The 72,089-nt window shown below is 39.2% G+C and overlaps 1 protein-coding gene across 4 annotated transcripts; it reads right to left on the reverse strand.

Annotated features, from left to right (window-relative positions):
* Nucleotides 1–4,110: 4,110 nt before the first annotated feature.
* HERPUD2 (HERPUD family member 2) lies at nucleotides 4,111–38,684 on the reverse strand. 4 transcript variants are annotated; one of them, XM_049893692.1, is made up of 9 exons: nucleotides 38,329–38,682; nucleotides 37,727–38,146; nucleotides 27,449–27,526; nucleotides 24,779–24,892; nucleotides 21,510–21,664; nucleotides 8,541–8,663; nucleotides 5,609–5,932; nucleotides 4,792–4,909; nucleotides 4,111–4,307 (listed from the first exon to the last, which is right to left on the reverse strand). In XM_049893692.1, exons 2-9 carry the CDS (start codon nucleotides 37,871–37,873, stop codon nucleotides 4,146–4,148), a joined length of 1,221 nt encoding a protein of 406 aa, XP_049749649.1. In that variant the 5' UTR covers nucleotides 37,874–38,146; nucleotides 38,329–38,682; the 3' UTR covers nucleotides 4,111–4,145. The 4 variants fall into 4 exon arrangements, with proteins under 4 accessions (XP_049749649.1, XP_049749650.1, XP_049749652.1 ...); XM_049893693.1 differs by lacking the exon at nucleotides 24,779–24,892 and having other exon boundaries at nucleotides 38,329–38,683; XM_049893695.1 differs by lacking the exon at nucleotides 37,727–38,146.
* Between the last annotated feature and the right edge of the window lie 33,405 nt (nucleotides 38,685–72,089).

Consider the following 72,089-nt stretch of genomic DNA (forward strand, 5'->3'; position numbering starts at 1 on the left):
ACAGTACCATGTATTGGATACTGGTTTAGAGCGTGTACAGCCTCCTAATAACATTGCCCCAACCCTGCGAAGTACTGTCACCTAGCTGGTGCTGTAACTGTGTCTTTAGAAGGCCACTCCATTATTCTATCAAGACAACTGCTTCAGGATGATGGGGAACATGGTAAAACCAGTGAAGTCCATGAGAAAGGGTCCATTGCTCCACTTCACTGGCTGTGAAGTGAGTCCCTTGGAATTGAGAAAAAGGCATTACCCATACCAATAGCTGCATACCAGGTACCAGTAGATGTATTAATTGCTTAAGCAATGAAACCACATTTGGAACAGCAGCTGCAATTGGAGTCGCCATCTAGGTAAGTTTACAACAGTCCAGTCATTACCCATGATTCATTTGCTTTCTGCATAGGTCAATTAGACGAACTGAACGGGGATGTGGTGGAAATCATCAGCCCTGCATCCTTCAAGTCCTGGATGTTGGCAGAAATCTCTGAAATCCCTCCAGGAATGTGGTATTCCTTTTAATTTACTATGTTCTTAGTTATGGGCAGTTCTAATGGCTTCCACTGAGCCTTTCCTACCATGATAACCCTTACCCCACATGTCAGAGATCCAATTTGGGGGTTCTGTCAGTTGTTGAGTGTATCTATTCCAATTATGCATTCTGGAACTGGGAAAATCAGTAGAGGATGGGTCCAGGGACTCACTAGATCCACGGTAAGACAGACTTGAGCTAAGACTCCACTAATAACTGCACCTTCATATGTCCCTACTCTGGTGGGTCACAGTGATGTTTCGGGTCTCCTAGAATGTGTCAGTTCAGAGCCAGTGTCCAGAAATCCCTGAAAAGTCTTATTCCTTTTCCCCAATGAACAGTCACTCTCATAAAAGGCCACAGGTCCCTTTGGGGAAGGCTAGGAGAAGGATTAACAGTATAAACTTTTGACAGTGTAGTGGGATCCTTCCTCAAGGAAATCTGGCCTCCTCTTCATTAAAGAGGTTGTGGGTCTAGGAATCAGTTGAGGGGACATGACTCTCTAATCTGGTGATTCAAGTTAGATTGCTGTTCACTTGACCTAAAATTCTTCCACTTGTACAGATCAAATAAGTATTTAGATGACCCATCTATTTCACTCCTAAGGACACCATGACTAAGTAGGCAATGCCGTAAGCCCATATGGGTCAGATTATTCTCATCACTACTTTGACTTTGCCATATATCATGGTAATCATTAAATTAAATGCCACCACTTGGCCCCTACTACCATGGGGTCCAATCAGCCAGTTTGTGGCTAGTAGTCTTAATTCAGTTAGGGCAGTTCCTACTGCCAAATCTGACTTACATAAAATAGCAATCACAGCACTCTTCAAAGATGCTGGGACTGCCTTCACAAATTTGTTCCTCGCTATTGTGGTAAAAGGTGTGTCCTCTGGGTACTCCATGAGTGGGCCTGTGTGTCCAATCTGATAAATTCACTCTAACGTGCCAACTTCCCTAAGCCTTTGGATACCTTCTTTACAGTATACCTAGGCAGGTCTGGCATTTCAACTTTAGTGTAGGCCACTGCTTAATCCATGCTTCGTTCAGTGAACCAACCAAATAAACTATAAGATCCTTTTCTAGCCTCTCAAGCTGAAACTCTGAGTATTTAGTGGGCCCATATTAATAAACTCAGACTGATCCAACTTTATGTTCCTTGCACAATTATCCCATACCCTTAATAGTCATTCCCACACATACTCCCCAGGTTTCTGTTTGTATAAGAAATACCAAGCAGTTCTTTCGGAGTGTAGCATACCTCCTTTCTGGATTACACTCTGTATTTCACCTCTTGGGGCTCACTGGAACTTAAGTCTAGTTACCAGTCTAGAAGCAAAAACGGGAGATGGGGTGGGTCCTGGGGACATTTAGATGTCTTGTAAGGCATCTGCCTCAGGTGATGCTCCAGGCAACACCCCAGACATCTCAAAGACTCCAGGCACAGCTTGGTTGATCTCATCAGATGGGGGTGGAAGGGGTAACGATTTTACTAGGTAGGGTGATTTAGAAGACGAAGATGGGAGCAGAGGGCTGGTTCTGCTGGCAGGACTAATTCAACAGAATTTAGGAGCTCAACGTCCCCAGCTTCCTGATTATCTGCCCATATGTCCTCATCCCAAGTTTCAGGATCCCATTTCTTCCCAATCAATGCTCTCATCTTAACTTCACAGACCATTCGAGGTTTGAAATTCAACTGCACTGTAATTCTGCCAGTCTTACGATAAGACTCTGGGTTTGGTTTTCAGCAATATCAACTCCGTTACTAACAAGAAATAAGATTTTCTTTCAGGGTACGAGCGGCAACTTTGAGGCTGTTTATGCAGTGCTAGAGCTGTGACTTTGAAGCTCTGAGCTCTTATCTTTCTTTCACCACTTTGCCTAGCAGAAGTAGGACCAACAAACCAGCTTCCTTATACTTCTCATTTTGACAAAATTGTAGAAAAGTGTCAAAATGCAAACACCCAGAACCTTGTCTCTTACCTGTATTTGATCCATTGGTGGTGATATTTTACGTATTTCTATTGCGACCTCACACCATAGATTAGCAGTGCCCTCTTTACTTCTGGAGGTAGTCATCAGCACCTTTAAACTAGCCAGCCTTGAGAACCAATTGAGAAAACTCATCCTTATGATTTTGTTCCTCTAGAACCACTCTCAGTACCAGACGTCTTAGGCTGGGTTTTCTAGAGGAGTAAAACCAATGAAACACACACACACACACATATATATATATATAAACATATACAGAGAGATTTAACTTAAGGAAATGGCTCCCACATTTGTGGAGGCTGATAAGTCTCAAAATTCATGGGTTATGCATCAAGCTGGAGGCTTCTCCAGGCTCACGTGGTTGCATAAGCTCATAAACCCAAAATCAGCAGGTCAGACGGCAGGCTGCTGGCTCATGTCCCAAGAACCAGAGGTCAGATGATGACAAGTTACATGCAGGATTCAGAGTAAGAGTGAGCCTTGCTGGAATATCCATTTATATACTGGAGGTAGTCACACCCCCAAGGAAACTCTCTTTTCAACTGATTGGCTGCTCATAGCAGATCTCATGATGGATGTGATTACATTATATCAGGTCGCATCATGGAGATGATTATATTATACTACCTTATGGAAGAGCAGCAGTCCAGTGTCTGCCAAACCACTGAGAATCATAGCCTAGCCAAGTTGACACGTAACATTAACCATCACAGGATTTCACTTGGATTTTTAAATAAACTACCCAGGTTTCTGACTACCTGAGAACTAGAAGATACCTACCTGGAAAGGAAAGAGGTGAAAATACCTTGAAGACGTTAGCACCCCTTCCAAACAACTACTGAAATTTACATCGATTTTTGCATATAACGGGCACATTATTCAAAGTTTGAACAAACATCCCATGAGACAGTTTACCATAACTGACCTTTTATTTAAAAAATTACAGGGAGTGATTTCCAGCATATCTCATTTTATAAAAGTACTACCTGTATCAAACATTTTATATCACTGTTAATTCCACTGAAGAGCTGCCTTTTTTTTAAAGGGTCTAATTCCAATTAATGGGATACATGCCCTTAAAATAGAAAGTTTCCATTATTCTATTCAAATTTCAAAATTAAAGATTATTGAGTTTATTGCTTTATGGCTGGGCAAGATGCTACTAGCACATTTTAGGTAAATAATATTCTTTGTTAAAAACTATGAGGTCATTCTGTTTAAAACTTTTAGGATAATTCACAGAAAATAGATATATTTATTCAAATTACACATTGGCGGGCGGGCTACTAACTATAGACATTATGTGAAGCAGCTCTTTAAAGAAATAAGATGCACAAATAGGTCTATCTTGGTATAATGTACATAATTGAAATGAATAAAACCTGGAAGACCAATATTGTTACACTATGTTCTGTTAGAATTTAAACAAAAAAAAAATCACAAATTTAGTAGTCCATTTGTGCTTAAAATATTCATACGCATGAGAAGCTTAAAGAAAAAACATCTCTGTACATGATGATCAAAAGTAAGTTATAAATTTTTTTTTGAAATTGCACTGTTATTTAAAACACCTTCCTAAAGTCAAACCCTCCTTTGCAGCTGGCATAATTTTTCAGGTCTAATTGGCAACCTGGGGAGGCCCCTCTGGTATGAGTGAAGTAAAGAAGGTGGTGATAAAAGACCAAGCTGAAGCCATTAATCCAGGCCTTTGAATTGCACTGGCATCTTCCCCTGCATCTTCTCCACTCTCATCTTCAAGCCCATCATCCATAAGACGCTCCTTTCAAACAAAACAAGAAACATACTCCTAAGTGATATGAACTGCTAAATATTAACTCATGACAGAAAGGAGGGAGTTAAGTTCTTTGGTAGCAAGGAATATGAGCATGTAATAAGGAAGTGGTACACAGCTGGTCATTAGAGATCTTTGCTAAGTTCAAAAAAGATCAATTCTTTAGTGTTTAAGTTCAAAGGAGACACATGCCAATTCAGTAAAATAAATTCTCAACGTGCATAATTTTCTTTCTAGGTTATTTTCAGGAATATTGTTAATCTTTCCTATTTAATCCTAACATATGACTGACTCAAAGTTATATTTTAAGTTCTCCAGGATAAAACCACCACAATTCATAATTTAGTTTTTCTTCATGTGCCATTCCACAAATTGAACATGTGGAAGACCCAAGATTCTTTTATTACTTTGGTACCATATAGTCTTGAGGAAATATTTATATTTAAAATATACAAAAACATCATTAACATACCATTTCTTCTAGTTCTAGATTGTTTACATTTTGCCCATCATTGTTAACTTCAGCATTATTGTTGGGAGCCGGTTGCTGACCTCCTTCTTGCCTAAAAGGAAACCATCCAGCTTGGTGTCTGTTCAATAAAATAAAGAGAAAAGCCACAATTGTGTTTATTTGTAACATTATAAAGCGTTAAGTGTCCTATAAGAGAAAAACGATTACAACTATAATAAATGAAAAGACCACATCTCTTACTTCAGGTCAGAAACTTTTCTCTCTCAAAGCAATGACAGCAAAACCAGAACCAATTCAAGTCTAAAAGTCTACTGTGGCTTAACTGGCTCTATGATCTATCAGGATGTATCAGGAGTCATAAAATCTTCGAGATTTTCCCAAATGAAATTCAAATTTATTTACCCCCTGGAGAAAAGGAGGCAAGGGAAAGTTAGCCTACTTATACAAAAAAATCTGACCTATACCCACAGCACTTCCTGTTGAAAACTACTATTAAAAAAGGGCACCCTTCTGTAGGTGTGCATCATATACCTTCTCAAGTTCTAAATAATTAACAGAGCACATCTAGCAAAATTAACAATTTATATAAAAGATAGTACAGGAAATAAATCTGCCTCTACACAATTCTGATAAACATTCTTATTCAACACAACCTGCCTTACTTTTGGCATCAGAAACATACCAGATATCAGAAGCCTGGCATTCACATTCCTTCATTCAACATTCCCTGTCAGATTACCGTTATGACAGATTCTGTGCTAAGTAGCTTAAGAAAGTAATTGAAAGAAACCACAAAAAGTTAGCGAACATCACTTACAGATAAACCAGTAGCATGGCTCCCATTACCATGATAAACCTACTAAAAGAAGAATAGAAGTAGACAATGCTAAGGAGAATTGCAGCTCGTGAGAATGTGTACATCCAGTCTAGCCAGTCTCGATTGAAATCGTCTTCGTTTAGCACTGGGCCTCCCTGTGCATTCATTTGAACGTTCTCATTCATGGGTCGATTTTCTTGAACCACTAGGTTTGGAGCTGGTGGGGGTTCTTCTCCAGGAACATGTGCCAAATTTAGAGGCTGTGGAGCAGTAGGCTGGGCTGGGGTGGCATTTGATGTGGCCTGAGCTGAAACTGCAGCTTGACTGAAATATTCACCAAAATAAATATTAAAAAGAAAAAAAGTTTACCATACTGTATTTGTTAAAACTTCCTGAAGAGCCATATTTATTTTTCATAAACCCAACATGGAGTACCCCAACTTCTGTCCCACACTTCTTAGATAAGCACAAATTCCAATGGAAAAGTGGTGCAAAGTCTGAGGGTAGGTGCAGGCCTCTCTCAGCCTGGTAGTCCACGATGGTGGAGAGAGGTGGAAGAAGTGAGAACGGCAAGGTTTCTTTTCTCTCTTTCACTAAATTACCTTCTAAGGTAAGAGCCAGTAGGTCCAAACCTTTTCATCTTCACTAAGGGCCCTTTTGTTATTCCACATGAGAATACACTGACGCCATCACCACCTCCCTCCCAGACAATGTCTTGAAAGAACTGTCTAAAAATGCATATTAATTATTGCCTTATGTGTCTACTGTCAACAATAAGTGCTTTGTATTCATAATTTAAAATATGACATACATTCCAGATAATAATCCCTCAACCCCCATCTTGGACTTTGGGATCTCCAATTGAGGACCACTGTCAACTTATAAAGGATTGTGGTCCTGAAGTTTGCTTACAATTTGATTGCCTAAAAGTCAGAATAAACTGTTTCTATAAAACGTTCCCAGAAAAATGATATTAAACCTGGATTTGCTTCAAAAGTATCCAGCAAAGGGGATATTGCACAATAAGACTGGCCATGAAGTAACAAATGTTGAGGCAAGGTAACAGGTAACCCAGCGATTCATTTTACTATTCTTTTTACATTTTTATGTGTCTAAATTTATCTATAATAACAAGTTTAACATTCAGATAGCAAAATAAAAGTTTCCCCGGCTACCGAACACTAAGCCAGTATGCTAATACCTTGTGTCTGAATCGGGCTTTGTAGTTTTCAAAACACTTCCTACCTCACAGATATTCTAATACGTAAAGTCCTAAGAGGAAACCCTGATGGCGTAGTGGTTAAGCGCTACGGCTCTTAACCAAGAGTCGGCAGTTTGAATTCGCCAGGCGCTCCTTGGAAACTCTACGAGGCAGTTCTACTCTGTCCTATAGGGTCGCTATGAGTCGGAATTGACTCGACAGCAGTGGGTTTGAGTTTGGTTTTTTTTTAAGTCCTAAGTAGCAAGCCACAATAAAACTCACTTACCTTTCATGGTTCTCACGAGATTTATAAATGACACAAGGGACATAAAGCACCCAGCAGAGTACTGAGCACATAGTAATCACTCAAAGGACAGTTATTACCACAGCAACATACAAGACAGAAAGAACCTGCCTAGAGCCATGGGGTTATAAAAGACAGCATTAGGTTAGTTTTATGGAGGAAGGTCAGAGGAATGATAAGGATTTTGGCTTCACAATGTAGGCAAGAGAGCCACTGGATGCTTTGGGGGTTGGGGAATGGCCAATTCAACTACGTGTTAAGGAAGTTAACCTGGCAGTAGTAAAGCAGGTCTAAAATGAAAAAGCACTGGAAGTAGGCTATAAAGTAAAGGAATGAAGCTTAGCCAAAGATAAAGAATTGGGAGTCATCCGCAGAGAGCTAAGATAACAGCTAAGGTTGTGGAAGCAAGAAATCCAAAAGGCCTGACCCAGGACTGAATCCTGTCTTCCCTACCACACTATGGGTGCTGTGAGGCTCATGGTAAGTACACAAATGTCTGTGAAACTGAGCAAGGAATGTTACCACTAAAAAGAAGGAAAAAATGAGGCTACTAAAGGACAGGAAAAAAGTGACCAGAAAGATAAAAAGAATGAGGAGGATAACAATCACAAACACAAGGAGACAATAACATTAAAGAAGCTAGTCAGTCAATGCTAAATGAATGCATAGGAAGAAAGGTGGCGAAAACACACTCAGTGCTAAGGCTGTTCCACGCCAACCCAAATCAAGGCTTACTACAATTCTGACAGTCCAGTACTAGCCCACTGGAGCCCTTGTCATGGATTGAACTGTATCCCCCCAAAATATCCGTCAACTTAGCTAGGTCATGATTCTCAGTATTACATGACAGTCTACCATTTTGTCAGCTGATGTGATTTTCCTATGTGTTGTAAATCCTGTCTCTATGATGTTAATGAGATGGGATTAGTGGTAGCACGGCATGTCCTTTGGACCGAAGGTCCTTGTACTGAGAAGCTCCTTGACCAGGGGAAGATTGATGACAAGAACCTTCTTCCAGAGTTGAGAGATAGAGAAAGCCTTCCCTTGGAGCTGGCACGCTAAATTTGGACTTCTAGCCCACTAGACTGTGAGAAAATAAATTTATCTTTGTTACAGCCAACCACTTGTGGTATTTCTGTTACGGCACCACTAGATGATTAAGATAGCCCTACCTAGACCTAAGCCTCCCTGACACAGGACTTTTCTATTTCCTTTTTCATTCAACCCTCTTTCTCTTCACGTGGGTTTGATACCCGCCAATGATACTTTCCTAAGTGTTCTCCTCTTAAGGATATGAAGTGTTAGATTAAAAAAAGCATCTGAATATTGCTGCGAAGTATAATTAGTGGGGAAAAAAGGAGGAGCCAAAGTTAGGTTTAGCTGATGTGAACTGGAAATACTAAAAAAATGGACTCAAGTTAACTTACTATTGCATGTAATACTGATGAGCATACATCTGTTGCCACCACAGCATCTGCAGTGGGCTGAAGGCAGGGTACACTGGGAGCCCAGCCGCAGCAGCCTGCCCAGGAAGTGGGTTGTCCACGTTCCTACAACAGAGAGAAGGAGAAAATGTTAATGCTCCAGAAGTTGGGAGCCGGTCTCTCTCTCAATTTTCATTTCCAAATTACAAATTATGCATTGATACAATGTATGGAATCTTACTCAACAGGGAAATACTTATTTTCCACATTATTCAAGATGTTATGACTTACATAAGATGCCCTGGGCTCAAGTACATAGAATAACTACCACTTCAGCCCAGTTTTAATGGGAAAATAAATTAAGCCATCTACAAAATGTATGGCAAACTTCAACACTTATCTTCTCATTTCAGCACACAAGGCCAAAATTACTTTCATTGTTAAGTACATTCTCCTCAACAACTATTCACCAAAGCCCTAAAATAAACTCAATGACAAAATATTTTAAGAAATGAGAGAATGGTGTTTAATATTAACAATAATATACTATTTAAAACAAGCAAAAACAGTTGTAGCAGTACATCAACAGGGAACTGCCAGAAATTCAAGCTGGATTCAAAAGAGGACATGGAACAAGGGCTATCACTGCTGATGTCAGATGGATCCTGGCTGAAAACAGAGAATACCAGAAATATGTTTACCTGTGTTTTATTAACTATGCAAAGGCATTTTACTGTGTGGATCACACTTAATTATGGATAACATTGTGAAGAATGGGAATTCCAGCACACTTAATTGTGCTTATGCAGAACCTGTACATAGACCAAGAGGCAGTCGTTCAAACAGAACAAGGGGGCACTGTGTGGTTTAAAATCAGGAAAGGTGTGCATCCAGGGTTGTATCCTTTCACTGTACTTATTCATTACTCAGTCTGTATGTTGAGCAAAAGCATCCGAGAAGCTGGCCTAATATGAAGAAGAGCGAGGCATCAGGACTGGAGAAAGACTCATTAACACCTGTGATATGCAGATGACACAACCCTGCTTGCTAAAAGCGAAGAGGATTTGAAGCACTTACTGATTAAGATCAAAGACTCCAGCCTTCAGTATGGATTACACCTCATAATAAAGACAACAAAAATCCTCACAACTAGACCAATAAGTAACATCATGACAAACAGAAAAAAGATTGAAGTTGTCAAAGATTTCATTTTACTTCAATCCACAATCAACACCCATGGAAGCAGCAGTCAAGGAGTCAAATGATGTACTGCGTTCTGCATATCTGCTGGGAAAATCGTCTTTAAAGTATTAAAAAGCAAAGATGTCACTCTGAGGACTAAGGTGTACCTGACTCAAGCCATGGTATTTTCAATTGTCTCATATGCATGTGAAGGCTGGACAAAAGATAAGGAAGACCGAAGAACTGATGCTTTTGAATTATGGTGTTGGCAAAGAATAGTGAATATACCACGGACTGCCAGAAGAATGAACAAATCTGTCTCGGACGAAGTACGGCCAGAATGCTCCTTAGAAGCAAAGATGGTGAGACTTCGTTTCACATACTATGGACACATTATCAGGAAGGACCTCTCCCTGAAGAAGGACATCATGCTTGGTAAAGTAGAGAGTCAGAGAAAAAGAAGACGACCCTCAATGAGATGGACTGACACAGTGGGCTCAAACACAGCAACAATTGTGAGGATGGCACAGGACCAGTCAGTGTTTCGTTTTGTTGTTCACAGGGTCGCCAGCAGTTAGAACCAACTTAACAGCATCTAACAACAAGAACTTTAAAAAATACAGCTATTAGCTGTAAAATTTATAAGTGAACATTACAAATACCTGCAAGATATTCTTTAAAGAACCAAGATTAGCAGAACATGTATATACATGCATTCTTAGATTAAGTAAAATTTCTATTAAGTTAGTAAAACTTGGGAAAGGTCACAATTAACTTCTCTATGTGTCGGTTTCCTCATCTATAAAACAGAGCTAATAAAAGAACCTTTCTCACAGGGTTGTTATTCAGTACTCAGTAGATATTAACTGTTTTTGTTTTTACTTTCCCCTATCTCTAACTCTGAACATGACTCCAAAATGTGTAATGCAAGATTTGCAGAAATTCACACTTGTATATCAAGATAACTACAGGGAAAAGCACGTAAGTAAAGCCAAAACGCAAACCCAAACCCACTTCCGTCAAGTCGATTCTGACTCATAGCAGCCCTAGAGAACAGAGTAGAACTGCCCCACAGAGTCTCCAAGGAGCACCTGGAGGATTTGAACTGCTGACCTCTTGGTTAGCAGCCATAGCATTTAACCACTATGCCACCAGGGTTTCCATAAGTAAAGCAGAAGTGGTAAATTCACTAACTCTCCTTTTCTTCATATTACTTGAAATTTATCTTTAGCTGATTACTAGTCTATCCTGAGCGATACAAGCATTAACAAGTTCATGAAATTTATTTTGTTTAGTATTATATTCTAAAACTGTTTACTTAACGTACATTTGGCAATACTCGATTATAGAAACCTAACTTAGAAAAGGTGTGGTGATCCTAAAACTTACCAGTGTTTAATACCTGAGGAAACGTGAAGCTAAAGTGATGGCACCAACTCCCCTGTGTATTACTTGAGCTTTCCTCGCCCTTGGAGGAGTCACGGGAGTCACACAGTGGCTCCCCATTTTCAAAAGACCCTTCCATCTCTTGAATATAGCTCTTCTCCTACTTTCCAAGCCTTCCCCCAACTTACATAAGAAGGAATAGCAGAGAAGCCCCCGTTAGAGTTCCTCCCAACTCTTGATAAATAAGTCCTGTATACAAGAGGGAAAAATAACTTTACCCCAGCTATTCCTTTAGGAAGATATCAGTTAGTTATCAAACCTGGAGAGAAAGCCAGACTACTGGAGCAAAGAAGCATCATACAACATTTCTATAAAGAACTTGGCATTCACACCAGGGAACTGATGCATCTCTGAGTATATCTAAAAATTACCCTAATGAAGTAATGGTAACAATATGAGGCTGTTGCCATATCACACTCAATAAATCTACTCCCACTCCCAGGCCCCTTTCCCATAACAATAGACGTTCATTTGAGAGAGGGACAACAGCTCATTACATTGAGAGAAATTCAGCACACCATAAGCAATTATTCCCCTTTTGCCCCTCCCTTTCACCCCTGATAACCACTAAGAAACTGGTCTTTATACATTTGCCTGCTCTTCTCTTTTTTTTTAAGTGAGGTCATACAAGAGTTGTCCTTTTGTGATAGACTTAGTTCACCCGGTATAATGTCTTCAAGCTTTATCCATGTTACAGCAGGTATCAAGACTTCATTTCTCTTTCTGGCTGAGTAGTATTTCATTGTATGTATGCACCACATTTTGTTTATCCATTCACATACAATGATGCTCACTTAGGTTGTTTCTATCTTTTCGCTATCGTGAATAATGCTGCAATGCCATCAGAACATTACTGAATGTTCTGATCAAAATTCTATAGAAGAATCCTGATCAAAAGGGAGAATATACAGAACAAAATTTCAAATTCTCACAGAATCCAGACCTTCTGAGGCCATGGAGGCTGGAAGAACTGCTGAAACTACTGCCCTGAAATAATCTTTAATCCTTAAACCAAAAACATCCCCTGAAGTCTTCTTAAAACCAAACAACACTTCAGCTTAACTAGTAAAGAATGTCTGCCTTGAGCACTGTGCTCTTTTAAGAACTATCTATATGGGATCAAACTGACAATAGCAACTCAAAAGATTAGATAGAAAACTTAGGGGAAAGTAAGTTTATGTTAAAGGAAGAGGAACGATTCAGAAAAAGAAGGTGAGAATGGTTGCACAAGATTCAGAAAAAGAAGGTGAGAATGGTTGCACAACTTGAAGAATAAAATCAATGTCACTGAACTGTACATGTAAATTGTTGAATTGGTATATTCTGTGTATATTCTCAACAACAATAAAAAAAGGGAGGAGGAGAGAGAGAGACCCTTATCATAGTACTTATCATCATGTTGAAATTATCTGTTTTCAATTACCAGACCTAGGTATTTACCCTCTGACCCATCAATCCTACTTCTAGGAATCTATCCTAAATATACCCTGGAAAAAATATAAATGATGTATGACAAAGCTATTCATCGCAGCACTACACATAAAAGAAAAGACTGGAAACAAGTCAAACATTCATCAGTAGGAGACTGGATGTCACAGTTTATACACTCAATTAATGAAGTACTGTGCAGCTGTAAAAAAGGAATGAAGATCTCAGATACCGCTATGGAGTGACCTCCTGTATCTTACATGCTATTTTGTTAAAAAGGAAGATGCAAAAGAGCATGTATAATATGCTACCTTTTGTGTAGGAAAGAGAGCAAATACACACGCACACACACTTCTTTAAATTCTGACAAAGAAACAACGGAAGGATAAACCAAAAAATAATAAAAACAGATGAACAGGGGGAGGAGAAAAAATGAAACAGTCCTCTCTAAATGTAGCAGCTTGTTTTACACTTTAGGTGCTGGAACCATGAAAACAGTTTATACAATTAAGAAAAAATTAAATCAAAAAGAAAATAGTAGCAAGCTGTAAAAAAAAAAAAAAAAATCAGAGAAAAGGAACCACACTTGAGTATGAAGTTTTATAGCATAATCATACAGAGACAAATCTTTCTACTGATTTTAAAGCACAGCATTTTAACTATACATCCCTAGTAGGATAAATTCTAAGACAAAAAGGACCAAAAAAATTTTAAGTCACATTATATGAGTGGAAACAGTACTGTTACTTTAAAGCTATTTGATAAAAATAAACACATACTAGATAAAGCAATAATTATGCTAATCTAAGATTTTCATAAAAAAAGATAAATACGTAAATCAAAGAGGTTCTGTAAAAATCCCTTAATCTTTAACCTGAAATATCAGTATGAACTCAGGATTTATTTTTCTTCTTTCTAAAAAAAGCATTGTTTCGTATCTCTGACAACTGAAAAGGCTTAGAAGCATGGCAACTGAGTAGCAATGACGGCTTGTTAGCACCCAGGTTGTGATCTGTAAATACTATTTATTTCTCATCAGGATTCCCCGGAGGCAGGTTCAAGATGAGCCTGAGACATCTTGTCATGCCTGAAATCTAAGACATTATTAAAACCTACTAAAAGTCATGTCAAAAGGACACAGCAGACAAACTGAACAGGTCAAAAAAATGGGACAATGTAAGCATCAAAATGAATGACTACAGTAGACTGAAACACGAATACATAAAAAACTGTAAGTTCATACTGATAACCTATAACGACAACAAAAAAAAAAACCTCATTGGCCACCTTGGCAGGTTACAAGGACATAACTTACTACTCTGAAAATTAATAAAGGTAAAGAATTCAGCATTTATCAGGCTTCTTCTAAATGGACTGAATTCCAAGATAACAAAATAGTTGATAAGAGAATGTTCTTTATACGAGAAGCACAGGCAATAAGCAGAGAAATGATAAAATTAGGAAATTACCATTTTGCAACAACGAATGAAATAATGGATCCAGTCAATGATCACAACCAGTTTCCACTGGGTCGATTCCAACTCATGACAGCCCTACGTGCTGCAGAGTAGAATTGCACTCCACAGGGTTTTCAATGCTGCGACTTTTTGCAAGCTGACTACCAGGACTTAATCATTAACAGCTACTAAAACTACTACCTGGATGATGAAGAACTTAATAATGCATAAATCAGGCTGTTAACATTGAACGCACTGATCAATCCTAACACGATTAGAGGTGAGACAGCCAAATTTTATGTGCCTCCTGGTGTGACACAATAGCAAGGATGTGGCACTACCTATGAAGAATTCTAGGAAAAAAAAAACTGAACGTTAGATCTAACTACCAGTTACAGACAATATGGGGATAGAAGAAAATGCTCAATGATACCATGAGGACACAGCCAACTATAGACCAGGGAAATTACATAGAACAAGAAAAAAGGCATGAAGTAAAAAAGGGAGGTGAAAGGGGATTAGATTAGAAGAGCCTTAAGAAAGATCAACCAAATGCAATATGCCAACCTCTTGAATATCGATTCAATCAAAACAACTATAGAAAGACATTTGAGACAACCAGGAAAAACCAAACACAAACTGGGTATTAGATGATATAAAGATTTGTAATTTTGCTGAATGTTCTAATGGTACTGTGGTTTAGAATATTTAAAGTCCTTATCTGTCATAAAAAAAAAAAATAGCTGTTACAGAGAGACAATAAGCATTTACTGATGAAGTTATATAACACCTAGGTTTTGTTTTTTTTAAATATACCCCAGTGTCAGAAAAACAGAGGGCAAACTGGAGTAGATGAAGAATGCTAGTCCAGTAACAGTTGTTGGAGCTGGGTATTAGGTACATGAGGGTCCATTATAATATTTTCTGTACTTTATAAGCATTTAAAAACTATATTTGATTTTTTTTAAATTAAAAAAAAAAAGTGAATACAAATATTGCCTGTTTAACCTAAATATACATCACCAGGGGACTAGTTCATTAAATTATAGTAATCCATATAATGGCATACCGTACAACTGACAGAATGGGACAGCTCTATGTGCACTAATATGACAATCCTTAGTTTTTTTTTTTTTTTTTTACATTTAGTGAAAAAACGAGGTATAGGCTAGAGTGTATGGTAAGTACGCTACCAGTTGTGTTAAAAAACACACACACATGCTTTGTGTAGGCACAGTTTATCTGGAAGAATACAGGAGAAACAGCTAACAATGGTGGCCTCTAAGGGCAACTGGGTAGCTAGGAGACACAGCTGAAACTTTTGAATGCGTTTTTGTTCCCTTTAAAAATGGTACCACGTGCATGTATTACCTCTTAGAAAATAACTCCAAAAAGAAGTTGCCTATTTACTATCCTGTCTCTCCAACCAGACTCTGTGCCCCTAAGAACAGGGAATAAGCTTTAGCCATTATATTATTATCATCGGTACAATAAATGTGTTGAATGACAGATCATCAAGGTTCATAGCAGGAAAAAGCTGGAAATTGTGATGATTATAAGCAACTATTAAATCTAGTATTTCATTTGAATTTCCCAACTTTAAATGAAAACATATGTTAATGACACAAAAAAATTACAGCTATATTAAAGAACACCACTGCAAAGAAAACGATACTAACACATTTAGGATACTAATCCAGAATCCAGTGCCGTTGAGTCGATTCCGACTCATAGAGACCCTATAGGACAGAGTAGAACTGCCCCCACAGAGTTTCCAAGGAGTGCCTGGCAGATTCGAACTGCCGACCTTTTGGTTAGCAGCCGTAGCACTTAACCACTATACCACCAGGGTTTCCATTAGACATGGATAATTTTCCCCTTTCCTTTACTGTTTTTTATTGAAACTCTTTAATATCCATTTTATTACTCAAAATAAATTGTTCTTTTTTTTGGCAAGGAGCCAAGTAAAGTAGTAGAAACATGGGGAAAACGTAACTATTTGGAATGTGTAGTATGTCTGTCTCCATACAAAATGTCACATTCTTTATGCAAGTAAAACAAAGTAAAATAATTTGGTCCCTCCTCCCTCTGGCCCTGAACAAGTCAGGGAGAAGAAACTGCTGACAAATACATGTGAGCGGAAATCAGAGATGATGTCAGAAGTTCTGACGGTCCCCCCCGCCAACCCCTTTTTGGAGAGGCTATCTTAGTGCCGTCGAATGAAAGTAAAACACGGGAAAAAAAGGAGGAGGGACAAGTTCACTGGAACAAATGCAACTGGTGAAGTATAATAGAGACTATGACAAAAGCCAAGAACTTGCAAGACTGCCATTCACAGTCTTTCATAGATATTTAAAAGTTATATCAAAGGACATTAGTTAGTATGTTTTAAAGTCAAGAATTACGAGGCAGAGGAAATGACAGGAACTGGAAACATCAACAATTTGGAAAAAATTATTTCATAGAAAATCTGTTAAATTAACCTTACTTCTCCCACCACTCCACACAAATGATGTAGCAACTGTGTGGAATCCCCACATCATTTCTGGAATATGCCTTTCAAGACTCTCTGAACTTGCTTTGTTCACCCTGCTGCACTCCTCTTACACACGGCTCGATGTTACCACGCATGAAGCCTCCCCATTCCTCCAAGCACAGTCACTCCCTCTCCTAGGTTCTCTCAGTACTTTATTCAAGACCTTAATAGCACACAGGGGATGGTAATTTATTTGCCTATGTGACAAGTACAGAATTCATTTTCTCACCTTCAGTGCCTAGCACATAGCGGATTCTTCAGTAAACATTTACTGAATGAGGTCACAGGGTCCTCCAATGAACAGACTTGCTTACACAGTCACCCACTTAAAATCTGACCAGCAGATCTGACTAGAGGAAAGTTTTAAATGAGGGGAGGGGCGGCTGTAAAAGAAGTCAAAATACAAATGAGAAACTAGGAAAGAATATTGAAACAAATGATTGACAAGGTAGAAAATCACTTCCACAAAGCTAAGAACACAGACTTCTGAGTCAGATAAGCATGTGAATTCCAGTTCTGCTACTGACCACTTTTGTGAACAGAGGCAAGTTACATAACCTTTAAGCCTCATTCCTCTCATCCATAAAATGGGAGAAAATAGTATACAGACCATAGGGCTGGTATAACATTTAATGAAATAAGGGATGTATAAGTGATTAATACAATGCCTATCTCACACTAAGTGCTCAATAAGAATTAAAATCCTTTTAGATTAAAAGAACTGTCAGCACACCTACAAATATGCAAGTCACAAAAACAAAAAGAAATCTTTTTCGTAGTGTCTTATTGAGGACACTCCAATTTATCACACTGGCAAGTACATATTTGTAAAGGAATGTGGAATCAAACTCTTTAACAACTGTTACTGGGAATGCAAACTGGTAAAACTTCAATATACTTTGGTAATTGTCTTTAAGAGACTCAAAAAGTCTTAAGAACACTTTGACCCAGGAATTCTGCTTCTCAAAATTTATCCTAAAAAAATAATTCCTATTGCATAAGTACATTTACAAATGTTGACTGTGGTGATGTTTAGTGGAAAAAATTTAAAACAACCCAAACATTTGAGGACTGTTCCACTTCTTCACTCCTCTATAAGAGGATTACACACACACACTTAAGTCATACAGTGGCAGAGCAGGCTCATGCTTAGCTCTCAAGAACAGATTGCTAAAGTTCAGGAATTTTGTGAGCCAACCCCTTGGAATCTTGAAATCAGCCACTGTGGGAGTATTTGCACCACAGAAATCAGCAAATGCTACAAATCAGGGCTTTATTTTTCTCCCCAGAAGAGCCATCGGGTAAATATTTACCAGCACATCACTGCTAACTTTGCAGTACCTCCCCATCCCAGCACAACTGAACTTGGCCTTGTGACTTAATTAGGCCAAAAGACTGTTAGTGGATATGACTTCGGTATAAAAGTCTTTAAATGTGCTCAGTAGTTTGCCTGCCCTCTTGCGTTCCTGCCATTTGCCATGAGAAGAACTTGCCTTAGGGAGTTTCTGGTCCAGAGAGAACGAGAAATACAGAAAGACCTGATGTCAACCTGCGGCATAAACCAAGCTGCCCCATGACTGACAAACTGAGCAAGAAAAATAAGCCACTGACATCCTGAGGTTGTTATGCAGCAGGACCAACTAACACACACATTCTCCACTGACAGAGAAGGGGAAACTGGCAGAGCCACATAGCAAAAAATCACACGGACTTACAATGTTATCGATTTATATTTAACCTGGAAATACGCCTAAGCTATATAATTTTTTAAAAGGTTTATAAAAACCAAAAAAACACACGATATTTCTGTTAAAATACATGTACACAGAAAAGTATTCAGAAGAATCTTTACAGAAATGTTAACACCGGTTCTTCCTGAGTGGCAGAGCTACAAGCAGCTTTGACTTTAAAAAATGAGACAATACAGAATGGTACAATGAGTAGATTTTCACTTCTATTAATTACAAAACAAGGCTGTTACTATTTCGGCGGGAGAGAGGACTGAATGTACAAAACAGTGAGTATTCTATAAACCAGCCAGCAACTTTTGGAGCTAAAGTAAATAAATGTGACAGCACAGCAGACTGAATTCAGAATGGTCAGTCAGGATTTATAAATGTCACACTGTAAGTGGACAGTCAATGTGACGATGCACATGTACTGCTTTGGTGTTCTCACGTTTCCTCAAGAGCTTGATGGGCAAATAATCACCTACAAAGTGAGACTCCCAGGGTATTACTAAACTGGCAGATCCTGGGCACCACCTCAAATCTAGTGATTGAAAATCTCGGGGAACAGGGACCAGGATTTATTGATTTTAAAGATTGAGAATACTGACCTATGTGGCAGAAGCCACATGAAGACTAGTTAAATACAAACTGTACTGAAGTTTGACAAAGGACAGCAGAGAGTACACTTTGATGGTGACTTCTTCAAGTTCACTAAATTACTGCTCTCGTACATTGAAGGCTATGTTCAATAAAATTTCCATAAAGACAGATATAAAGTCTTCATTAACAAAAATGACAACTATGAGATCAAGCAAAATTATGTTCATTGTTGAACTAATAATCTACTAACTGACCTTTGATATACATTGCTCTGGAAATCACACAGTGCTCTCTCTAAATATCAAGGTTTTCCAGCATCTCACACTGGTATTCACTCATCTGGAAGTTTCAGTGTACCAAACACACAGTAGATGCCCATTAGTCTGTGTGCCGAATGAATTTATAAGAAATTGCTAACACATCACTATGTGCCAATTATTGGGCTAAGCACTTACATAAAAAAATCCACACAGCAACTGTGTAAAATAGGTGCCATTATTCCCATTTCCAGATGAACAAACTGAAGCAGAGTGGGGAAAGGGCTTGCCCAAGCTGGTAAGTGGACAGAGGAAGGATTCATACCCAGTCAGGCTGGCTCCAGAGTCTGTGTGACCTCCTGATTTAAAATTAAACATTATTCATCTAGTAATAGCCTCTTAAACGAATCTCAAATATCTTTGAAAGGTTTTGTTGCTTACCATTTTAATAATTTGTTTTTGGCAAAATATATACTATGTCAGACTTTTCTAATCTGTTTAAGACATTTGTAAGAGCTGAATGTCTTTTTTTTTTTTTACTGATTTCCTCAACAACCTAATGTAGAGAAATTATTAATCTTTTCCCAAGGTATCTATGGTCTTAGCCTGAAGACCTGTAATCTTCTCAGGTTTGTTTTGTTTATTACAAAATACATTCACTGTGAATAAGAGTTAAAAAATCTTATCCAGCCATAACTATTAACATGTCATTATACATTCATTCACATATATATTTTTTTATTTACATGCATAATACTCCCATCTACCACTACCACCAAAAATAAATAAATACACGAACTCTTTGTATAAACTGAGAATTGAAATACCTTACTCCATACAAAAGAAAGGAAATTAATCACTGTGAAGAGACTAAGTATTTTAAGCTACTATTCCATAATATAAACCCTGAGAACACTGGTTTTTTACATATAACCAAGTTTTGGTTTGTACTAATCATTATCTGAAAACAAAAATAGTTTCATAGGTGCTTTATAAAAGTCTACAGCAGCCTCATCTAAACACTTCTATCAAGAGGAAAGCCTTCACATCTGAGAAATATTAGACAGATCAGTTTTCTTATGTTTTCCTAAATACTTAGCTTTGTTTTCCTAAATACTTAGCTTTGTTTTCCTACATTAAGAATTGAGTTAAGTTAGAAGTTCTAAATAAAAAGTACCTGAATGTTTGTGCTATCCTAATTAGCACAGCACTCAATGGCTACTCCTTAGTTACTTCACTTAATTACCATTCTGGGTCATAGCTATTTCCTCATTTCCAGCCCCATCATCATGGACCTGGAGCACTGCCACACACTCTACAGCATCATGGCTTGCAAGCAACACAAAATTATCATCACTGACCATGACTCATGCTTCCTTTACTCGAAAAGTAACAAATAATAGTTCCCCAGTAAAATACTCTGGTTTCAGACATAACCCGGGACCAAATCATATTCTCCAAGATCCTAGTCTCTGAACTGTTCAAAAAATGTGCGTTACCTGTGGTCGCTGGTTGCATTTTCCCCCTGGAACTGCCTAACCCAAGAAGCCTGCTGTAATTGCTAAGTATACGGGAGCCACACCAAGCTTCTTGAGAAAACTCCTCCAAAGGAACTCTCAAAACAACAAAGATTCTGGATAACATGGAATAGGTGGCATACCCTTTCATAACATGATGGTTTTACTCTACCTCAGCGTTACCCAGCCTGCTGATCAGAAACACCTGTGAACTTTTAAAAAACAGATTATTGGGCCCTACACTATTCTAAGTATACTCTCACTCGGCCATTCTTCCAATCCCCAGAAGGTAAACTGAGTACATCTGCAGTGAGACTGAATTTTAAAACAGTTAATTACCTAGATCCTTGCTACTCAAAACATGGTCCAAGAAGCAGCAGCAGCACCTGGGAACTTGTTAAAAATTCAGAATCACAGCCTCCATCAGCCCTAACGAATCAGAACCTGCATCTTAACGAAATGCCCAGGTGACTAGTACAAACATTAACAACTGACCTAGATGATTCTGATGTATGAGCAGCTTTCAATTTCAGTTCTGACTCACAGCGACCCTACAGGACAGAGGAGAACTGCCCCACAGAGTTTCCCAGGGGTATCTGGTGGACTCGAACTGCTGACCTTTTGGTTAGCAGCTGTAGCTGTTAACCATTATGCCACCAGGGTTTCCTTCAAAAGCACTGCTCTACTTAAACCTCTAGCTCTGAAAATAAATTTCAAATGTATTTTAAACTTGTAGCAAAGGGGCTATAGTGAATATCAGAAGTAACTGATTTTTAAGAGGCCCCGATTATGATGCACAGCTACCACAATGCCACTCACCCTTGCATGACATACGGGAACTGATGACTCTCTGCAGGGTCCGTTTGTACTTGTGGAGCGGTACGTTGCCTCAGTCCTTCTGAGGAAGAGCTGGCACCTATAGACAAGGATTCTTGGCTAGATGATGGAGTTGTTGATCCTGAATGATCCGAACTCTACAAATAAAAATGTAATTATTTTTTCAAGGAGATTTAATTCATTACAATGAGAACACAGACACATTGCTAAAAATACATTCATGAAATTGCTCCGAAAAATAACCAAATGTTAAAATTTACTGATTTGACTCTCAAACCCAGTATAATAGGTATTTAACTCTGATGAGAGTAATGGTTCAAAAAAATCAAAAATTGCTTAATTATACATTGTATTTCTCAAACAGAGAACACTGGGTAGTAATTATATACAAAACAACAGCATACTAAACTGTGAGGATTTATGAATGCATACAAAGCTGCTTTCACGATGTCTGACACATAGAAGGTGCTCAATAAATGGTACTAATTACCATGCCATTTAAACAGCTAGTGCCAGGTACTATATAACATGCTACTGTTACACTGGTTTAAAATTATGAGGAGCATGACAGGAATCAGAAAATCAGAATCTGGTGTTACTACTGACATGAAAGGATCACTTAACCTCTCTCTGAATCTCAGTGTTCTCATAGAAACTGAGGCTGAACTGGATTCTCAAGATTTAGTTCTAAAATTCTACCAGTTTATAGATGCCTCCATTTTTTTTTTTTTTTTAACAAAGTGAACAAGATACCAATGAGGATTTTTAAATTCTCATGCTCAAATGATGTCAGTACCTCACTGATTCAATAACCTTAAGCAATAGCCCCTTTGAAGACCATCCCAATTTGTTGCTGTTTGAAAATAGCTTGCGTCATTTAAAACAATGTACATTTTACAAAAATTGTAATTCTCCCACTTAAAAAATCTGGATACAATATCATTTTAACACCCTGTTAAGTTCATTAAAGTTGCACTTTCCCTATTGCCAGGTTGTGTTTTTATATGTGTACCTTCCTCAGTCTTGCCATGTGAAGGGGCCTAAACACACCAGTCTTTAGCAAAACTAACAGCAGCTTTCTCTAATAATCTACCCCAAACAAAATAGATATCAAAATATCTTACTATGAAGTCTGACTGATTCTTAGGGACATAAACTAGGAAAGCTTCTTTTTTTTGACAAGATTTCTCATTAAACGGACCATCAGAATATAATGTCAGTTAACACAATTAATCATTAAAAAAAAAAAAAAAAAGGCCTAGCTATTGGCAGCACAACCTAATTTCTCCAGAACCAATGATTTCTAACTTCATCGGGTAACTCTTTCACAATTAGATTTTTAAGACATTTCCAAATCCCTGTGAAATTTCTGAGCCATTAAAAATTAAAGTGAATTCAACTTAACCTTGCTTTGAAACTTTTTATATTTTTATAATATGCTTTGAAAAAAAAAAAAAACTGATACATGTTCTAATGATGCAAAAATCATGGCTGAGGGACCACTAAAAAAATTGAATCAAGTGAGATGATTCTTTGCCAACAAAACTGTAGCAACACAACTGTGCCCAAAGACTGCTCACAGAAAACTAGCCCAATGCCAGTGTTTTGTCCCTTCATATGGCAAGGCAAGAAACATAAACGCCCTTGAATTTTATGACAAAGTACATTTCAATTTAATGTAAGCTAAACTCCCATGGTTGGTACTAGAAAATACTGTCCAATGTGGTCATCCTAATATATTAACTAAAGAATCTCGTTTCTTAAAGAAGTAGTTAACTAGAATCTACTAGAAGATCTTCCAACTAGGTCTACTCCTCCCTCCTTCCCCCCTTAAATAAGGAAGGTATACTTAGCAGTAAGAAAGCTCCCTGCCCAAGAAATTTATAGTTCACTTCCACTCATCCTTTCCTTTCACCCCCAAAAGTGTCAAAGTTTTTTTGGGCAATCAAAAATAACATAAGCGGATTGGGACACTGACTTTAAAATCTGGAGATAATACCTACACTGAGAAGTTCAACTATTAAAAAATACCCCAAAACAATTTTAGGCAGATAGAAAAGTAAAGAAGGGAGAGATGTACACCCAAGTCTGAAAGAGTTGAGTGTATCAAGTTATTCTTTCCCTGCAGCTGGAATGAATAACCCAGGTATGGTCATTTAAAACACAAAAATTTTAACCAAGAAATCTGCTTCAAGATGATTCAGCATAAACAATTTAACCCAACTGAATAAAATATACCCACTACCATCAAGTCAATTCCAACTCATAGCGACCCTATAAGACAGAGCAGAACTGCCCAATAGGGTTTTCAAGGCTATAAATGTTTACGGAAGCAGATTGCCAAATCTTTCTCCCATGGTGTGGCTAGTGAGTTTGAACTTAACCGCTGTGCCACCAGGGCTCCTCTGAATAAAATACGGGCAGTCCTCGGATTACGAACCAGTTCCGTTCTTAAGTCTGTCTTTAAGTTGAATTTGTATGTAAGTCAGAATAGTTAGGTACGTATCTAACATCAGTTAGTTGTATGTTTGTCTTAGTATATAGTGTACCTCTCTACACATAAAAAACATTAAAGAAACACTTCCAGATACGCTAAAGCATCTTTAACATAATAATACAGTAATAATAATAATGTTTTATACTGGGCACAAAGTAGCACCCATTTGTTATGATGAACCACAGTATTATTGTTATTTTTTTTAAACAAAAGAAAAAGCTTTATTTGGTTGGCCGGGCAAAAGACCACACCAGGACTTGCATCGCCAAGATGGCTCCCAGAACAATAGCCAAAGAGTTTATATCGGTGAAGTAAATTGGGTCTTGTACCTCAAATTTTTAATGTAATAGGCTTTATGGAGGTTGGTTCATAACTATGGATTGTATGTTAAGTCGTACGTTCATAACCTTGGGACTGCCTGTATACTAAACTCTTAAATACCTTAAACATCTCTGAAACATCACTGGCCTGAGAGTTTGTGTTATATAACCATATCATAATTTTGTTTCCTGAATATTTCAGTAATTAAACTCCTCTAAATTGGCTCTATTACTGACCTAGCATACAGCAAATTATAACTCATGGTGAACAAGTTTCAAGGAATCACGCTACGTATCAGATCTCTAAAATCAAAGTTTAAAAGCCTAACCTAGCTGTTCAAAACCCCCAAGTACCAATCGTTCAGATTTTTCATTTTATTTTTAGAGGTAAAATAATCAAAAAAACTTCATTCACTCCTCCCAAAATAACTCACAGAATTGCTGCTGGATGCCAATGCTTCATGAGTTTCTCTACTGGTACAAGATTTTGGAGAACTGGGAGGAGTCCGAGAAGTACATACTAGATGAACCATATGATACTCATCTTGCTAAAATTAAAGAAGATTACATTTAAAGGGTAGTACTGGAAAATGCACAGTTCAAAAAATCAGTAGCTTAGCTAACTGAAAATTAAGGTCCCTTCTAGCACAGCCATTTTATTAGTACTAAACTGTCATTTGAAGTTACATCAGCCATTTTGAATTTGGTGCCATTTTGAATTCAATATTTTCTCCATGCTTGGAAAATAATTTAAATACTCTGTGACTGCTATATAAAAAATGATTACTTTGTATAACAAGTAGTGCTGAAGTAAAGAATGCTGTAAATTATATCAACACAATCTATTACTTCAATATAAAAACATCTAGCTCCTTAATATCAAAACTGTAATAGTCACCTTTAAGCTTAGGCCTACCAGCCTTAAATCGCGAAAATGAAATATTTTCATTATTGGAGACATAGCAGCTATTACAAAAAAATTCAAATAATTTCACCATAATTTCATTTGCCTTAATTTTAGCAAGGTGATACATAGTGTTTTGCTTTTTTAAGTCAAAGACTATTTTTTATTTGTAACATTTATATAAAGATATATACAAAAGCATATATTTGAACTATATATATTCTAAATATCCCATGTGTTTCCAGAAAACTATACCTATGAGAGAGAGAAAATATTCTAAGTAATGATTAGGGGTGGCATTTTAGCTTAGTGACATCATCAGTACATTTAAACTTAGTTATAAAGAACAAGCAAGCAAGCAAGATGGAGAAAGGAAAGAGAATAAAGGAAGACAGAGAAAAAACAAAGGATGAGTGAGCAATTAAAAAAAAAAGAGAATGATGGAAAAGTGGGGGGGCGGAGAAGGGAAGGAAGATGTCCAGTGGTGAAGGAAGAACAAAGCTCCCAGAAAGTAAGAAGTTATCAATTGTCTACCATGAAACATAAACTTAGAATTGTGCTTATTCTGTGGTGAATCCCTCCCTTAAAGAGGCTCAAGATACTGTTAAGAGACCAGACCAGCACATTAAAGCCCAATTAGGGAAAAATACAAAACAATCTTTTCCACGAAACTGCGAAGCACAAACTATACTTGCTTTAGGAGTTTAGGGAAGAAGCTCCTGGGGGTCAGAACGCCGGGGAAAGGCTTCACAAAGGCAGTAAGGCACGAGATACGTCTGACATGGCAGGCTGAAGATGTTTCTAATTTACAATGTCCCTTTAGCTTCTGATACTGAATATTAAAAACCATCTAAGTAGAAGATGTTTATCCTTAGAACCTAGTTTCAAAGGTCATATTAATCATAATTAACTCATAGTATTTCATTCACCTTTAGGGAATTTTTTGTAAAATATTTTATAACTAAACAGGTAAAGCTAGTGGTGGGATTTAATTGAAAAATGTAAAGGGAAACATTGACTTTAACAGAAAGAGTCCAAACAGCCATTCAAAATGTAAACATATTGTTCAAAATGTTTTCTAAAAGGGTACAACAGTCCTTTGAATGTAAGTTTTTAAGTCATCTGTGTCTGAAACCATTTCTGCCAGCAAAAGCTTTTTTGAAAGTGTTCATGTGCAGATTCAAGTTACCATTGTTAATAAATACATTTGTATTTCAAAGATCAGAGAGCAGAAAGGTTTTTAAGCATAAAAAGTAAAATTCTGCTGCAAATCCCACTTTTTTTTTTTTTGCAAGAAATAGAGAGGTTATTAAATCACTTGGACAAACTGCAACTATATAACTGAAATGAAACAGCAGCAAAAAGTCATACTGGCAAAGCTAAAAGGCCAACTATCAAAGCACAAGAAATACATCTGCATAAATTTTTTTGAAGTTTCCCACCGGTGATCACGAGCATCCAGGAGAGGATATAAATCTTCTAAATCAGATCAGAAATATTAAGAGCAACACGATGGGTTAAGTCAAAGATTTAAGGCAAAGCATAAAAACTATGTATTCAATTCTGCTACATTCACAAACAAAAAGCATTTCAAATGCAGAAAGGTTTTAACAGTATAAAATCCACAAATGAACATGAGCTAAAAGCTACCATTACAATAACTAGCATTCAAACTGTTTAAAAAAAAAAAGAAAACACTATATTGAAACATATTTTAGCTCTGGGCACCAGAGTTGAAAGTTTGCTAACTGGTAGACCATTTGGGCTTCATCCTATTTCCAGTTCTGAAATTAAACTCCTAACCCAAGTAACCTGTATTAAAATGTCATGGTTTGGTCAAAAGGGGATTTAGAGAGAGACTGGTATCAGCGAAAATTCTTCACCACTACTTGAACATTCTACTCCTGCACTACTGACCTGTCAACAGTACTTTCTTAAAAAGATGACAAATACCTAAACACCAATATATACTTCTATTTCAGATTTGGCTATCAAATGGGTATACAAAACTGTTACCAAACTCATCAGAACCTATCATCATGTTCTTTACTTTCTAATTTATCTTTACCAACCATGCTACTAAAAGGATTTGTTTTAAGTATCTAAAAACTAAACTGACTGGCTATTGATAAAACTTGAGAACACATCTCCTCTCGCACTCTGAATGTATCTGGTATCAAACAGTCATAGGGAAGCTTACTTTTCTGAGAATGTCTTTCAGCTGCAGATGATCGGGAAGCAGTCTGCCCGAATACACCAATCTCTGATCCTTTGTCAACTAAGAAATGGGACAAAGAGAAAAGTTCAACTTTTTCTAATTAAGCAAATTGAAGGTTGGAAATAACACACCTAAATTTGGGTAAAATAAAACTCCCTTTAGACACAAATAAGCAGAAAGCTGACATAATTCAAGAATTATTGTTTTTCCAAATCCCACTTAAGAAAAGACATTTAAGAGCTCAGCAAACAGAAGTATATCTATTGTAGACATAATAAACTACACATATATTACCAAATAAAAAATACTTGGGGAAAAAGATACATTGGAAATTTGTCTTTTCAGTAATAATGCAATGCATGTATACTATCATTCAAAACCTTCAAGAATATGAGATTCCCGGGCAACACAGTGGGTATGAGATGGTGGTGACCTTTTATTAAGTCAATAAAGCAAATCCAAGCCCACTGCCATCATCAATCCAACTCACAGCAACTCTATAGAGGGTTTCCAAGGCTATAAATCTTTACAGAAGCCACATCTTTTTCCCACGGAGTGCTGGTGGGTTTGAACTGCCGATCTTTTCGTTAGTAGCTAAGCGCTTAACCTCTGTGCAACCAGGTCTCCTTTCATTAAGTCAGTAGTGGGATAAAAGTTCAAGGTCACCAAAGTTATTCTGGATTGTTTTGTCAGTATTTTTCAACTAAAAGGTAGACAGAAGATTGTTCTTTACTAACATGATGCAGAACAATTTATTGGTTTTCATTCAAAAGAATCATTTGGTTTAGTTAAGTAACTATTCTCTTTTTTAGAATTCTTGCCACACTCACAAATACCTTTGAACGTTTTTCAAAATTACAAGAATAAAGAAAAATCAACACAAGTGCACGGAAATTCAGTCGTCATCTCTATACACAACTCATAATAGGAAATAATGTTCTGGTTATTGCTGTCATATTTTGTACTTGTAATAAATCTACTAAGTTCTCACACTGTTAGCATTAAAATATTTAAAATTAAAGCATTTGTTTATAGGTACTCTAAGATCTCCTGGAAACGCTGGTAGAGTAGTGGTTAAATGCTAAGATTGCTAACCAAAAGGTCAGCAGTTCGAATCCACCTTGGAAACTCTATGGGGCAGTTCTATTCTGTCCTGTAGGGTCACTATGAGTCGGAGTCGACTCAAAGCAACGGGTTTTATAAGATCTCCTATTTCATAATTGAGAAACGGCCAAATGTTTCTAGAATTCTATCAAAATATTATCTATATCAACAATTTGATATACCAGTTATTTTACCATCATTAAGAATGGAAATGAAATGTTTAGACTGTGAACCATAACACTCATTTAAAACACTTCCTAGTAGTAAACTCATCTGGCTCATTTCTACAAATGGTATTGATACTAGGAGATTACTATGATGGGAGCAGTCATGTAGTTAGTATCCTAGAACCAAATCTTCTCTAAATTAGTGGTCAACTTCTAATAAACTGCTACTTTACCCCTTCACAGCAAGGAACATCAATTTTCAGAAAAGAGAATACAATAATACAGCAAAATTACACGGTACTCCAAAATCCATGACGCAAAAACAAGTGCTGAAGAGAATGCACAGAAATTAGAATCCTGATACATCGCTGGTAGGGCTTTAAAATGGTGCAGCCACTATGAAAACAGTTGGGTGGTTCTTCAGAAAGTTAAACAGTTACCTTAGGACCCGGCAATTCCATTCCTAGGTATACCCAACAGAACTGAAAATATACCTGCGCGTAGCAGCATTATAATAGCCAAAAAGTGGAAACAGCCCCCAACAATATGATACATATGAATACAATGGAATATTATTCATCCATAAAAAGGAATGCAATGCTGATACATGCCACAACGTGGATGATTCTTGAAAATACTATGATAAATGAAAGAATATAGACACAAAAGGCCATATATTGTAAGATTCCATTTACAGAAAATGTCCAGAAAAGAAAAACCCGTAGAGGTAGAAAGTAAATTCGTGGTTGTCAAAGATAACTGGGGATATAGAGTGACTGCTAATGAGCATAAGGATTCTTTTTAGGGTGATGAAAATGCACTGGAATTAGACACTGGTGCTGGCTGCACAACTTTGTGAAACACAAAAACACCACTTTATAAAAGGGTGAGCTTTATGTGAATTATTTCTCAAAAAATATATATTGTTACTTAAGTTGCATACTCAAACACCTTCAGATAAGCTGAAATTGTTTCAAAAAGAGAAGGAATTCTTTCAATTTGTGACTGAAAACAAAAAAATTTCTCATGTACCTAACTTAAGCTAAAAAAACAGCCTCTTCAGCTCAGATACCAATTAATTTAGTCTAAACATCAGGCAAGCCAGTTGTCAGGCATGATTTAACAAACAGCACCATGATTTACTGACTGAATTTTTAACTAGTTATTTTGGTACTGTAAGCAACAGCATTAGGAAAATAAAGATTTTGAGAACTCAATTCAAATTCAGTTTAACTTTTAAGAGTAATGCAATTTTGTTTATCCAGATCTGCGAATAATACCACTATCTTTTACTCTGAAATTTCCATTTCGGTATTAAGGTAAGTAATGTTGACTGCTATAACAAACTTTAAGATCTCAGTGCCTTAAAACATAAAAGTTGATTTTTCTCTCAAAAAAGAAAAATGACATGATGTTTAAATATAAGAATTCAGAAGACTCAGGGCTGGCAAATCTAAATAAGGTACCAATTAAATTGTCAATTAAAAATTTCTATCAGTAAGATATTGGCTACACCAGATTAAAGTATTTACAGACAAACATAACCACCTCTGTTAACAATACCAGTCTTCCTGTTGCTCAAGCTAAAAACCTTGGACTCACCCTTGACTCCTCTTTCTTACAGCCTAGATCCAAGGGTCATCAAATTCTATCAGGTACACCTTCAACCTCCTCCACTGCTCCAGCTCAGAAGAAGCCCAGTGATATATGGTAGAGCAGAGTCACCTAAATCACCCAACTGGAAACATCCTGATGACAACTACGCCGCTCCAAATAAACAGCTGCTTAACCCCCTGGCCAGAAACCCTGGTGGTGTAGTAGTTAAGCACTACGGATGCTAACCATAAAGGCCAGCAGTTCAAATCCACAAGGCACTCCTTAGAAACTCTATGGGGCAGTTCCACCCTGTCCTATAAGGTTGCTATGAGTCGAAATCGACTCCACAGCAACAGGTTTTGGCCAAAAAAAAAGCTTGCTACCCACTTACCAGACATTGCTAAGAACCACCTGCTGGTACATATGCAAAAATAAACCTTAATCTAGGGAATTTTTTTTCTTCTAGAAGGTCTACATATACCTTTAAGTACTTTGTTCTTTTAATGTTTAACCAGATATCAAAAACAGAAAAAACACTAGGCTTCCCTAACGCATTTAAAATATTCACAAGAATCTGATAGATGGGCTTACAAAGCCAACAATGCTTTTATATTTCAAGAAAGTCAACTACTTGGTATCCAAAAATTAAATTTTTTATGTTAAGGACTAAATGGGTCTCTCATAATTACGTATGACTTAAAAAATCATGTTCATAGTGTGTATGACTTCAGCGTAATCAAATCAATTTCACATGCTAATTTTAAAATATCTAGCATTCTAACAGCTCAGTAAAAGCAATCTTCAACTTACATGTTCAAAGAACTATAAACCAAGTCCCTTGAAACTAGTAACTATTAATACCTCAGTTCTTACATACATAGTTCAGTCCCAAGTCTAAATAGCTTTAAAGAGCTGGTTCTCAGAAGGTGCACAGAATATCACTTCCGTGGGAAATGAATTCTGTGAATTTGTACTAGAACACCTTTCCTCTCATCACTGGCGTCACTAGGGTTGGTGTCACCCAGTGTGGTAACTCATGGTGGCATCCCCCACGCTGTTGTTGTTGTTAGGTGCCATCCAACTCACAGCGACCCTATACACAACCAAATGAACTAGTGCCCTGACCTGTGCCATCCTCACAATCATTGTTATGTTTCAGCCCATTGTTGCAGCCACCCTAAATACCACGATATTACAGCTAAAACACCAAAATATTTGACAAAACCAGCAACTATAAAAACACCTGCAGCAATGAAAACGACAGTGCATGCTTACAACCCAGACGAAACCATGTGATCTGAAGCGTTGTAGTTGAGTAATGATTAAATGCATCAGAAGGTTCAAAAGTAAATTTAGAATAGAGTTTTAGCCTTGTACGTACACTGATACATGAAAGCTGGGCTTAGGAAATTTTTTTTGTTGTTATAGCTAACTACAGGGATATTTTTACAAAAAATAAATTTGTGCTGAAACACTGCACAAAAATTTTACAGACAACCATTTTGGTATCACCTCCCCACCCCCTCCGAGACAGTGTTACCCAATGTGGTTTGCACCCTCGCACCCCTGTAGCAACTACTGCCTCTCATCTCCCACTAAAGCCACTAGATCTAACATACCAGGAAATTCAAAAACACTGTAAATGCAAACATGCCTTACTCAAATAATCTCCACTCCTTATCTACTCGCACCATCAGTAAGCAAACCAGCACACAGAAGAAAAGCAATAGCTCTGGAAGTCCAAGGGGTATTCCAATCACAGGCCGTTTATAAATCAGGTGTTTATACAACAGAGAATGCCAAAACACACAATGGCTATGGTTCACAGAACTAGCAGCGATGTGAAAAGATAGTGCAAAGTCAAAGTGCTTTGAGGACTTTAGATGTTACTTATGATCTTATAACTTCTCTACAACTTATAAGAATAAACTGCACCCTAAGCTGATGAGTGTTGTAACAGTGTAATGGCTATGCTATCCATTCATTGTAGCTCTTGGACACGAACCATTTAAACATACACATCTCTTTTAATATTTAAATTGCTTCCTTTTAGTTTTTCCTTGTAGTCTTCAAGTACATAATTGAGATGGCCAAGTCCTTAAGATCTTTTCTTCATCTTTTTACATATAATGTAAGCAGTAACAGTAAACGGCCTAGCTTTCAAGTTAGACCAACCTGGGTTCAAATTTCAGTTCCACGGTTTACAGTTATATGACCTTAAACAAACAAAAAAAATAACTAAACCTCAGTTTCCTCCTCCGTAAAATAGCTAATAATAAAACTTACATCATAAGGTAGCTATGAGGAATCAATGTTATAAAGCATACAAAGTCCTTAGTAGAATGCCTAGCTCACACAGCAAACATTTAGTAAACGGTAGCTTAAAACCATTCAGAGCCCCAAGCATGACTGTTAAATAAAAGCAGTCTAGACAATCAAATTAGTAACATTATGTAAAGATGGGAAACTTATAGTCTAAAAGTTCTAGAAAAGCCCTATGTTGAAAAGCAATGAATGATTTTAAAAAATCTTATCTTCATAATACCACTATTTTCCCAAAAGGCATTAGGAGAAAGTTACAAAGGAGTTAAGAAAACAAATTGTAGTCAGCACTCATTCAATACTTTTTGTCTGTTTTTCATCAACGTTTACATACAATTTAATCATAGCCTTTGTTTAAAGAGTTTTAAATTTTTTGAACTATTGCTAGGTGACATAAAATCATCTTGAATTTTTGTATTCAAATGTTCTAGACACTGGTTCAAAATTATTTATGTGTATGGACTATAGACCCTAATGCAACAGTTCTGAGGTGACTAAGCTGGCAGGTTTCAGAGATGACTTGGCAAAGCAAAGTAACAGGGTAAGGTATTACAAAAATGAGAGATATTAAATCTCAAATTATATATTATAAACTATTCCTACTGGTAATGAAAATAAAAGACTTCCTCTGGATGGTAGACAATTTAGTTATGGAATGTTGTATTGTCCAACAGAACCTATACAGCTGGTTCTATTCTTGGTTCCTTTACTTTTAACACAATCTCAGAGCCAAGGAATAATTGCAAAAAGCAGCACAAACCTCCCAAGCTGATCTGGAAAGGTCGAAGGCCTAAGTAATGAAAGTGACTGCTTTAATTTAATGGGCTGAACAGCAAAGGTGGAGATCTTCCCAGAAATGAGGGATACAATCAAGGAGCATTCTAAGTCCAAGACTGAAAAATGGGGAGCCAAGATAAGCAAGCCCCCAGAAGGGTTGCCTTCAACATAGAATTCAGGATGAGTCAGGTCCATCTTAGTTACTGTTTGTGCATAAGACCAGATAGTAAGAAAGAAGAGCTAACGAAAGGGCCTAACTGGACTTAGAGATTCACATTTTTTAAGTTTTCTCTAGGATAGTCCATCCTACTGGATGACATTAAGTTCAGCCATCTTGATATTCACATCCCTAATAACTAAGTCTAAACTAAGATTAAAGTCTAAAACTCAAGTAAATGTGGTCTTCTTGGCAGTTATCTTCATCCCCTAGTAGGAATGTACCAAAATTTCAGAATAATTATTTGACACTATGGATCAATTTCAGGATCTGAAAGACTAAAGTGAAGAAGTGATGACAAGTGTCATATATAACTCACAGTTATCTACATACACTATCAACCTTAACTGGTATACCTCCCAGTCCCTAAACCAAGTCCTAAACCAGCTACCAATACCACCCAAAGTTAAACTCCCAAAGAGCTGAACTCCACATCCAAGGTTTTTAATGATGACTTTGTAAGCACATTCACAAATATGGCAACTGCTTCACTTCCTAACTGGAAAATACCTTCCCCTTTGTAGCCCATTAAGGATCTATGATCTTTTTTATTAATACTGCATTACTTGGTAATACTAAATATACTAAGTATGTTGTTGTCAGCTGTCCTCAAATCAGCCCCCAACTCATGGCAACCGCATTCACAACGGAACCAAAGGCTGCCCAGTCGTTCACCATCCCCATGATTCATTGCAGATTGGACTGTTGTAATCCACAAAGTTTTCAATGACTAACTTTCAGAAGATCACCAGGCCTTTCTACCTAGTCTGTCTTAGTCTGGAAACCCCACTGAAACCTGTTCAACATCATAGCAACACACAAAGCTCCACTGACAGATGAGTTGTGGCTGCATGTGAGATGCACTGGCTGAGAATTAAATCCATCTCTCCCACATGGAAGAAAAGAACTCTATCTAATATAGTAATGTAAAGCATTTAGAGACATCAGTACAACATTAGCTCTAAATGAATAGTTAAAATTAAAAAAAAAAAAAAAGGAAGCTGTCAGATCCTGACTTATTTAGTCTGTTTAAAACTGTTACCCAATGTTTAGAAACACCTGAATGTCCTTGTGGACCTTTTCTTTAAAAAAGCTACATATTCCCTGACCCCCACTCCAGAGCAGACCGATCTCCCATTCTTGTGCTCCTACAGCACACTGTCTGGTCCTCTTGTATAACACTAGTCACACAATACTGTTGTTATTTACTTAGACATCTGCATCCCTCACTGGACACAAGCTTCGTAAGAGCAAAGGATCTTGGTGTTAAGCATGTAGACATTCAAACGCCAGATCGATAAAATTCTAGTTAAATAAGTGAAGACAAAGCGTGTTTGGAAGGTGGGACATGGGGTACAGATTTGTTATGGGTTCATTTGGGTGAGGCGTGAATCTAAGTATCCATGTGGAGATAATTTGTGATTGAGTCATAATCTGACCGTAAAATTTTACCCAATTAGTAGGTTAGCCAGAATTCCATTAACAGCATGTAGACACGTAATCTATCCTTGTAGACATGTAACCTATCCCTATAGGGATCCCAAATGACAATTTTTGAATTTCCATTTTTCCTCCACCAGGAGTTACCATTTATTTTCACAGAAGGCAATGCCTCTAATCCACCCGACCCATGACACCCAATTAGAGCAGTGTTGACCACAATTATCAACTTTTTACTTCTTACTGGGGGGTGCCTGCTCCTACAAGGCACTGGAGCCCTATTCTGATTCCAAGTCCACCCACCTCCACCAGGAAACCAGGCAGATGTGCAAGGAAGAGGAATAGGAAATGACTTCTGTTAAACATTAACCAGAACTTGAAAAACTTAAAAACACAAAATCAATCTTAAGTAGACCTGTGTCCTTCTTTATAATGTTTATATTACAAAACGTTTTGAATTCTAAATAACAACCTTACAAAGTACACTTGTAGGACTCCAATTCCTACGGTGAGGACTACCTACGGCAGTACTTGGGGTACAGTGAAACAACTGATCTGCCAACAACTGTTGACGCTTCAAATTACTTCTCAAGTGATAAATAAGTCAAAATGTAAATGTGTCAAATACAATAACTATACAAACTTTTCACTGAAATTCTATGAAAATAAACGTGTACTCCAGCCCCCATCCACTCTGAACCTAGAAATGAACTTTAGATATTATTACAACTCATTTGGAGAAGACTTACTGGAGGAGAAAAAGAGGTTTGCCACAAGATAGGTCATTAATATGCGGCATATGATTTGGTACAGCCTCCAAAAATGTCTTCAATGTGCACAAGGCAGTTGGAAGGGAACAGAGGCGCAGAGAAGTTTGCACCTGATCTAGTCCTTAAGCAGCTGACTAATACACCTGGGCACTGAGCATCGTCAACTGGTGACAAGTGCTGCACTGGCAGAACCCTGCCAAAAGCAGACTTCTCCCACGAAAAGATAAGGCAAATAGGGTCATTCTTCTCCCTCACATAATATTTAAAAGAGAAAAACTTTAAAAAAAGGGTAACTCTTGGTCTGCCACACCGCAGACCAAGTCCTTTTTGGTTTAATAGTATAACATAACACAGGTAAGTACGAACATCAGCAAATAGGTATATGCTCAAGAATGTTCTTTGGAACGGTGTTCGGACTACATTATAAACGGTACTGCGAAAGGCTGTAAGTTTCAACACTGTCTATTCTGAAAAGCTTTTTCCACTTTAAAAATGTATAAAGCTAACCACTCAAATCTAATACGAACTCTTTTATAAAGCAGAAATTTTTCAAATTGTTACCCCCATGTAAATCTTCACTTTCAAACAAAAGATATGAATAAATGAGAGCTTCAACCAGTTTGTTTCAAGTACTTAAGGACCTTAAAGCACTCCTATCACAAAGTACTGATAAAAATACAGCTAATGCCAACTAATAGCTGTTTTCCGAAACCTCCCATTTTTGCAATAACTGCCCTATTTCTGTGGTTATTCTAGAAGTCTAACAGCCTAACAACTAAACACTACAACACTGAAACAGTCCTAATTCATAAATATCTTACTATAAATCAAGTGCTGTCCTCACTACCTGCATAAAACAAGTAAAGCCTAGGAAGCATAGCTGCCTTCCAAGAGATCCATGCCTTGGCCTGATGCCAAAAATACTTCCCACCCTAAAATCCAATCCTCATTAATGACAAGGCTCAGTAATTGCTGAACACTACTTGTTGGGGAAAGAAAAATTTATACAGCAGAGAATGTCAAAGCTTCACTTTCATACACTCTACGTTATATTACACTTGTTCTTTCTTATATATCTCTCCAAGGCCTATGGCTTCTTTAATCACCAACTATGTACTTTGAAATCTGACTTTGGGGACAAATGGAGTTGTACTGTCAATCTTTATTTTATTTATTATCTTTGCAATATCCAAAAATGATTCAGAATGGAAAACGTTGCCATATTGATTTACATATGGCCATATAAAAGGAATATAAAGATGCAACAAATTGTGGAGTAGGGATAGAAGGATGGTTCTCTTCTAAATTAAAGAAATTTACACTTGCCCGCTACAGGGGAAGTATCAGAAGGGGGTGGGGACCATAAGAAAGTGAATCTATGACTTAAAACTTCTGGAAACATACTAGTCTCAAAGGTACACCTTTCAAGGTCACTTATTTTTAAGAAATAATTGCTCTTGAACAGTGAACAAATTTCCAGGCCGGACATTGAAAGCAAAATGGAATTTTAGTCTAATAAAGCAACAAGAGCTTTAATACTGGTTGCAGTTCACCTGTCTTAAAAACAGCATGCATGTGTCATCCCATACTAAACTGATGACTTTAAGTCAAGGAAAATGGTCCCTTTTCCATGCCTGCAAATTCTTACCTCTTGATATTTCTGCATATTCTAATTAACTGAACGTCACCAGGAAAATATTAATGATGGTTGGGACACTGAAGAGACACAACCTCAAAACTGTTCACAATCTACTAGAACAGACTTATTTGATCCAATAAACGAGGAAACGCACAGGGAAGGGAAGCGGTGGGCATGGCGTGACAAGCTGCTAGCCAGAGCAGACAAGCCCAGCGTTTAGACACTTACTGGTTTGCTAGGGTACACGTTAGATAGATGCGTTTTTAGTTTCCCCACGGTCCAGTTCAAAAAGCAACTAATAGTCTGGTCACTGTATTTCTGATTCGGTGCTTTAATGATGAGGGTCACAGGAATCTCCATCCCACTTTGGTCCATGGCGTCCCCAAAGTCGGACAGAGTCAAAAGCAGCAGCAGTTAAACCCAAGTGACCCGAGGCGGCTGGTTAGCGCCTGCGCCACTGGGGTGGGGGACGGAAGTGGGTTCTTAGTATTTCGTGTCCAAGTCAGTCACAAGTGCATCGGGCGATACGAAGGCCATCGCAGGTACCAAGGCTGGACAAGAGGCAGAGACAGCGGCGGCGGCGAGGTCTGGGGGCCGGGCCGTGGGTGCAGATTTCCCCGCCAGGTCCGGGCTCCGCCTGGCTCCGGACTGCGGAGGGAGGCGGATAAAGAGAGAGAAAGCGATGAGAAGGGCGCGGTGCGGGCGCTAAGGGCCGACTCACCCCTCCGCCCCCGCCACGACCCACAAGCTGAAACGCAACAAGGCCCCTACGCGACGGGCCGCCGAGAGGGCCGGAGAAGGGACGGGGCAGCCAGCCGGGGGAACGGTACCTGACTGGAGGTCGCAGGGCCCGCCACCGCCGCCCTCTGTGCGTGACAGGACCGCCGGACTTAGAGTCCGGCCGGGCGTCCTCCGCGACGGCCGCTCCCTTCCTGCTGTTCGGCGGTGACCACGGCCCGGCCCCGGGTCTCGCGAGGCGGCGCGGGTGGAAGTAGGGAGAAGTTGGCCAAAGGGCGCGGCCCCACTCTCCGCCTGACCCTTCGGGCTGGGCGGGGCAGGGCGGGGCCGGGCGGAGCCGGGCGCGGCAGAGGCGGCTGCAGGTGGCAGGAGGGTGGGGACGAGAGCCGCGACGCCGGCCGCGCGCGCAGGTTTTGTTGTTGTGCGGAGGGTCCGGGTCCCCTTTAAACCGGAAGGCTCAGGGCGGAAGTGCGTCACGCGCGGCACGCCCCGGCGCGTGACCCTCCTGGCCCCGCCTCCGTCCGCGGTGTCCTGGACACCCGGGGACGCCTGAGATCGCGCTTCCAGCCGTCGAGAGGCTAGTCGGGCGCCTCGGAGCCCCGCTGACTGACGGTTCGTTGGCCCCCGGCCCCCAGGCGCTGACATTACTCTGTCATGACTACACTCATCTCCAGCTTGACATTTCCCTCTGCAAAAGTAACTGTTCCTCCTGATCCTTGAAGTTCTAATCCTTAATTTTGAAATTAATCAAAATATCTTGAGTGTGGACTGTTTGCAAAGCACGGGGCCAGGAGCTTTGGCGGCGAAGAGACTGGTGTACGTTGAGTAAAGAGCAAAGGCTTTCAAAGTTAGACTTGAAGTCTACCTCTGGTCGCTGCCTGAGGGTGGCCAACCTTTCTGAGTCTCAGTTTACTTCTCTAAATGGGGACGGTAATGCCTACCTAAGTGCTTGCTGATCAGTAAGTGAGTTAGGTGTGTATGTAAACCATTTGGTACTGTTCTGGCTTATGGCAGACTCTCAAATGTTAATCTTCATCTCTTCCTCTTAATGGTCACAAAGTTGGTGTTTATTGAGCACCTACTGTATGTTCAGTACCGTGGCAGATGGAGAGGGATGACAGAGTTATTTTTCTGCTTTATAGCTTAGACATAAATAATGCAAAGATTAAGCCCACTGTGCAAAGTTGGCTTAGGGGGTTTATGAGTCCAGTGCTGTAAATTACTACCAACTGTCTGTCAGTTTGTCATAGTGGTGGCTTGCATGTTACTATGATGCTGGAAATTATGACACCGATATTTCAAATACCAGCAGGGTCACCCATGGTGGACAGGTTTCTGTGGAGCTCCCAGACAAAACAGACTAAGAAGAAAGGCCTGGGACCTGCTTCTAAAAATTACTCAGTGAAAATCTTATGAATCATAACAGAACATTGTCTGACTTGCTTTCTTTGGAACACATCATCAAGAGGGATCAATTGCTGGAGGAGGACATCATGTTTGGTGAAGTAGAGTGGCAGTGAGGGTATGAGAGACCCTCCGTGCAATGGATTGGCAAGTAGCAACAAAGATGGTCTGGAATATGCTGGCGGTTATGAGGATGACGCAGGAATGGGCAACGTTGTCTTTTGTAGTACATAAGGTTGCCATGAACAGAGTTCAATCAAAGGCAGCTAAGAACATCTGTAAGTTAAAGTTTGTTAGATGTGCATCTTCATAGCTCCAGGCTTCCATTTACAGGAGAATGCAGACATGATATAGGGGACTTTGGGGAGCTGGTCTCTTTCCCTCTCAGCTTCAGAAGGATTTAGAGCTACTACTGGATTAGCGACCAATGGAAAGTTATTCTCTCGACAGCTAATGCAAGGATCCTTTACACCCTCCCCTCCCTCACCTGGTTCTTTATGGTAGGACGCTGAACCTTAGCTATACCCTCTCAACTGCTCTTCTGAAATAAGGAGTGAAGTTCCCTTCATGTCTGGTCATAAATGATAGTAGCTTGCTCTGATTCAGGTTTTCTATGGCTGACTTTGATCCTTGCCTCCCCGGTATCTGTTTATCCCTAATTTCTTGCTAACAGAACCTTCATGTACTTCCAGCTAAAAATACTTTTTCAGACTCCCTTGCCTCTAGGGGCAACCTTTTGACACAGTTCTAACTAATGAGATGAAGACTAAAGTTGTTACCCCAGATTTCCAGGAAAGTTTTTAAGATGGACAGGCTCTACTCACCAGAACTCATTGTTGCCCTAGACCTGTCTTGCTTTTGGAAGTTCAACTGCCGTAGTTCAGTGGCGAAGCAACAAACGAGAGGACAAAGGCCTACACGCCAAGGATGGCAGAACAGAAAAATTGAAAGAGACTGTGTCCTTGATGGCATCATTGTGCCATCACACAAGCCCTAGGCTGTCTATCCTAAGACCTCTTGTTTTTTTGAAACAAATTCCTGTTTAAGCGTCGAACTCTTAACCTCAACTACCACAACCACAACCACCACCACCCAATCCTGCAGCTCTTGTCACTTATGATGGGGACTCAGACTTTCATGACTCCTATAGAGGTAATGTGGCCATCTCACTTGGCACTATGACATGTACATTATTAATATTAAACACGATGTGCATTTCACTGTGATAAGCACTACCTAAAACAGGGTCCCTCAGAGGTTCACTAGCATGGACAAGAACATTTTAAAATATAATGAATATTCAAGAAATTGTGGGTATAAACATAACTTGGTATTAGACAGACAAAAGTGGTATTTTTTTTAACTTCAGAGCGTCCTGAATTAAGTAAACCCATTGCTATTGAGTTGATTCCGACTCATAGCTACCCTTAGGACAGAGTAGAACTGTCCCATAGGATTGCCAAGGAGCAGCTGGTGGATTTGAACTGTTGACCTTTTGGTTAACAGCCAAGTTCTTAGCCACTGTGCCACCAGGGCTCCCCCCTGAGTTAAGTATTTGCCTAAAAATGCTTTTGATGCTGTTGAACTTGGCCACCATAAAAACTGTGTGTAAATATGATCCCATTTTTGTTAAATTATGTGTATATGTACATAGAACTGGAAACCCTGATGGAGTAGTGGTTAAGTGCTACGGCTGCTAACCAAAAGGTCACCAGTTCAAATCCACCAGGCGCTCCTTGGAAACCCGATGGGGCAGTTCTGCTCTGAACTGTAGGGTCACTATGAGTCAGAATTGACGGTAATGGGTTTGGTTTTTGGTTTGGGTACATAGAACAGTGTATGAAAGGGTGGTTCTCAGAATATTGCAGTGTTTGAGGCTACTGTGAGCATTGAGCTACCTGTTTAAATCACTATGCACGTTGCAGACAGGAACTGGAAATGTGAAGGAACAATCGCACATCTCAGCTATTATTTGTTATTTAAAGACAGCCCCTAATGAAAATGCTTAAGAGTACGATGCTAGTAGATAATAAAGGATCTGTGGTTAATCCAGTTTATATTTATTTTTGATTGAGGTGAAATTATACACAACAAAACATATACCAATTCAATAATTTCTATATGTATAATTCAGTGACATTACATTTTTCAAGGTGTACAACCATTCTCACTATTCTTTTCTAAATTATTCCAGCATAATTAACCTAAACTCAATGCCCCCTAAGCAAAACACCCCCTTTCTCCCTCCCTCTCACCTCTGGTAACCACTAATAATTTTTAGTTGCTATATATTTATTTCATATAAGTGATATCATACAGCATTTGTCCTTTTGCAACTACTTTGCTCAGCGTAATATTTTCGAGGTTTGCCCATGTTGTGGCATGTAACAGGACTTCTCTTTATGGCTGAGTAATATTCCCATTGTATGTATATACCGCATTTTGTTAATCCATTCCTCTTTTGATGGACATTTTGGTTGTTTTACCTTTTGGCTACATGAATAGTGCTACAATGAAAATCGGTGTACATGTGTCTATTCCTATCGCTGCTTTCAGGCCTTTTGGGTATGTACCTCAGAGTGGAATAGCTGGGTCATATGGTAGTTCTATATTCAACTTTTTTAGGAACCACCAAATTATTTTCCACGGTGGCTGTATCATTTTATATTCCCACCAGCAATAGATGAGTTTTCCTGTTTCTCCACAACTTTACCAACACCTATCATTTTCGTTTTTTGTCATTGCCATTCTAAGGGAAGTGAGATGGTATCTCTCTTGTGGTTTTGATTTGCATTTCCCTAATAGCTAGTGACACTAGACAGCTGAACATGTTTTCATGTGCTTATTGCCCATTTGGATATCCTCTTTGGTAAAATATTCAAGTCCTTTGCCCATTTTTTGATGGAACTGTCTTTTTGTTAAGTTGTATATGTATTTCATATATTTTAGATACTAGACCCTTAGGGTTCCCAGAAATTTCTCCCAATCTGTAGGTTGTCTTTTCACTTTTTTGATAAATTCCTTTGATGAGCAAAAGTATTTAATTTTTATGAGGTCCCATTTTTCTGTTTTATCTTTTGTTGCTTGTGCTTTTGTTGTCATATAATTAATCCTATTTATTAGTAGTAATAAATCTACTCTGATAATATTAACTATATAAACTATTCAGTATACATAATTTTAGTAGCTAGTTCAGTAGTTGAGGGTGATTTATGCCCATTGGGTAACTCTTGTTGTTAACAAAGTAGAATTTAAATTTGAATAGAATTATTTGTAAATAATAACAGTTGATTTCCAGTATTTTTGGGATGTGTATTTACTTCTAATTCTTTTCATCTTTGGTGTGGGAAGGAGGACAGAGAAGCATATATTGACTTATTTTGTAAGATACCAATTCCTTTTAAAAATTCAAAGAAAAGTGCCTTTTTACTGGGCTTTTCTTACTGAAATTTGAAATACTTCCCAGTAAGGTAAAATAGTTTTATGATGTTGGATAATACATTTTGGTTGTTATTGGGTTATTTTTGTTTGTTTTTTGAAATAGCTCTCCTGAGAGGAAAGACTTCAGTCAAGCAATAATCTTGCAGTCGCAAATTTCAAAGATGATGTTGGCCATCTGGCTTCTGATTCTTTCCATTTCCCCATTCCCCACCCTTGTCATTTTTTAAAGATTCTGTGCCACAAAGCATCTAATCAAACTTAATCAAGTTCATTATTTTTTTTTTTTAATGAATTTCTACTCTTGAATCCTAGGAACATTTAGCTCTTTTCAACACTGTACTTTCAAAACCTTAATTGGTCCCAGATGTTTGATTATAAATACTCTTGCAGAAACTAGAAGGAAGAAAACCAACACATGTATTAAATGCCCAGTGGGGACTAACTGGGTGTTTTAGTGATGTGTTATCTAATGAATTCTCAGAACAACCCTGAGAAGCAGTGAGGATATGAAAGCTCAGAAAGGGTGTGCTAGCAAAAATACAGAGAGAGGCATATGGAGCAGGCTTTCAATAAAGGGTTGACATGAACCACTCTTGGGCAAACAAGGGAGGGGATGATGGAGAAGTAGTTGTACAGGGAATGTTCCAGGAAGCATGTAAGAAGATGTTCTCAAAAATTGCTTACCCAAACTATTACCAGGAAATGCTTGTCAGAAAGTAGATTAACCAAATGAAGAAAGATACAATTTTTGAAATGTCTATGTTATTGGTCATGCTGAACCCTGAGTATAAAAACTGTGCCCTTTTTCACAACGGCAGAGCACTCTGTTCTTTCACTTAGTGCTGCCGAACTTGGATTGTAATATTCTTCAATAAAACTCTTTGCTTTTAATTTTTACAGAGTAAGGATTTTGGTTTGAGCACGATGACATTTCTGGTGCCAGAAGTGGGATTTTGAAGATGCATTATTTTTCGTGACCCTGAGACATTGAGGACTTGGGCCATTGTACTAGCCAAGCTGTTTGGGCTCTCCACTTCCACAAATTCGCAGGAGTAGCCTTAAGATAAATAACCTCTGAAATCTGAGCTCTGCTATCTTGAATGGTAGCTCTTTGAGTTTCATTGTTGAATTTGTTTTGTACATGCACATTTTGTTTATCTGGTGGGAACATGGGAAATGCCAGATCTAGGAGTAACTTGAAGCCACCCTCCAGGACTCCTGCTTACTACATGAACAAGCACTTTTGTTCCCTAATATGTACCATCTTGTCTGGCTGGTATAACCTTACCAGAGAGAGTTTGGAAACTCAGTGGCCACTTTTGGGGGGTCTTTTGACCTTTTGGTTTTTCTGCACAGTCAATTAGAAAATAGAGGCTCCCGAATTAAACAATCTCAATGGAGTATCTATTTTGACCAGTATCTAGAAGCTTCTAAAAGACACCAAGACAGTAAAATAGCTTCCCTGCAGGACACAGTCTCTAAATTGACCAAACAAATCAGCTACAATCCCAAAATTTAACTCTTGCCTTTCTGCACCATTGCTGGCTATTACCCCCTTATGCCCTCTCTGCCCTCTTATTCTTCTGAAAATCAAAATCCATCCTAGTACGTATGCTGAAGTTTGTCAGTATTGTAAGAAACAAGGTTTTGTATGGTTGTTATAAAGGAATCCCAGAGTCTCTAAGTCGCTAAAATATGTAGGCAGGGGTCAAGCATCTTAAAAGTTTCTAGGGTGCTCACCACTGACAGAAAGACACCCATGAAAGGATAAGCTGGAACATGAGACAGGTCAAAACACTAGGCTGTCCACCAACCACAAGAAAACTTGCAAGCAATGGAGGCACACTGTGAAACAAAACACTGATATAAACCTCGCATCAGACTCAACACTACGAATTTTCCTTGACCCTGGGAGACCAAAGTTTCAACCTATTCTTAACGTGCTTCATGAATGAGCCTGGATTTCCACACCACCACTGGGACACTGGTTTGGGGTTGTAAAAATGGCGTGGAAGCAGTGTCTGATCTCCTCCAACCACACAAGGGGGAAGGAGAACCAAGATCAACAGCGCAAACCTGACTCCCATGAGGCAGAGGCCAGAGAAGCCTCCTCTCTCCTCCATCTTCACTAATTCTCACATCAACTGTCCTTCACAGCACTCTCTACTTCTCCACTATGTTCCATAACCCATTGCAATGGCCACACACAGCTCAAAGACCATACTCATGATTACACTGTTTATCACAAAGGAAGTAACAGTTAACCATTCAGGCTCATGAACAAGCAGGATACAGTTCTTCCATCAGGATCGCCTCTGCACAGCTGTGCTCGCAGGCACACCTCTCCCTGGCCCTTGGCTTTTGCCCAAAGGCACTCGGCTTTCTCTCTCCATGGCCAGGAAGCCCACCCTGCTGTCTCCTGCTGCTGAGTCTCTGCTGCCAGGTCTCTCCTGCTGGTCTCTACTTCCTTTGTGGTAGTGGGCTTCTCCTCTCTACTCTGGAATTGGCTCTCCTTTAAGGCAAAACTGACCAATCCTTACATAGGCCACAATTACCCTATCACACGGTCACCTGGGTGGGAGTTACAAGACCGTGGCTAGAGGTTACACACAAAAGTAATTAATCACACCGCAGGGATTCATGTTTAAAAATGCTATAAGCTGAATATACTTGAAGTAATTTAGAACTTCAGTGATCACTTTGGGAACACGAGTTTCCATCTGCTCTTTTTACTTCCATTTTTGGAAAATGAGTTCTCATTTACATTGTTTTTTTCTTTCCTCTGGGGAACCTTTGTTTGATGCCCAGATTTTGTGAGATGGTCTGATATTCCTCCAACTGAGACTCTGGCAATTTAATGAGTTTATCTAGGAACTGTATTTCTGTTGACCTGAGTTGATCATACGGAAGAATTGCTGTATACGTTTTATGAAACTGGGTTGTTTAACATGTGGTATTACATTTTTTTTTTTTTATAAGCATGGCTTTTCAGCTGGCCTCACAAACCAGTGAACTTATATGGTTTTTGTTTCATTTTGTTCTGAGAACTTGCCCCTGGTCTAGAATATTGAGTCCAACTTTCTGTCTCGTATTAGGTTACAGGCCATGGATGGCAGTTGCTGTATTTTATGAGGCTGCCTTAAATCTCAGATCTTTTCTTGTCCAAGAAAATCTTCTTTTTGTGCCTATCTTATGATCTGGGCTTTCAGTAGCTACTCTTAGAAACTTTGATATAAAAATGGATTGTTTCATAACGCAAATAAGAAATGACATGGGTGATATCACAACAGACCCAACTGAAATTAAAAGAATCATACCAGATTACTACGAAAAATTGTACTTTAATGAATTTGAGAACCTTGAAGAAATGGATGAATTTCTAGGAACACACTATGTACCTAAACTAACACAAACGGAGGTAGAACAACTAACTAAATAAACCCATAACAAGAGAAGAGATGGAAAAAGGTAATTAAAAAACTGCCAACAACAACAACAAAAAAAGCCCTGGCCTGGATGGCTTCACTGGAGAGTTCTACCAAACTTTCAGAAAAGAATTAACACCACTACTACTATGGGTATTTCAGAGCATAGAAAAGGGTGGAATATCCCAAACTCATTCTGTGAAGCCAGCATATCCCTGATACCAAAACCAGGTAAAGACATCACAAAAAAAGAAAATTATAGACCTATATCCCTCATGAACTTAGATGCAAAAATCCTCAACAAAATCCTAGCCAATAGAATTCAGTGATGTATCAAAAAAATAGTTTCCCATGACCAAGTGGGATTCATATGAGGTATGCAGGGATGGTTCAACATTAGAAAACAATCAATGCAATCCACCATATAAATAAAACAAAAGACAAGAACCACATGATCTTATTAATTGATACAGAAAAGGCATTTGACAAAGTTCAACACCCATTCATGATAAAAAAAAAAAAAAAATTCTCAGCAAAATAAGAGTAGAAGGAAAACTCCTAAACTTAATAATGGGCACTTATACAAAGCTAACTCTCCTAAATGTAGAGTCTGTAAACATTCCTCTTGAGAACAGGAACCAGACAAGGATGCCCTTTATCACCACTCTTATTCAACATTGTCCTGGAGGTCCTAGCCAGAGCAATTAGGCTAGATAAATAAATAAAAGGCATCCAGATTGGTAATGAAGAAGTATCTCTATGTGTAAATGACATGATCTTATGTACAAAAAACCCTAAAGAATCCTCAAGAAAACTACTGAAACTATTAGAAGAGTTCAGCAGAGTATCGAGATACAAGGTAAACATACAAATATAGGTTGGATTCCTCTTTACCAACAAAGAGAGCATTGAAGAGGAAATCACCAAATCAATACCATTTACAGTAGCCCCCATGAAGATAAAATACTTAGGAATAAATCTAACCAGAGACGTAAAAGACCTATACAATGAAAACTACAAGACGCTACTGCAAGAAACCAAAAGAGGCCTACATAAGTGGAAAAACGCCTTGTTCATGGATAGGAAGACTTAGCATTGTAAAAATATCTATTCTACCAAAAGCCATCTATAGATACAATGCAATTTCTGATCCAAATCCAATGACATTTTTTAATGAGATGGAGAAACCAATCAACAACTTCATATGGAAGAGAAAGAGGCCCAGGATAAGTAAGACATTACTGAAAAAGAACAAAGTGGGAGGCCTCACACTACCTGATTTTAGAACCTATTATACCGCCACAGTAGTCAAAACAGCCTGCCACTGGTACAACAGGTACATAGACCAATGGAACAGAATTGAGAATCCAGACATAAATCCATCCACATATGAGCAGCTGATATTTGACAAAGGCCCAAAATCAGTTAAATGTGGAAAAGACAGTCTTTTTAACAAATGGTGCTGGCATAACTGGATATCCATCTGCAAGAAAATGAAACAAGATCCATGCCTCACACCATGCACAAAAACTGACTCAAAATGAATCAAAGACCTAATTATAAAATCTAAAATGATAAAGATAATGGAAGAAAAAATAGGGACAATGCTAGGAGCCTTAATACGTGGCATGAACAGTATACGAAACGTTACTAACAATGCACGAACACTAGAAGAGAAGCTAGATACTTTGACGCTCCCAAAAATCAAACACCTATGCTCATCCAAAGACTTCACCAAAAGAATAAGAAGACTACCTACAGACCAGGAAAAACTTTTTAGCTATGACATTTCCGATCAGCGTCTGAACTCTAAAATCTACATGATACTGCAAAAACTCAACTACAAAAAGACAAATAACCCAATTAAAAAATGGGCAAAGGATATGAACAGGGACTTCACTAAAGAAGACATTCAGGTAGCTAAAAGATACATGAGGAAATGCTCGCAATCATCAGCCATTACAGAAATGCAAATCAAAACTACAATGAGATTTTATCTCACTCCAATGAGGCTGGCATTAATCCAAAAAACACAAAATAATAAATGTTGGAGTCGTTGTGGAGAGGCTGGAACACATATACACTGCTGGTGGGAATGTAAAATGGTACAACCACTTTGGAAATCGATTTGGCGCTTCTTTAAAAAGCTAGAAATAGAACTACCATACGATCCAGCAAACCCACTCCTTGGAATATATCCTAGAGAAATAAGAACCCTCACACAAACAGATATATGCACAGCCATGGTCATTGCAGCACTGTTTACAATAACAAAAAGATGGAAGCAACCAAGGTGCCCATCAACAGATGAATGGATAAATAAATTATGGTATATTCACACAATGGAATGCTATGCATTGATAAAGAACAATAATGAATCCATGAAAAATTTCATAACATGGAAGAATCTGAAAGGCATTATGCTGAGTGAAATTAGTCAGTTGCAAAAGTATAAATACTGTAAAAGACCACTATTATAAGAACTCAATAAATAATTTAAACAGAGAAGAAAATACTCTTTGATGGTTACGAGAGTGGGTAGGGAGGGAGGGAAAGGGGTATTCACTAATTAGATAGTAGACAAGAACTATTTTAGGTGAAGGGAAAGACAACACACAATACAGAAGAGGTCAGCACAACTGGACTAAACAAAAATCAAAGCAGTTTCCTGAATAAACTGAACACTTCGAAGCCCAGAGTAGCAGGGGCGGGGGGTTTGGAACCATGCTTTCAGGGGACATCTAGGTCAATTGGCATAATAAAATCTATCAAGAAAACACTCTGCATCCTACTTTGGAGAGTGGCATCTAGGGTCTTAAAAGCTAGCAAGCGGCCATCTAAGATGCATCAATTGGTCTCAACTCACCTGGAGCAAAGGAGAATGAAGAACACCAAAGACACGAGGTAATTATCAGCCCAAGAGACAGAAAGGGCCACATAAATCAGAGACTATATCAGCTTGAAACCAGAAGAACTAGATGGTGCCCATTTACAACTGATTGCTGTCCTGACAGGGAACACAACAGAGAATCCCTGATGCAGCAGGAGAGCAGGGGGATGCAGACCCCAAATTCTCATAAAAAGACTAGACTTAATGGCCTGACTGAGACTAGAAGGACCCTGGAGGTCATGGTCCCCAGACCTTCTCTTAGCCCAAGACTGGAACCATTCCCAAAGCCAACTCTTCAGACAGGGATTAGACTGGACTATAAGGTAGAAAATGAAGCTGGTGAGGAGCAAGCTTCTTGGCTGTAGCAGATACATGAGAGTATGTGTGCAGCACCTGTCTGAAGAGGGGATGAGAAGGCAGAGGGGGACAGAAACTGGCTGAATGGACACGGGAATACAGGGCAGAGAGAAGGAGTGTGCTGTCTTATTATGGGGAGAGCAACAAAGGGTATATAAAAAAATAGCAAGGTGTATATAAATTTTTGTATGAGAGACTGACTTGATTTGTAAACTTTCACTTAAAGCACAATAAAAAATGTAAAAAAAAATTTAATGGTTTATTTGAAAAGTGCACTGAAGAAGGATGGACTGTTTGTTTTGATTGGGACAGATTATTCTAAGTTGCTTCTCTAAAGAGAATCCTATAAAGCATACAAAAGATAGGGGTATGAAAATATAATAATTTTCTGCCTTTGGATGGCATTTAAATTAGATCATAACAGCCCTTTGTTGAAAACAAAACAGAGTTTCTGTAAAATAAAATAAGGGTTTTATTCAGATTCAAAGATTTGCAAATCTTGAAGCTCCAAAATGAAAGTTTAAAATGGCATTCTAAAGAGGGAGCATAAGTACCCATCTTTTCTCAGAACTTTGTGCAGGGTAGGGAAAGAGTACGGGGGTACATTTCACATTCAACATGCTCTGTAATGCTCATTTATCAAGAATTTCTATTGGCCGGAATACTCAACCTCAGCCACAGTTTTCTGTGTTCCAGAGTTGGCTCCTTCAACAATCTGGGTGGGCCACCTCAGAATGTTGCAGAATGAGTTATTTTGATTGAAGACTGTAGTCATGAGTCACATGCTCTAAAAAGCAGAAGCAGGGGCCTAAGACAAAATGGAGTCTGATGCAGATCTGTGTCAGCCATTTTAATCAGATCAAGCACCTCAGTTTCAGAGTGCTCTTTCACACTTCCCCTTTCTGATCATGAATCTCTGTAGATATTCCTTGATCACTATTGTAAGAATGTTTTCTTCTGCGCAGACTTCTCTTTGGACCTATCTTTTTATAAGTTGGATCTTTCATCAGCCTTTTCACCATACCATAGCTCTGACACTCTACTTCTGTGATCCTCCAGTTGGGCCGTATGTGGAGCAAAACCATATTTGGAGGAATAAAACATCCAAAAGGGATAACTCAAGGTGTGAAGGTGTTCTCTTCTAAGAACTTAGTTTCTTCAAGATATATAACCCGCTGTGTAGCAAGTTTGGTTACAAGCATTAGACAGGCATTTCGTACAACATTTAATTAGACCTATAATAATTATTGTTGCAATCAAGAAGATTAACCTGGCTTATAGTATAGAGCACAACTAGAAGCCAATGCCATTGGGTAACCAACTAAAGACAACTAAAAAGGGAGAGTCAGGCATAGGAAGTACTGAATGTAGCCAAGTAGCCTTCTAGTGGATTTTTCTAATATTTTGTTCTACTTTTCACGTGGTATTTATCCAGGTACAGCAGAAGGTATTAGCAATGGCACAAACTCCTCCATGTTGGGCTAGAAAGAAATCAAGAACTATTCTATCATCTAATACAACTTTAACAAGAGATTCTAAAGATTTCTTTTGGGCTGACATTCCATCTGAAATATCAGCAATTTGAGCCATTGTAGCAGATAAACGTCAAATAGATTTTGCAAGCTGAGGAATACCATAGTTGAGTAGAAGTGTTCAAGGGAATATCCATTCTATCTTAGGTTTTTTGGCTACTGGAGTATGTTGTGGCGTAAAGTCTCTCTTACTCTGAATGAGGATTGTTATATCATTGACCCAGTGAATGCTTTCATTATAGGAGTGGACAACACCTAAAGGAACTCCTAAAAGACCTAATGTGCATTGACCCACCATGTTCCAGCTATTTAAGCAAGGTAATGCCCAGACATTAGGTTTTTCACTTGGGTTTGGTCCTTTATTGTGGGATAATTTGATCCTCCATACAAAAATACATATCCACTAGGAGCACAGATCATGCTACTTCCAGTATAATTGTGTGTAAAGTTTGATTGATTTTCTCAAGCCAATTTTCTATTAAAGAGCTGTTACAAATGCACAATTGTCCCACCCTAAGTGAGTTCCAGAGCCTAATACAGAGTGGGAGACAAGTTGCTTAAATCTGTTTAATTTCCTTTTAGGCAATCTGGTAGTTTCATTGCCTGTACTGATTGGAAAGCCATTTTGGCAACAACGATAATGAAATGTTTCTTTTGCCCTAGAGCAATTTTGGATTCTTTCTACAATTTGGGTTAGACTAAAGCCTGGTACCTGAAGCTGGGCCAACAATTCATAGCCTGATACATATGATTCTTTTAAAGGTGATGTCGAAGTTAGTATTAGCATTAGGTACAAAACTGTAATTTAACATAGGAGTCACTAGTGGATTTGAATTTTCATGCCCAGATCCTGGAGGGGGATGACCATCCCACATTCAGTCAAATTACTGGCAATAGCTACCTATTGGGCTAATTTAACAAATACATTTTCTCTCTAAGTGTTAGAAGAAATTGTTTAGGAATAAAAGAATAAGGCTTAAATGGACTTTCATGTTGAATAGAACTACCAAGAAATAAGACCACAGGTGTATAATAAAGCTAGTAGCATAAGAATAGCTACAAAGCAAAGTGCACAAAAAATCAGCAACATGCATGAGGTTTTGTTCTGTGATCTTGAGGCTAGCTATGTACTTCTGCAGTCATCTGCTTCTGGGCAACCTCAGCGTAGGTCAAGTTTGAGGTCACCTGCTAATGTATTTCATCTAATGATCAGGAGGTACATGTTTAAGGTGACTTGTGCATCCACAGGATGATATCGTTGAGTTTGGCTGCACACAGGTTGGTCAGCAACACATGAAACAGTCCCTTCCAGTGGACTTCTAAAGTTTTGGAGCTGAAACTGTTCTGGTAGAGTAGGTCTCCAGGTTGCAGGCCATGGTCAGAGAAGTCAGGAGCCTTGAGATGTGTGTCTGTGAAAGACTGTTTTACCTACGAGACAGAAGCTTGGGAATAGGCCATCAGTCCTTTGCAATACTTAAGGATATCTGCATTAACATTGTGCAGATCAGTATAAGTAATGTGACTAAAGATCATAGGTCTTCCAGTGACTATTTCATGAGGAGACAGCTTGTGTTTTCCAAATGGAGATGATCTAAGATTTAATAATATCAAAGGAAGTGCTTTAGGTCATGGCAACTCTAGGCTCTCAGTTAATTTGGCTAACTTTTGTTTAATAATTCCATTGGTAATAATTCCATTGGTATGTTCTACTAATCCAGAGGACTGGGGATAATAAGGAGTATACAAAAATTGAGTGATTGGAAATATTTTCCAAATTTCTTTAATAACCTATCTGGTAAAATGCATTCCTCTGTCACTGTGGAGTATGCTGGGGTACTCCATTTTTGTAAGATATTCTCTACAGCCTTCTTAGAAGGTGGTAGTTGCTTGATGAGTGGGATAAGCTTCAACCCAATTAGAGTACATACAAATTGGGAACCGGGTTCAAGATGGCAGAATAGACAGACACTTCCAGCGAGCCCTCTTACAACAAAGACCTGAAAATAACAAGTAACATGAGTATATTTATGACAAGCTAGGAGCCCTGAACAACAAATGCAAAGTCAGAAAACAAACCGAGCAGCAGGATGAGGGAGAGATGGTTCAGAAGCAGAGAGGAGTTACTAACCTGAATTGCCAGGAGCCCTTAGGAACTATTCCCGGGAGCAGCGGCAGCGGGCTGCTACTAGCGTTTAGCCGCAGTTTCCTCAGGGAAAAGCCGCCAGCCACACAGCCTACTCACACCTCCAGAACCAGAAAAGAATGGCGCTCTCAGCAAAAGCTAAGTACTTGCGTATATTTTACTACGCCCCCTGCTCCCAAGCCAGCTTCAATGGCTGTTGATTTCCGTGGGCCTGAGATAGGCCCTGTTGAGTTCCTAGAGCCATCCTCCCAGCCTTGGAAAAGGAATAAATTTGCAGTTGGGGGAAAAGATAATTTGCCAGCTCCACTGACCTGGGGAGCTCAGGACAGAAGTGGCTCCTGTCGAGGCAGAAATGGTCTGTGGACTTTGAGTACTTTTCCCCCTTGCATGGACCTACGTGGGCCTATTTCAGGAGAATAGGCCCTTGCTGGCAGACTACAACTGTTTCAGCTGTGGTGAAGAGGTGGGTGTTTGATGTTTGACACCACTTTGCCTATTAAACAGGGCCTTCACCTACCCATATCAGGGGCCTAAGGACTGGTAGCTCCACTCAGGCCACCCAGCCACACACGACAGGGGTCCAAGGATAACTGGTACTTCCCAGTCCTTACAACCAAAAACATTGGGTGCCCATGGTCCATCTGCAGAGCCCACCCACCTGTATGCTCTAGGGAACAGGGACACGCTTTTCTCAGAGACACGTAGGGGACTATTCCCAGCCCACTGCCTTGTTCAGACCATGACCCCCTGCTGCAACCAAATACCGGTACGTATGCCAATCACCCCTGCCCCTCTAAGGCTATAGGACAGAGTCTGTACCACACACTTGATGAGCAGCTACCTGGACACCTGAGCTGAATCCATACAAGAAAAGCAAATGGACTCCTAGGCTGATATACCTGATAACAGCTCTAGCCGTCTGGTTACAGGATGTCAGAGCTCCAAAGGTGAAAATATTCAAGCTAGCTCACTCAAACAGCCCATTTGGGCATATCAAAATAAAACAAAGCAAGAAGCTAGGATACAGTAAGCAAACATAAAATAAACTAATACAGTAACTTACAGATGACTCGGATACAACAATCAATATCAAATTACATAAAGAAACAGACCATGATCACTTCAGCAAGCTCTCAAAACAAAGAATCAAGGGATCTTCTAGATGAAAGTATCTTCCTGGAATTACCAGAGGCAGAATACAAAAGATTAATACACAGAACCCTTCAAGACACCAGGAAGGAAATGAGGCAATACGCGGAACAAGCCAAGGAACACACAGATAAAGCAATTGAAGAAATTAAAAAGGTTATTCAGGAACATAATGAAAAATTTAATAAGCTGGAAAAATCCAGACAGACAGCAATCAGAAATTCAGAAGATTAACAATAAAATTACAGAATTAGACAACACAGTAGAAAGTCAGAGGAGCAGAATTGAGCAAGTGAAAGGCAGAATCAGTGAACTTGAAGATAAAGCACTTGGCACCAATATCTTTGAAGAAAAATCAGATAAAGTAACTTAAAAAAAAATAAAGAAACCTCAAGAATCATGTTGGACTCTATCAAGAGAAATAACCTATGAGTGATTGGAGTACCAGAACAGGGAGGGAAGAGTAGAAAATACAGAGAGAATTGTTGGAGATTTATTGGCAGAAAACTTCCCTGATAATGTGAAAGATGAGAAGATATGTATCCAAGATGCTCACCAAACTCCACATAAGGTAGATTTTAAAAGGAAGTCACTAAGACATTATAATCAAACTTGCCAGAACTAAAGGTAAAGAGAGTCTTTTAAGAGAAGCTAGAGATAAATGAAAAATCACCTACAGAGGAGAGTCAATAAAAATAAACTCGGACTACTTGGCAGAAGCCATGCAGGCAAGAAGGCAATGGGATGACATATAAAAAATTGCCAGCCAAGAATCATATATCCAGCAATACTGTCTCTCAAATATGAAGGTGAAATTAGGACATTTCCAGATAAACAGATATTTAGGGAATTCGTAAAAGCCAAACCAAAACTACAAGAAATACTAAAGGGAGTTCTTTGGTTAGAAAATCAATAGTATCAAGTATCAACCTAAGACTAGAACATTGGACAGAGCAATCAGGTGTCATAAATGAGACAGGGAAATCACAAAAACAAAAACAAATCAAGATAAAAAAAAAAAAAAACGCTCAAAACAGGGAAACAGCAATGTTATTATATAAAAGAACCCAACATTAAAACAATGAAGAGGGACTAAGAAATGTAGTCGTAGATCTTTCATATGGAGAGGAAGACAAGGTGATATAAAGAAATAAAATTTAGGTTTAAATTAGAAAAATAGGGGTAAATATTAAGGTAACCACAAAAGAGACAAATTATCCTACACATCAAAATAAAATACAGGAAAAAAATAGAGACTCAGCAGAAACAAAATCAAGAACAATGAATAAGAGGAAAACACAATATATAAACTACTCAGCAGAAAGAAATTAAGTGGGAAAAAGAAACTGTCTACAACACACAGAAAAATACATCAAAATGACAGCACTAAATTCATACCTATCCATAATTACACTGAATGTAAATGGACTAAATGCACCAATAAAGAGACAGGGAGTGGCAGAATGGACAAAAAAAAAACACATGATCCATCTATATGCTGCCTACTACAGTACAGACAAATCACTACTAAGACAAACTGATATCCCATAGAGGGAGGAAGTTGAATGTAATTCTACCTGCCATTCCAACATTGAACCCAGAGGTAGAAGAAATTCTCCTAGTGATATCATCAAGGGCTTCCCTGGATAGTCATGTCTTAGTCATCTAGTGCTGCTGTAACAGGAATACCACAAGTGGATGGCTTTAACGAAGAGAAATTTATTTCTTAACAGTAAAGTAGGCTAAAAGTCCGAATTCGGGGTGTCAGCTCCAGGCGAAGGCTTTCTCTCTCTGTTGGCCTTCTCATCAATCTTCCCCCAGACTAGGAGCTTCTTTGTGCAGGAACCCTAGGTCCAAAGGACAGAATCTGCTCCTGGCATTGCTTTCTTGGTGGTATGAGGTCCCCTCTTCTCTCTGCTTGCTTCTATCTTTTATATCTCAAGAGATTGCCTCAAGGCACAATCCAATCCTGTAGGTTGAGTCGTGCCTCACTAACACAACTGCCGCCCATCCTCCCTCATTAACATCTTGGAGGCAGGATTTACAACATATAGGAAAATCACACAATTCTGGGAATCAGGGCCCAGACCAACTGAGACACAGGTTTTTTGCAGGGACATAATTCGATCCATGACCGTGACTTTGATATGTTTGACGCGGTGTGTGACTTGTTTGCTATACAGTGGAAATTACCCCATCAATGTTTTTCCATAATTTGGACCATTTTATCAACTTCATAGTGGCTTAGAGAATGAATTGTGTTCAACAGTCACCTTTAGGCTTTCTGGTAGTGTAGGTTTTTTACTTGACCCTGTCCATTTTTTTTTTATAACTTTAGATACTTGTCATATTTGCACCCTTGTGATTTCCATTCATTTTATTCCTTACTAGGTGCTTGTGACTGTTTAGTGGCCAATTTGTAGGATGGAACTCACATGCTAGGGGCAATTACTTCATTCAACTCATACATAGCTACATGCTGAGAAGTTACATTTGCAGCAGCTCTAGCAGCATGATCTGTGAAAGCATTTCCTTTAACCTCAGGAGAGCTTTCTAATATATAAGTAGTTAGCGTATCCAGCTTGGTAAGAACCATTATAAGCCCTTAAATAAGACCCATCAGTAAATAAAACAAGATCTGGATTATGTAAAGGAACATCTTTAAGATCATCCCTGTAACCAGATGGGAATAAGTCCCACCCTGAGTCAATTGAGAGACACCAGGCCTTTGAGAAAGAGAAAGTGGAATTTTTCCAAGCTAGTCAAGCAAGGAGTTTGGAGACTAAGTCTCAAATCAAGCTCCTCGAATTTGGGGATTTTAGGGCAGTTATAGGGTTTATAGGGTTCAGGATAGGGAACTCATGCATAATTTGTGAAGTTTCTGGGGCTAGGTAGGCAATTTCAACAACTAACATGTATGGGGGTGCAATATGACAGATGCGGGGTATGACACATGAAGTTTATCTAAGGCCAGTTTTGCAGCTTATTGCTCATGACTGAATAGAGGGGGATGGGGATGGTTGATTAGTAGTAAACTGGCCTTGAGCAAAGACGCAGTAAGGCAACCTTGTGTGGCTACCCAGACAACACAGAGATGTCTTATGAGGAACTCAGAGAGCCTGGCTGGGATAGGAGGAGAAGAGGGGAATAGTTTAACCCCATTGGTTACATTTCAGAAGGGAGAACAGTTTAACCCTGTCAGTTACAATCTCTAGGAATTAGCAGTTGTTCTGTCAAAACTAGGCAACCATGCCCAGGAGATCCATCATCAGGCAAAGGTAAGATAGTCGTAGGATTAAGTAGTTTGCTGTGACACTGATGAATGTGTGGAGGGATGTCTTAGTCATATAGTGCTGTTGTAACAGAAATACTACAAGTGGATGGCTTTAGCGCACAGAAATGTATTCTCTCACAGTCTGGTAGGCTAGAAGTCCAAATTTAGGGTGCCAGCTCCAGGGGAAGGCTTTCTCTCTGTGTCAGCTCTGGGGGAAGCTCCTCGTCATCAGTCATCCCCTAGTCTAGGAGCTTCTCAGGTGCAGGGGCCCCGGGTCCAAAGGACGCTTTTTGCTCCCAGGGCTGCTTTTGTGGTGGAATGAGGTCCCCTGTCTCTCTGCTCAGTTCTCTCTTTTATATCTCAAAAGAGATTGACTCAAGATACAACCTAATCTTGTAGATTGAGTCCTGCCTCATTAATGTAACTGCCTCTAATCCTGCCTCATTAACATCATACAGGTAGGATTTACAAAGCATTGGAAAATCACATCAGATGACAAAATGGTGGACAGTCACAAAATACTGGGAATCATAGCCTAGCCAAGTTGACAAACAATTTTGTGGGACACAATTCAATTCATAACAAGGGACTAAAAGAAGAATTTCATAAGTGAGTCAGCTAACAGAGAGATGCTGAGTGAGAGCAGAATTTAATAAGGATTCTACCATATGTGGGACTAGCACATCTAAATCATTTGCCATAGCAATGTCAGCAGTGGCTTCAACCAGTTAGGCAGTAACTGCAACTCCTTTCAAACAAGGTGGATTTAATTGGACTTCAGGATTTAACTGGACACTATAGTATCTAATAGGCCTCTGCTGATTTTCATGTGGATGAATAAGGATACCTAAGGCATTTCTGTTTCCTTCAGGAACAAATAATGAAAAAGATTTGTTATAGCTAAGTAGGCTTAAAGCTGGAGGATTGGTTAAATTCCTCTTAAGTTCATGGAAATGCTCTATTTGTTCAGGAGTTCATCACAGAAGTTCTAGGTTCTCTAAAAGCATAGAATGGTTGCACAATCAAAGAAAAGTTTGGAATACAGTTGCAGCAGTAGCCACAAAGGCCCAAAAACTTCTAAGCTTTTTTTTGGGGGGGTGGGGGAAGGCAAAGGAACTGCTACAAATGGTTTGAAGTCTTTGTGAAACTGATTGAATTCCCTGTGAAGTTAGAATATGGCCTAAATATTTAACTAGGATTTTAACCAATTTAAGTTTATTGTTAGGGGCTGTTATGGATTGAATTATGTCCCCCTAAAATGTGTGTCGACTTGGCTAGGACATGATTCCCAGTATTGTGTGGTTGTCCTCCATTTCATGATCTAATGTAATTATCCTATGTGTGGTAAATCCTAACCTCTATGATGTTAATAAAGCAAGGTTAGAGGTAGTTTTGTTAATGAGGCAGGATACATTCTACAGGATTAGGTTGTATCTTGAGTCAATCTCTTTTGAGATATAAAAGAGAGAAGTGAACAGAGAGACAGAGAGACCTCTTGCCACTGAGAAAGAAAAACCAGGAGCAGAGTGCACCCTTTAGACCTGGGGTCCCTGCACTGAGAAACTCCTAGACCCAAGGGAAGATCGATGACGAGGACCTTCCCTGATAGCCAACATAAAGAGAAAGCCTTCCCTTGGAGCTGGCACCCTGAATTCAGACTTTTAGCCTCCTAGACTGTGAGATAATATATTTCTGTTTGTTAAAGCCATCCACTTGAGGTATTTCTGTTATAGCAGCACTAGATAACTAAGACAGAGGCTTTGTGTCCTCTAGCAGAGCCAAGCAATTAAACTGATATACAGAATCTTCTTCACAGTCTGAGGAGTTCCTCAAGCAAAGTAGCAAATCATCAACATATTGAATGAGGAGAGAATTATCTGGAAACAGTAGGTCCTCTAAATCGACTCTTAAGATTTGGGTGAACTAGATGGGAGATTCAGTAAAGCCCTGAGGCATGATGGTCCAGGCAAATAAATATTATCAGAGTGGTTGTTGTTGTTAGGTGCCATCAAGTCGGTTGCAACTTATACCGACCTTATTTACAACAAAACCAAACTCTGCCCAGCCCTGTGCCATTCTCACAATCATTGCTATGTTTGAGCCCATTGTTGCAGTTGCTGTGTCAATTCAGCTTGTTGAGGGTCTTCCTCTTTATCGCAGACCTTCTACTTTATGAAGCATGTTGTCCTTCTCCAGGGACTGGTCCCTTCTTATAACATATCCAAATTACATGAGATGAAGTCTCCCCATCCTAGCTTCTAAGGAGTATTCTTGCTATACTTCTTCCAAGATAGACCAGGATACTAAAGAAAGCATCACATAGGTCCACTACAGTAAAGAACTTAGCCTTAGGTGATACTTGAGACAACAAAAGATGAGGATTTGGAACTACCGAAAATCGGGAATCACCAGATGATTGATGGCCCTAAGGTCTCGAACGAATCTCAAATTCTTAACAGGAAGAATTGGGGTATTACATGGGCTATTGCAAGGTATTATTAGCCCTTTATAGTTAAATTCCTCAACTACAGAGGTTAACCCTTGAATTGCCTCCTGCCTTAGAGAGTATTGGGAAATCCTGGGAAGTGGTTTAGTTGTGTCAGTTTGAACTTTAATTGGTTGTGCACTATGTATTCTTCCCCTGTCTGTGGAGGAAGAAGCCCATAATATTGGGGTCACAAAGGATAACAACGGTTGCTCTGTTTTTGCAGTAGAGGTAACCTTTTCCATTGTCAAAGTCTCTAAGTGACATAAAAAGTCTGTTGGGCATTTCTCCAGAAACTGTAGGGTCATTGCCCCCTTTTTTTCAAAGATTGTAGAGCAGTCTCACTCACTTAATTAATCTCATCCTAAAAGATTGACAAGTGTAGTATTACGTAGGAAGGAGTGGCTTTCAGATAAGGGTCCTGAGGACGTTGACACTGGCATAGATTGGGGTGTATGTTGAATTTACAACAGTGCTTTTTCCAGTGTCCAAGTATCTTGCAATAATGGCACACTCCAGAAGAGGGTAGCCTAGGATTATTGCCTATAAAAGGAGTTTGCAGCTCTGTTGGAGCTGCAGAGCCATAATGTGATTTGGTTTCTTAGATGTATCTGTTTGGAGGGTGTCGGCCATTTTTTGACTATGTTTGTAAGTTCAGTTATGGGAATAGCCTTCTAGTCCAGGTGATGGTGCATTACTATGGTTGTCAATTCTGGTTTGAGACCATTGATAAATATAGAATTGAAAGCTATTCTGTTTTTGCAAACCCCAGACCAGAGTGCTCAGAGAAAGACGTGGTAAGTTTTTCTTTGAAGTTACACACAGATTCATCAGGTTCTTGTTTGCATTCCTAAATTATTCCCCTATCAGTTTTCCAGAGTAAACCCTTCAGAATTGCATCCAGCGGTTCTTTAGCAATAGCTTCTGATTCATCATGATAGGCTGCTGAATTGATATGATTTTTGAGATTAGTTTTATCGGCATCTTTCCAACTGGTAAGTCTAACCCAATTTTGTGCTTCTCCTAATACAACTATCTTATGGATTAACCGACACAGATCAGCCAGACTCGGCTGGGAAAATGAAAATGTGGGATTCCTCTTTAGATTTTTGAGGGTCCTTCATAGGTTTTGGAAAATCCTTAGATATTGGTCTTAATTTGGCTCTAGACCAGGGAGAGAAAGTAATTACAGGGGGGTTGTTCTCTCACCCTTCAGCTCTTTTAACCTTAAAGGGCACCTGAGATACCAGAGGAGGCTTAGGGTCAAGCAACAGATCATTGTTTGCAAATGGCATTTAGACAAAGCAGGATCTCTTCCAGGATACGGAGGGAGAGTAGGGTACAAAGATAGAGAAGGAGCAGCAGGGTCAGAAGGAATGGACTCGTCAACTGTCTTGTGTGTTTCCTCCTTAAGAAACTTATTAATCTTGGTTAATTTGGGTACCATGTCTTGAAAAGAAGCCAATTTAAAACCGACATGTTTTCAGAAGCTTCTAAACTCTCATTAAAATAAGCATCCTAAACTTATTGTTCAGTTCTACAGTTCTCTAATTTAGATCTCAGGTATACCAATTTTCTCAATTTAAATGAACCCAAAAGTGGCCACTAGTCAGACAAACTGTCTTTGATTAGGGCATGCAAGAGTTCCAAATACAGACAATGACCAAGGCCCGTAGGTCTTGAATGTGTAGCAGGAGATCCACTAGGGGAATGTGTAGGCTTAGATTTGGCAGAACCCATGACCACCCAAAAAGACAGATACAAAATCTGCAAACACAACCCAAAATCCAAATAAAATAGAGCTGAATGCAACATAACAAGATGAAGCTCGTGATCCTAGAGGACTTATCAAATGGCCTCCAAGGCTCCTCATGGAAACAGAGAACTCAAAAAGTCTAAATGGGATCCTTCGCCCATGTCCAGTGAGGGTTTTGAGGCCTTTGGCTGGTTACTTTAGTCCTGCTTCTGACACCCAATAACTGTTAAAAACTAAACAAAGTTTCTGTAAAATAAGAGTTTTATTCAGATTCAAAGATTTGCAAATCTTGAGGCTCCAAAATGAAAGTTTAAAATGGTATTCTCAGAAGTTTGTCAGGGTAGGGAAAGAGTATGGGAGTACATTTGATTAGCTGACATTCAACATGCTCTGCAAGCCTCATTTGTCAAGAATATCTACTGGCTGGGGTGCTCAACCTTAGCCACAGTTTCCTGCCCTCCAGAGTTGGTTCCTGCAACAATCTGAGTGGACCACCTCAGAATATTGCAGAACAAGTTATTTTAGTGAAGAGCGTGGTCATGAGTCACATAGTCTGAAGAACAAAAGTAGTGGCCTAAGACACAACGGAGTCCGATTCTGACCTTTGTCAGCCATTTTAGTTATGTCAAGCACCTTAGTTTTAGTTAATGATAAATAAGCACTTATATAAATAGTTCCTAATATTCCCAGGACTACGCCTCCTCTATCCAACCATTTTACCAATTCTGCCACCAGCTGTCCCTCCCATGGTACTCTCGACTTCTCTGCTGGGTTTGATAATTCATTGCAATGGCCACACAAAACTCATGAACAATAGTCACAATTATGGGGTTTATTAGTAACTGGTTACAACTTATGATACAGTTCTTCGATCGGGACAGCCTCTTCTCAGCAGTGGCCACAGACAGGCCTCTCTCTGACCCTCATCCCCTAAAGCTTTCAGCCTGGCCTTTGTCCTGCTCTGGCAAATGTTACAAAGCTCTTTAGCTCTGCCAGTAAGTGCCCAGGTGCACCTCACTCAGGGACAGATTAGCCAATAAGCAAGGTAGGCATGGGCTAACTTGGGCTTATTTACTAATCTGTCATGACAATTTTACCTTTTTTTCACCGGATCTAAGATTGGTGAAACACCATTAAAAAAAAAAAATTAAGTAAGCACAATTAAGCCCACGTGTACCTTGCTTACTGTGAGCCTTTCTGTACCTTGTTTACTGGTTAATCCACCCCGACTCCACTTCTCTAGTAAGCTTCAGACCAAAGGTGCTCAACTTTCTTGCTCCTTGGGTTGGTGAGCCTAACTCCACTGACAAGTGTCTGGAGACACCCCACTCTGCCTCCTGCCCGAAGGCTATCGGCTCTCTCACACTGTGGGTCAGCACACCCACTATAACCACCTTACTCCATGGGCCAGGAAGCCCACTGTGCCGTCTTATGCCGGTCTCTTGGTTCTGCTGCCTCTGCTGCTGTCATTTCTCTGCCACTGCTCCTCACCATCTCTAGCTGTCTCCAATGTTACAGCTCTCTCTCTCTCTCCGTCTCTTGAGTCTAGAAGGTTCTAAGTGCAGTGATCCTGGGTCCAAAGGATATGGTCCACTCCTATCTTCTTTCTTGGTGGTAGTCTCTGCTTCTGAGATGGTTCATTTTAATCCTAGTGGGATGGCAAAACTGACCAAACCTCTTGTTAGGGTTCCCTACACCTTAGTTGCGTGGTACCACCCCCACAAGAATTCCATGCACCTTATTTTCATTATTATCAAGGTAATCCCCTTGACAGGACACAAGTACCTCATTTGCATAGTCGTATTCAGTCATTTGGTGGGAGTTATAAAGACTATGGCTAGAAGGGCCATATTAAGTAATTCACTGCACTACAAGTCTGAAATCCATCATTTCATACAGCTCTACCACTTATTAGTTATAAGATATTGGGAAAATCATTTAAGTCCCCCAGCTCTCAATTTTCTTATCTATAAAAATAAAACAAAATTCTAATTACAGGATTTTTAGAAGGGTAAAATGAAATAATGTACAGAAAATATAGTGTCCACACCTACCACTGAACCTCATGGTTTGGTGGTGGAATTCTTGCCTCCCATGTAGGAGACCCAGGTTCAATTCCCAGCCAAGGCACCTCATGTGCAGCCACCACCCATCTATCATTGGAGGCTTATGTGTTGCTATGATACTTAACGGGTTTCAGTGGAGCTTCGGGACTGAGATGGACTAGGAAGAAAGGCCTGGTGATCTACTTCTGAAAATCAGCCAGTGAAAACCCTATGAATCACAACGGTTCGATCCACAACCCATCATGGAGATGGCTCAGGACCAGGAAATGTTTTGTCCATTGCATATGGGGGTCACCATGAATTGGAGGCCAACTCGATGGCAGCTAACAATGACAACCTGATTGTATCTTCCTACCTTATTAAACAGTGATGCTAATGTACAATAAATAGCATATTATAGAGGACTTTAGAGGGAATATAGACCCTGAGGGATAAATCAAAGAGGCATGGGATTCTTAGCTCAACTACAAAAATACTTAACGCCCACAAGTTAGATTAACACTATTTGCGTTAGTCACGATTGTAGAAAACAAAGAATTGTAAGATATACTTCCCTTCAAGGAGTTTGCAGGCTAGTAGGAGAAAATAAGACAAGCACACAGGTGACTGTAAGACAAAAAAATAGAGTAAGGAAAGCACCCCAGGCCTTTCTATACACCCAGCTGGCTTGTGTCTCAGCCAAATGCAGATGAGGAAAGTATGTGATCTGCTACATCAATGTGGGCCAGGGTCATTTCTGGGTTCTGAGGAAAAATGGCAACCAGTAATTTGACTCACTGGCAACTGTTTTTGTTTTTAATTTGACATTATTCTTCCTTTGCTCAGCCTTTCCTGACTTTGCTCATATTCCTCCCAAATTATGTGCTCTTTAAAACCTCACCACTGCATTTCTTCAGGCCCAGCTGATACTCTTTCAGCTCAGCCACTAGGGTGGAAAGAGATCTAGCTGTGTTACAGGAAATAAGATGGACCCCACTCTATTAGGCATACAGGTCCATCAATTGCCTTTGGGTCGATTCTGACACATGGTGACTCCCTGGAGTAGAATTGTGCCCGTAGGACTTTCAATGGCTGATTTTTTAGGCCTTTCTTTTCGTGTGCCCCTGGGTGGACTTGAACCTCCATCCTTTTAGTTATCAGCCTAGTGAGTTAACTGTTTGCACCACCCAGGGATTCCACACATGGCTGCCTCGCCCTTATTGATGCCTTCTTCCCTTCTGTGCTGTTTTTAAGAAAAAGCTCATCCTTTTTCATCATACTCTCCATTGTCTTCTCCCCATTTCACCTCTAGTAACTACAGCAATTTCTTTATGTTGGTAGAGGCTTCCTAATGAATTTTGTTAAGAATGATTCTGAGGACAGCTCTAGAATCAACAGAATAATTAATTAATTTGGCTGACAAGGGTAATGAAGAGGGAATGACAGCTAAGCTGAGTGTTTCCAAGGCTGTACACTAGAAAGCCATTTTATTAATTATTCTAAGCCTTTACACTCCAAAGATACTTTTTACCTTACCTTAAAAAATATTTCCAAAAACATGCATAACAAAATTTAAATAGTTACGTAATGGTCAAGAGAAAAGTCAAAGTTGTTGAGAAAAATCTTGGCTAAGTTCACATTTTTTCCCTTCTTAGTTTCTTTCTTTGTGTATTGCTTTTCGTGACTCCCTAGGGTTTGTAAACTAGTTTGTATCTTTGAAATAGCAAGCTAGCTTTGTCTAAGAAAACTTGTTAAATTCCAGACTTTGGAGAGTAATAGGACAGCATTTTGAGTGTAGTTTTTGTAACATTCCTTCTTAAAGAATGCCAAGAGTTTATCTCCCTGAAGGGATTTGTGTTTTACAACTTTGAAGTTGCTCAGTGCAAAATGTTCAGTTCTGTTGCAAGAATTTGTAACTAAGATCATTCCAGGATGAAGACAAAGCAACCTAACATTAGTGGTGTGTCTATTATAAATGTGGAGTGGGCTAGGTGCTTTTATAAAATGATCTCTTTGAATCCCTTCAGGATGAACCCTGAACCCCTACTCTCAAACTTACACCGCCCCAATCCTTTCATGCTTTCATGGAGTCCCTGGGTGGTGCAAACAGTTAACGAGCTAGGCTGCTAACCAAAAGAGTAGAGGTTTGAGTTTACCCACAGATACCTTGGAAGAAATGCCTGGTGACCTACTTCCAAAAAAATCAGCCATTAAAAACCCTACCGAGCACAATTTTACTTTGACACACACGGGGTCACCATGAGCCGTCACAGACTCTATGACAACTGGTTGATTCTATGCTTTCGTATGAAATCCACCATTGCATTTACCGTATGATAATCACCCCTTGATAAACTTGTCTCCCTCACCAGACTGTGAACTCCCTGAGGCCAGATATTATGCCTTAACCATTTTTATATCACTATCCCCCCACCCCGACACACACACAATGCCTATTATATAGTAACAAGAAATATTCTTGACTAACTGACGATATTCATGTACCCAAACCAAAAAACCAAACCCACTGTCCTATAGTGAACCTATAGGTCAATGTAGAATTGCCACATAGGGTTTCCAAGGCTGTAAATCTTTATGGAAGCAGATTGCCACATCTTTCTCTTGAGGAGTGGCTGATAGGTTCAAACCGCTAAACATTTTGGTTAGCAGCTGAGCGCTTTTAACCACTGCGCTGCCAAGGCTCACTCATTGTACAGAGAAGGGAAATGAGCCATAGAGAAGTTAAGGTAATTTGCCTAAGGTCACTCAGCTAGTAATTGATAGAGCCATTTGTACAAAAGCCCTTGAACTATATGGTGTTTCCTATTTGTTTCTATTTAATAACACTTGGAGCTGCAGCTCTGTAGGGTTTTTGCGTAACTATTTTATGTCCTCTATCATGAGTGTGTGGAGACCTGGTGGTGTAGTGGTTAAGCATTTGGCTGCTAACCAAAAGGTCGGCTGTTCGAATCTACCAGCCACTCCTTGGAAACCCTATGGGACGGTTCTGCTCTGTCCTATAGGATCACTGTCTTAGTCATCTAGTGCTGCTATAACAGAAATACCACAAGTAGATGGCTTTAACAAAGAGAAATTTATCTTCTCACAGTCTAGTAGGCTAGAAGTCCAAATTCAGGATGTCAGCTTAAGGGGGAGTCTTTTTCTCCCTATTGACTCTGGAGAAAGGTCCTTGTCATCAATCTTCCCCTGGACTAGGAGCTTCTCCGCACAGGAACCCTGGGTCCAAAGGACACACCTGCCCCCGGCACTGCTTTCTTGGTGGTATGAGGTCCTCACTCTCTGTTTGCCTCCCCTTCCTTCTATCTCTTGTAAGATAAAAGGTGGTGTAGGCCACATCCCAGGGAAACTCCCTTTACATTAGATCAGGGATGTGACCTTAGTAAGGGTGTTACAATCCCACTCTAATCCTCTTTAACATAAAATTACAATCACAAAGTGGAGGACAACCACACAATACTGGGAATCATGGCCTAACCAGGTTGACACATATTGTGGGAGGACACAATTCAATCCATGACAGTCACTATGAGTCGGAATCAACTCAACAGCAATGAGTTTTTTCTTTTATCATGTGCATAATACCAAAAAACACCAAATCAATTGCCATCAAATCAATTTTGACTCATGGTGACCCCATGTGTTGCAGAGTAGAACGGCCTTCCATAGGGTTTTAAAGGCTGTGACCTTTTAGGAAGCAGATCACCAGGCCTTTCTTCCAAGGCACCTCTGGGTGCGGTCAAACTGCCAATCTTTCAGTTAGCAGTTACATGCTTAATCGTTTCCACCACTGGATAAAGAACACAAAATAGTTACACAAAAATTCTACAGAGCTGCAGCTCAAAGTGTTGTTAAGTAGAAACAAATAGGAAACACCATATAATTCAAGGGCTTTTGTACCAGTTCTATCGATTACTAGTTGATGACCTTGGACAAATTACTTCTCTACAACTCATTTCTCTTCTCTGTACAATGAGTATCATCAGTTACTCAAGAATACTTATTGTTACTATATAACATGTCTTCTATCATTTGTGTAAGGTTCCTAGCTGGGATATCAACTGCTAATCTAAGGGTTGTAGGTTCAAACCTACCCAGTGGTACCATGAAAGAAAGGCCTAGCAATTTGCTTTTATGAAGATTACAGCCAACTAATATTATATTTGATGGACCTGTTATACCTCCTAGTTCCTTGTGTAGTGCCCCATGTCTTAAGTGGTTGCAAGCAGCCATCCAAGGTACAACAGTTGGTCTCTATTCTCCTGGAGGAAGAGAGGAAGGAGAAGAGTCAGGAATTATGACTCTTTGTTGTTAGGCACCATACAGTCAGTTTTGACTCATAGCAACCCTATATACAATGGAATGAAACACTACCAGGTCCTGTACCATCCCACAATCATCGTTACACTTGAGCCCATTGTTATAGCCACTGTGGCAATTCATCTGATCAAGGGTGTTCCTCTTTTTTGCTGATCCTCTGCCTTACCAAGCATGATGTCCTTCTCCAAGCATTGGTCCCTCCTGATAGCATGTCCAAAGAACGTGAGACAACGTCTCAACATCCTCTCTTTAAAGGAGCACTCTGGCTGTACTTCTTCCAAGACAGACTTATTCAGTCTTCTGGCAGTCCATAGTATACTCAATATTCTTCACCAGCACCATAATTGAAAGGCATCAATTCTTCTTTGGCCTTCCTTATTCACTGTGCAGCTTTCTCATGCATATGAGGTGACTGAAAATATTATGGCTCGGGTCAGGCGCACCTTAGTCCTCAAAGTGACATCTTTGCTTTTCAAAATTTTAAAGAGGTCTTTTGGAGCAGATTGGCTCAATACCATATGTTGCTTAATTTCTTGATTGCTGCTTCCATTGGGCATTGATTGTGGATCCAAGGAAAATGAAATCCTTGACAACTTCAATATTTTCACCATTTATCATAATGTTAATTATTGGTTCGGTTGTGAGAATTTTTTGTTTTCTTTATGTTGAGGTGTAATCCATACCAAAGGTCGTAGTCTTTGATCTTCATCAGTAAGTCAAATTCCTTTGCATATTCAATAAAACACAGGTAAACATCTTTCAGGTATTCTCTGCTTTCAGCCAAGATCCATATGACATCAGCAATGATATCCCTCGTTCTACGTCCTCTTCTGAATCTGGCTTGAATTTCTGGCAGTTTCCTGTCCATGTACTGCTGCAACTGCTTTTGAATGATCTTCAGCAAAATTTTACTTGTGTGTGATATTAATGATATTGTTTGATAATTTCCACATTCTGTTGGGCCTCCTTTCCTATGAGTGGGCACAAATATGGATCTCTTGCAGTTAGTTGACCAGGTAGCTATCTTCCAAATTTCTTGGTGTAGATGAGTGAGCACCTCCAGCACTGCATCCATTTGTTGAAACATTTCAATTGGTATTCTGTCCATTCCTGGAGACTTGTTTTTCACCAATGTCTTCAGTGCAGCCTGGACTTCTTTCAGTACCATTGGCTCTGGATCATATGCTACTCCCTGAAATGGTTAAAGGTTGACCAATTCTTTTTGGTACAGTGATTCTGTATATCCCTTGATCTTCTTCTGTGTTGTGTGTATGTGTGTGCTTCAGGTGAAAGTTTACAGCTCAAGTTAATTTCTTGTACAAAATTTTATGCACATATTGTTATGTGACACTAGTTGCAACCCCTATAATGTGGCAGTATACTCCCCCTTTCTAACCCAGGTTTCCCGTGTCTATCGAACCAGCTCCTGTCCCTTCCTGCCTTCTTATCCTGCCTCCGGACAGGAGGTGCCCATTTGGTCTCGTGTGTCTACTTAAACTAAGAAGCATACTCTTCATGAGTATTATTTTATGTTTTATAATCCATTCTAATCTTTGTCTGAAGTGTGGGCTTCAGGGATGATTTTAGTTCTGGGTTAACAGTGTCCAGGGACCGTGGCTTCAGGGGTTCCTCCAGTTTCAGTCAGACCATTAAGTCTGGTCTTTTTACGTGAATTTGAGTTCTGCTCCACACTTTTTTCCTGCTCTGTCAGGGACTCTCTGTTGTGTTCCCTGTCGGGGCAGTAATTAGCGGTAGACAGGTACCATCTAGTTCTTATGGTCTCAGGCTGATGGAGTCCCTGGTTTATGTGGCCCTTTTTGTCTCTTGGGCTAATATTTTCCTTGTGTCTTTGATATTCCTTATCCTCCTTTGCTCCAAGTGGGTTAGGACCAATTGATGTATCTTAGATGGTTGCTTGCAAGCTTTTAAGACTCCAGACACCACTCTCCAAAGTGGGATGCAGAACATTTTCTTAATTAACTTTGTTATACCAGTCAACCTAGATGTACCCCAAAACCATGGTCCCCAGACTCCACCTTCCATCTTCTTTTAATGTTTTCTGCGTAGTTCAATATTTTCCCTGTAGAATCCTTCAATCCTGCAACTTGAGGCTTGAATTTTTGCTTTAGTTCTTTTAGCTTGAGAAACGTAGAGCATGCCCTTCCCTTTTGGTTGTCTAACTCCAGATCCTTGCACATATCATTATAATACTTTATTTTGTCTTCTCGAGATGACCTTTAAAACCTTCTGTTCGGCTCTTTTACTTCATCATTTCTTCTGTTCACTTTAGCTACTCTACGTTCAAGAGCAACTTTCAGAATCTCTTCTGACATTCATTCTGGTCTTTTTATCTTCCCTGTTTTTTTTTTTAATGATCTCTTGCTTCCTTCGGTTTCAACTTGAACTTGCATATAAGCAATTAATGGTCTACTCCACAGCTGGCTCCCGGCCATGTTCTTATTGATGATATTGAGCTTCTCTATTGTCTCTGTCCACAGATGTAGTCGATTTGATTCCTATGTATTCCATCTGGCAAGGGCCATATGTACAGTCACCGTTTATGTTGTTGAAAACAGGTATTTGCAATGAAGAAGTAGTTGGTCTTGCAAAATTCTATCATGAGATCTCCAGCATTGTTTCTGTCACCAAGGCCATGTTTTCCAACTACGGATTCTTCTTCATTTCCAACTTTCCAGTTCCAATTACCAGTAATTATCAACGCATCCTGATTGCTTTTCAATCAATTTCAGACTGCAGAAGTTGGTAAAAATCTTCAATTTCTTCATCTATGGCCTCAGTAGTTGGTGTGTAAATTTGAATAATGCTTGTATTAACTGGTCTTCCTTGTAGGCATATGGATATTATCCTATCACTGACAGGGCTGTGCTGCAGGGTAGATCTTGAAATATTCTTTTCGATGATGAATGTGACACCATTCATCTTCAAATTGTCGTTCCTGGCATAGTAGACCATATGATTGCCTGATTCAAAATGGCCAATACCAGTCCATTTCAGCTCACTAATGCCTAAGATATTGATTTTTATGCATTCCATTTCATTTTTGATGATTTCTAATTTTCCCAGATTCATACTTTGTACATTTCAGGTTCTGATTACTAATGCATGTTTGTAGCTGTTTCTTCTCAAGTCATGCCACATCAGTAGATAAGGCCCTGAAAGCCTGACTCCATCCATGTCATTAAGGTCGACTCTACTTTGAGGAGGCAGCCCTTTCCCAGTTGAATTTTGAGTGCCTTCCAATGTGGCGGGGGGCGGGGAGGCTCACCTGCAGGCACTATATCCGACAGTGTTCCACTGCTATTCATAAGGTTTTCACTGGCCAATTTTTCAGAAGTAGACCACCAGGTCCTTCTTCCTAGTCTGTCTCAGTCTGGAAGCACCACTGAAACCTGTCCACCATGGGTGACCCTGCTGGTATTTGGTATAGCTTCCAGCATCACAGTAATATGCAAGCCGCTGTAGTATGACAAACTGACAGATGAACAGTGGAGAATTAGGAATAGGAGAAGAAAATGGAATGTGTGGCTAATTGCCTCCATGAGCAACTGCCTTCTTCGCCATGAGGCCAGAAGAACTGGATGGTGCCTGGCTAC

Source organism: Elephas maximus, chromosome 8 (assembly GCF_024166365.1).
Source record: "Elephas maximus indicus isolate mEleMax1 chromosome 8, mEleMax1 primary haplotype, whole genome shotgun sequence".
NCBI lineage: Eukaryota > Metazoa > Chordata > Mammalia > Proboscidea > Elephantidae > Elephas > Elephas maximus.

Bases quoted from the DNA above. Each gene is read 5' to 3' on its own strand.
- HERPUD2 (XM_049893692.1), bottom strand. From the start codon at position 37,873: ATGGACCAAAGTGGGATGGAGATTCCTGTGACCCTCATCATTAAAGCA. The intron at 24,893-27,448 runs GTAAGCTTCCCT...CTTTAATTTTAG, and splicing joins TGAAAGACATTCTCAGAAAA to CAAGATGAGTATCATATGGT. The intron at 4,910-5,608 runs GTAAGTGATGTT...TTTATTGAACAG, and splicing joins GCCATGCTACTGGTTTATCT to ACACCAAGCTGGATGGTTTC.